Source organism: Canis lupus, chromosome 25 (genome assembly GCF_003254725.2).
Source record: "Canis lupus dingo isolate Sandy chromosome 25, ASM325472v2, whole genome shotgun sequence".
NCBI lineage: Eukaryota > Metazoa > Chordata > Mammalia > Carnivora > Canidae > Canis > Canis lupus.
The window spans coordinates 24,967,350-25,039,438 of NC_064267.1; the positions used below are offsets into that span (position 1 = coordinate 24,967,350).

A 72,089-nucleotide genomic window follows, 5' to 3' on the forward strand; every position below is an offset into this window, starting at 1 on the left:
AAGTCTCTGATGGTTTGCTCCTCTCTCTCTCTCTCTCTCTCCCCCCCCCCCATATGTTCATATATTTTGTTTCTTAAATTCCACATGAGTGAAATAAAACAATTTAACCGTCCTCGCAAATTTCTACTGGGGGAAAGGACTGCTTTAGACTGTGGTAGAGCACTAAATTAAAATACAGCAAGTTTGTCTCTTTAGGCAGTGGGATAGGGGAGAACAGAAAAGTGTCTCATTACTTATTTTCTTCATTTAGGTTAAAACATAGTTAAAGTAAGATTTGCCACAAGTCATAATAGGACAGAGTTGATGGGCTGTATATAAGTGAAACTAGAGGGAGTTTTAAGAAAGACTCACTATTTATTTACTTTCTGTTTCCATACTAAGGGAGAGAACACCAAACAGATGGATTCAGGGAAGCTTGTGAGTGAGAATTAGTATGCGGATTCTTAGCCTCTTCTCTCTACTATTAAACGCTTAAGAAACCAAGAAGAAGTAAATGAAAAAAAAAAAAAAGACACTAGCATTTACCTTAGAAACCTTTAAAAAAGTAGACTTCTAAAAGAGAAAGTTTTATTGGAGATTGCCATTTCTATCCTTTCTGGCTTTCTATTTATCAGGCTGTGTTGTGTGTGTGTGTGCATGTAAAGAGATCTCCAAAAAGTATTCTTCTTCTTATTTATTTATTTATTTATTTATTTATTTATTTATTTATTTATGTATTTATGTATTTATTTTTATGTTTTGAATGTTTTCTAGCAATGACAGAAAACAGGATTGTTTGGAGTTCAGCATTCCTCATTACTCACTCACCATAACTTGTAATAAGTTGAAAAAAGATAATGGGAAGCAGAGATTAATTTCTGCTCTGTTGAATTGTGTGAAGTGATACTGAAAGGCAGAAACCCAGCAACCCTGGGGACTAACTTTTGATGTTTTAAGACACGAGAAAAAGGAAGGAGTTGTCCGGGATAAAGTCCTGTGTTAGATGGGATGATTTGGGATCATGACTGATACCCCTGCCCCCAAACAAGTCACGTCAACTAGCAAGTAACAAGCACTTAACTTGAGCCAGTGGGGTTTGGGAAACCATGTAAAGGCCTGCTTTACCTTCTTAGCTGCTTTGATTATAATATGAAAATCTCATTCATTGTTCAATTGAATCTGGATCAGCAGGGATTACAAACATCTGTATGCAGACAAATTCAGAAATCTATTCCTTATGCTTTTATACCAGGCTAAATCAGAAAAACATATTTCTCGAAAGTTTATCCAAATCTCTTTCTAGTATCGTTAGCCTAAAATTCCCATCATCAATGCCTTCAATTTTAATTTCTCTTCCATTTGCATTCTCTTCCTATCCTAACCATCCCCCTTGCACATACTCCTATTCCCTTCTGTCTGGGGCAGACTTCAGAGATGAGGATAAAAGAGAAACAGAATAAGTGAAAACCAGAGGTGGGATTTGGGGAAACCTGTAATTTGATAAGGATTAGCTCAGATAAGGCAGAATTGGTGAATTGTGGTCTGATTGTGAAAAGTCTGGAATGTCTGGCTGGAGCTCTGGATGTCGTGCCTCTGGAAGTAGGCGGCAGGAAATTTTGAGCTGGGGAGTGACCTGATTAGATTACACAAATACAATATTTAGGGTTAATTGACCAGGACAGACACAGGAGGCTTGAGAGTAATTATGAGAAAAATAAAAGTATATTAGCACATGTACAGCCACCCAGCTGTCTATTTCCAGACTCTGGCAAGGATCTTTTTATATGCTTTGGCTATCTAACAGACATTTCATTCATCAATTCAACAGTCTTTACTTGTTGCACATAATGTGCCATGTACTGGGGTTTTTTGTTTTGTTTTGTTTTTAAAGATTTTGTTTACTCATTCAGAAAGAGAAAGAGCACCAACGGGAGGGGCAAAGGGAGAGGTTGAGGGGAATCTCAAGCAGACTCCATGCTAAGCACAGAGTCTGATGAGGGGCTCCATCTCACAACCCTGAGATCATGACTTGAGCCCAAGAGTCAGGCCCGTAATCCACTAGCCACTCAGGCATACCCCGCCCCCCTCCATGCACTATTTTATATGCTAGGATTAGTTGGAGAACAGAAACAGAGAAAGTCATTGTTCCTATAGAGGTTGTATTAGATCAGAAAAACCATAATGAAGTGAAAAAATAAATGACCAAGATAAATTCTGAAAGAAACTGCTATGAAAGTAAAAATTAAAACAAGTGGGATGTCTCATCCTGGGGTAGGATAGCTGAACGATTAAATTAGAGTGCTGGTCATGGGGGACTGTACTGCAGAGGTTATATCACAGCCCAGCAAATCTTGGAAATATAGGGGAAGAGGGACCTCTAGGCTGCAGAGTGAGGGCAAGGTTCTTGTGGGGAAAATTTGATACATTCAAGGGTCAGAGAAGCAAGTGAATCTACAGAGAAGTCAGAAACAAGGGAGGTGAGAACAGGTAAGATCCGAGAAAGAGGATTTTATCTTAACTGCAGTGGGAGACATTTGGATTTGTAAAGAGAAGTGTGGGATGATTTAATTTACAATTTGATCACTAATGCACTTGTTTTCTATTGGGTCCACCATTATATGTACTGATTTTTCTTTCTTTGGACTCATCAGCTAATTATTATTAGAATTTATTCTCAATTAGCTTATTAGTTATATATTATCTTCTCTTACACTAGTGTACTTGATTTATTAAATATTAATTAGTGATTTTTTACCAAATCCCAGAAAATATAAATACCTTAGAACACTAACTCTATATACTCCCTCATGACATCTATGCTTTTATGTATTTTAAATTCTGGAAGTCATTATTTTCATTGCTTACTAAATTATTTATTTTTATTTATCATATTCTCTCCTCACCCGCCTTCGTCCCTCCCCACTTACCATGACACTTCCCAGCCCCTTGCATTTTTCTTCCTCCATCTAGGAATCCTTTCTGGTGCTTAAAAAAATCCTTGCTTGTATTTCTTTGATTGGGGATATGTTGTGAAAAATTCTCTCAGTTTTTTTCCTGGAAATATATTTATTACACCTTCAATTTTGAAAGATATTTTTACTGCATCTAGAACTCTAGGGGGACTTTTTTGCTTGTTTTTGGACAGTGAAATAGTATTTCATTGTTTTCTGACCTCCAGAGTTTCTGTTAAGAAGACAATCACCAATTTTAGTTTTGTCTCCTTTGAAGATAATGTGTCTTTTTTACACCTCTGGATGGTTTTAAGATTTCCTTTCATCATTGGTTTTCAGTGGTTTGTACGATCATTTGGCAAGGTGTGCTTTTTATTCTTGTCATTTGCATGGTTTCTTGATTCAGCAGTTTGAATTCCTTTAGGAAAATTCTTGAAAATGAGTTTCAAATGTTGCTTCTGCCTCAGTTTCTCTTTTATTCTTTCCTGGGACTCAAATCACACCTCTGTTGGATGACTTTGAGTCCACACTTCTTCTATCCCTTGCCTAGCAATTCTCTGCTGGCCTATTTTCTGATTCTCTGATCGGATTTACGAATCTCTTCAGCTATGTCTAGTCTCTTATTTCATCTATTTTCTTGATTTCAGTAACTGTCTTGTCATTTCTAAGTCTTTTGTTGTTTCCAGTTCTTTGGCAAAATTCCCAGTGTTAGTCATCTAATTTTTGGACATACAAATTGCAATTATTTTTTTAATTACAATTATTTTAAAGTCCACTTTTTATTAACTCCAATATGTAGCCCCTAGAGGCTGTCTTTTTTCAAACAAAATATTTTCTTACTGTTTGTATGTCTGTTACTTTTTGAATTTGTAGTCTATTACTCTAATTGAATGCTAGAAATCGTGTATGAAGAATTATAGAAGCTCTGGCTGATTATTTTTCTCCATAGGAGGTTTTCATTTGCTTATGGTAAACAAGTGGAATAGCAGTGTATCAGCTAAATCTAATAAGCTATTAAGATGACTTGAGGGTTTTAGTCCTTTTAGGGCCTGGTATCTATTTCTGGTTTGCCCTTACTTGTAGAGTCTGGCCTTAGGGGGGCCCCAAGTGATGCTATTTTCTGTTACCTCCCCACCATAATTGGGTCTGACTCTTACTGTTTTCCATCCCACAGATGATACTGATGAGAGCTATGGTTAGTTTTCCAGCCTCTTAGTGGCCACTTTATATTAGCTTGTCTGCCTTTCAAACCAAGTTGCTTATAGATTGTCAAATGGCTTGTGCTGAAACTGGCTCTCAGCTTTGGGCTTTATTTTTTTGTACTTCCTTTTTCTCTATAATCTTGCTCTCTCAAATCCTCACTACTTAGTTGTCCTAAACTCCAGTATTTTTCCTCCAGCCATGGACCATTTTTTAAAATATTCCTTTTTTTAAAGATGTATTATTTACTTATTTATTTAGAGGGTGTGTGGGAGGAGGAGCAGAGAGAGAGGGAGAGAGAATCTTGAGCAGACTCTCCACTGAGCATGGAGGCTGATGCAAGTCTCGATCTCAAGACTCTGAGATGAGGACCTGAGCTGAAATCACAAGTTGGATGAGTGCTTGCTTAACCAACTGAGCCAATGGCACCCTTTTAATTCTGTTCTATTTTGCTTCTCTGCAATGTAGTAGCTATTAGCCTTCATCTACCCTTTGTCAGCATCACTTAGCATTTAAAAAGTGGCCAGTGTAAAAAAACAAAAACAAAAACAAAAAACAACAACAACAAAAAAAACAAACAACAAAAAAGTGGCCAGTATTTCCAAGAAGAAGTAGTAAAAACACCACATTCATTTCAGTGAGTTTCTCTTCTCTCCAGCATCCTGGTCCCTCAAAATTCTGATTTATCTAGGTAGCTTTCCTTTGCCATCAATTAAATGTGGTTTTTAAATTATTATTATTCAATGAAGCATTTTTAGTTTTCTTTTTCTTCATTTCTCCCTTTCTTTTTCTTTCTCTTCTCCCTCCTTCCCCTTTTTCTCTTTCTTTGTCTTTCCCTCTCTTCCTCTCTTCCTTACTTCTTTTCCTTATTCCTTGAATCCCATCAAGGCCAGAGGCTATTTGGTAATTTTTATGTTATGGAGCGTACTGTATTTTAAATGCTGGGTTTTTAGATTTTCACATATTTTTCTATACCATCTTTGTTTTCAGAACCTTCTTATACCAGTTAGCATTTGCCGCATAACAAAGAACCATACATTAGTGTATTACAATAACAATTTATTTTTCTCACAATTCTATGGGTTGCCAATTTGGGTTGGGCTCAGCTGAGTGGTTCTTCTGCATAAATTAGGGTTGGCTAATCTCTAATGCGGCTGATTCGTGTATCTGCTGCTGCCTACTGGAGTGGCTGAGAACTGGCCCATTAGACTGTTTTGGTTCTCCTCCATTTGGTCTATCATCCATCAATAGGTTGACATCAGGCTTATTCATGAGGAGGCAGGATTCCGTGCACAAAAATAGAAGCAAGCAAAAAACTCTATCAGACATCACACAATATTGACTCTACTGCATTGTTTTGAAGAAGGAGGTCACAAGGCCAACCTGGATTGCGGTATAGAAACACACTCCAGCTATTGTTGAAAGAAACTGCAAAGAATTGTGGCCACTTTTTTATAGTCGACATGCTTGATAAAACATTAATTCTAATAATTTAAGTTTCTTAGACTTTTGTGCATTTATAGTCACATACACAGAAAATAATGATGGTTTTATTTTTTCATTTCCAATTTCTATATTGCCTTTTCATTGCCTAATTGTACTGAATAGATCACTTAAATTCAAATAAAGGTTGAGACAGTGAACATTCCTGATTTGTTCATAATTACAGAGGAAAGACTTCCAAACATTTCCATGCTGTTATTTTGTGCTTTTTTGGTGGATACTTTTCATGAAACTAAGAAATCACTTTTCTATTATTAGTTTTTTATACTTATTTACCATCATAATTAATAATATATGTTGGATTTCATCAACTATTTTTATGTATATAATAAGATAATCATATGATTTCCCTTTTTATTTTGTTAATATCATTTTCCATGAATATATTTGAAAGTTGGACCAGATTCAATTACTATAATAACCCAATTTATTTTCTGTTATTTTTTGATGTGAAAGAATTTTTTGTGTGTTAACTTTTAGAATTTTTATATTTATGTTCATTATGGGGAAAGTGTGATTTATTTATTTTTTTATATATAATATCTATGGTAGGTTTTGAAATCAAGGTTATAAGTTGGGAATTGGCCTCTTTTTTTGTACTCTGGGAGAATGGAAGTTGGAATTGCTTCTTCCTCAAATATTTGGGAGAATTAACCAGTGAAGCCATTCAGGCAGAATCTTTCTTCTTGGTTTATTATTGTCCATTTTGGGGTAGGGAGATTGATGGTACCAAACCTTCTGGGAAGTTGTATCATTTTTATACATTCTGTCTTGTCAATCCAAGTGTTAAAACCCAAAGTTTATTTTAAGTCTCAAACACTTAAAGGCTTTTTCAGTCAGGTTTATAATTTATTTAGCTGAGCAATTCTCTAAAAAATTAGTAGACTTTTAATCTATTTACTCTAGTCAATTTGGTTTGCCTGAAAAAATCTCAAATACCTTTCATTGTCAGAGAGGTCGTAATTCTCAGCCTGACATGTTTCCTTGCACCCCCATTCTTCTCTTCTTTCAACATAATGGCAGCTATGTTGAAATAAGCAGGCTTGGATGGAACTCTACACTTGCAATTTGTGACAGACTTCTACTTTATTTTTAAGTTTTATTTTAATTGCAGTTAGTTAACTTAGAATGTGTTGGTTTCAGGTGTACAATATAGTGATTCAGTAGTTACACACAGTACCCAGTGCTCATCACAAGTGCCCTCCTTAATCCCCATCACCTATTTCATCCATCCCCTCACCCACCTCCCCTCTGGTACCCATCAGTTTGTTCTCTCTAGTTAAGAGTCTGTTTCTTGGTTTGCCCCTCTCTCTCTTTTTTTCTCGTTGTTCATTTGTTTTGTTTCTTAAATTCGACATATGACTGAAATAATGTGGTATGTCTTTCTCTGACTGGATTATTTTGCTCAGCATTATACTTTCTAGTTCCATCAGTGTAGTTGCAAATGGCAATATTTCATTCTTTTTATGGTTGAGTAATATTCCATTGTGTATATATACCACATCTTCTTTATCCACTTATTAGTCTATGGACACTTGGGCTGTTTCCACAATTGGGCTATTATAAATAATGCTGCTATAAACATCAAGGACAGACCTATACTTTAATGCATTTTTAATAGAGAAAACATTTCTTAGTCTTACCTTTTGTTATCTGGAGTTTAAAGCCAGTTAAACTTTCCAACCCCAAAGGCTTCAAATTTCTGGATTCTCTCTTCTCCTTTTTTTTTATTTTTTTATTTTTTTTATTTTCCATTTTTATCCTAGTTCAGGCTAGGTGAACTCTAACCTGAGCTCGTCTCTGGGTTCTATACCTTGCAAACATAACTGGAAAATACCAAAACACACCAATGCATTATGTCTTACAATCTCTTCATTTAGAAATCAGCCTCAAAAAAAAAAAAAAAAAAAGAAATCAGCCTCAGTAGTCACAGAAGCAATATAATTATCAATTACCAAAAATAAATTTATTTTTGCTTAACACGGTCCTCCATTTTTCTAGCCTCACCACCTGCTATTCACGTACTAAGACAATGCTACATATGTTGGGTTTGGCTGTTTGGCAGCATTCCACTTCTGTATCAACTGTATTAGCTAAGATAATGTTCAGTGCTGTCAGAGAGAAATCCCAAAATTGCAGGAACTTAACAAAATAGAATTTATTTCTCTCAGACACAAGAATTCAATGTAAGTGTAGAGTGGGAAGCATTCCAAGAGGGTTATTTGAGGATCAGGCTCCTTCTATATTGCAGCTACACCATCATTCAGAGGCCCAGAGTCTACTCAGAGTGTGGACAAGGAAATTCCTCACTTCCAGGGCAGAGACCTCACAATACTTACTTGTAGAATTGTTATCACTGTTGTTGACCAGTGATCCTCCTCTTCTATTTTCCAAGCAAGAGATTTTATTTTTGGTTTTCTTCCTCTAGTCATCATTATACAGGGTGTGTGTGCACAGGTTAGATAAATTGTCTTTTGAGTTCACAGGTCACTAGATCATGAGAAGCCACATGTCCTTTTTTTTTTAAGATTTTATTTATTTATGATAGAGAGAGAGAGAGAGAGAGAGAGGCAGAGACACAGGCAGAGGGAGAAGCAGGCTCCATGCAGGGAGCCCGAAGTAGGATTCGATCCCAGGTCTCCAAGATCGCGCCCTGGGCCAAAGGCAGGCGCCAAACCGCTGTGCCACCCAGGGATCCCAAGAAGCCACATGTCTTAATGGAGAGGACGGTGTAGATATTGGGGATCTGGATTTGAGTTGCATGCAGTAACTGCATGAGATTTTAGGATGTTTCTCTTGAGTTGGAGTGTGTGTTTTCATTGTGAGGAATGAGGGGTATATAGAGAGATACCACATGTGGCAAAACCACAAAAGATGTGTTTGCTCATGAAAAATGCATGCTCCTTTTCTATTGTGGAGAGTTGTTTTTGGGAAGCTTGTCTATAGGTTCTATACTTCCTAGCATTGCTTACATTTGGATAGGGTCATGGAATTAGTTTCACCAATAGGCTATGAGTAAAAATAATTTATATTACTTGCAGGCTGAGATTGTTTAAGAAGCAGATATGTCTTCTCCACTTCTCCAGTCTACTGGCTGAAGGTGAATGACCCCAAAGCCCTAGACGGTGGAGCTACAAGGCAGAAGGATCCAGAACCACTTCTGTAAAGCTGCTCACTGAATACCAGCATTGGGTTCCTTTATGAGCAAAGAAAAAGTTTAATTATGTTAAGCCATGAATTTCGAGGTTTATCTGAATCCTCTGCTACTCTCTTACTCAATGATTACAAAGTATACATAGTTCTAAAAATTCCTTTGTGATCATAAGAGTGAAACATTTGAAAGCCACAGATCTAGTTCTTCCATCATATCTGTATTACCTATTTATCTACTTACCTATATCATCTATCTCTTTATGAATATGTACTTTATGTATATACACACATATATATGAATTTAAGAGTGGATAAATAAAAATCTGTTTAAATTTATACATTTAGATTTTAGATAATGGTGTCTGATTAGCATGCAATTGCTTTAGGGCAACCTAAATCTGAGAATTTATCACGTCATTCTTTTACAATTTGAAGTCATCAGGTTGAGCCCAAAAATCTGATAGGATTTAATATGATGATCAGCCTGTTTTAGTGTCATTGAATCCTTATTTAGCATATATACGATGATGGTGAGACAGTATTGCTTTCTTCATTTTTGAAGTAGTATTTCTTATATTTACATAACTAGTCACAGCATAAAACAAATAAGACAAATGATATTAAGGATGAGTGACAGGAATTATTAGTAAATCTGTACATCTCTATGCCCAAGTGCATAAGCTGCTACTTATCTGCAAGATGTCTGCAGGGTCATTAGCTGTTGTGCAAATAGATCCTCAGGCCACTGCACCATTTTATTTTTATGGAGTCAGAGTGTTATCTTTATTCATGACTCTTAAATATAACCTTTAGTGGGTGCTAAGTAGCAAGCTCAAATCTATGACTACAGCAGGGTAAATATCAAATGTATGTTGTGCCTGTCACTAGACTGTTTATTTTCAAATCCATTCCCTTCTATTATACTGCTCAGCTCTGTCACAAGGGGCAGATCCTGCAAACAATATTTTCCTGATTTGAAAACAGAATAGTGAAGGGCAGGCAGATGGGAGATTTCAAGGTCATTTCCTCCTTCTCCCTTCTCTTAAGGTGGCATGTCTGTCAGTGGCTGCCCACTCCTACCCTGGAGTAGTACCTTCCTTCTGGTTACTTTTTCATCCCATCCTTTCTCTAGGGTTCTTCAGTTCTTCCAGTAACCTTTGTAACTATTTCTCTGTATTAGATTCTAGCATTCCTAGAATGCTTTTTGCCAGACCAGACCTTAACCAATGCATGTCTGCACTAACATCTACATAGAATACAATGTATTGAAACATGCAAATATAAATTTACCAACAAAATAACTGTTTGTGAATTATTTGTTGAGTGAGAGAGTTTATGTGTGAGATGTTACCTAAAAACTAAGAGCAAAAAAGATATTTTAATGGTTTAAAGTTCAACTTAAAAAATTATCTTCAAGGGGCACCTGGGTGGCTCAGTTGGTGGAGTATCTGATTTCAACCCAGGTCATGATCTCAGGGTCCTGGGATCGAGCCCTGCATTGTGCTCACTGGAGAGTCTACTTCTCCCTCTTCCTCTCCCTTTGCCCCTCTCCCTGCTTGTGCTCTCTCTCTCTCTTCCTCTCAAAAAAAAAAAAAAAAAAAGTTCTGTTAAAATGTAGTGTAACCATACATTGTTGATGAAATTTTAGTAAGAGGAATTAGAAGGGTGCTAAAACATTTAAATGGAACCATAAGATTAAAATGGTAGCATAGTCAGAAATTCAAAAATAAACTCTAGAGGTAATAATTGCAGTCAATATTAAAACAAGTAGCTTTTGAAACTTTTTAATAAAGATTTTATTTATTTATTCATGAGAGACACAGAGATAGAGGCAGAGATATAGGCAAAGGGAGAAGCAGGCTCCCCATAGGGAGCCTGATGTGGGACTTGATCCCAGGACCCAGGATCACGACCTGAGCTAAAGGCAGATGCTCAACTACTGAGCCACCCAGGTGCCCCTGAACCTTTTTGAACCATACTGTGATTCACAATAATAAAGGTCATAGATTGAGAAAGAGTACAATTACATATGCAGGAGGTAACTGCTCTATTTTCTATTCACTTTCTCCTCTTTCATCATATCCTAGCCAATGTGGTACATGGAGTGTTAAAAACAAGGTTCTAGGTATGTTATAGGAATCATAAAAGTCTTTGAAAATTTATCCAAGAGATTAAGACAAAACGAATCCTTGTTCACTCCATCTTCCTCTATAATGACTATTGTTTTCTTAGCTTGTCATGTTCGCCCACTTTCTGGGAACGGCAGCATAATTTTCGTCTTGAAAGTATTCCTCTCCCTGTCTTAATCCAGAGGGTTCAGGTCAATCTCCCGCCCACCTCTCCTGCCCTCCACTGCTCTTTCTTCTCTGTCTCTGGGGGAGACATGTCATCTGGTTCTGGTCAAGCCACATGATCACCTCTCTGACCCGAAGGACTATCTCAGGACTCAGTACGTAACTGAAGCAAGGCCAAGGAGCTCTGCAGTCAGAAACAAGTTCTTCTTTGTCAGACTGAAAGCTGGTGAAAATCAGGCTGTCAACCCTGAAGTCACCATATGGACAGAGCTGCCCTATAGGAGGGAAGCGAACAAGGGGAAAGAGCTGGAAGACTGGTGCCAGCATTTGCCACCCTGCACTGAAGCCAGTCACCTTCTTGTGTGCATGAGGATTTTTGCCTTTCGAAATTCAAATGTAAGAAAGAAGCTACCCTTTGAATGATACTTAGTATGTGAAATGACTTGAACTTTATTTAAAAATTTACATTTTCAGACTTCTTCAGCATCCTAAATTTATGAACAGAGAGAAAAAAAAACTAGACAGAAATCATCACATAATCATTTATATTTTAAGTGGCACAACACAACAAGCAACTAAAATTATTTTGATATGAAAATTGTTTGTTGGACATTCAATACCATTATCAAGTCTTACTCTTTTTTCAGTGTCCACATACTTTAAGCTTTGCTGTTCTGGGAACCCATTTATTAAGAAATGTGCATTTTAAAAAATGCATATTATTTACATTAGGATTTTCACTGAAAAAATACAATTAAAGAAACTAAGGCTTTCCATTCCCCCAAATTTAATGTTATTTTTCCCCAACCAGTATACAGAGATATCATATAACATTATACAGGTTTATTTAAAGCTATTTATAGCAGATACATTTTAATATAAAATGAACTTTTCCAACATACCTCATTTTTTTCAGTTCTACTCAGTATCTGATTTTAAATGTCTGCAGATTTCACTGATTTGAAAAACATTCAACTCAATACACAAAGTATATTGATGACTGCCAGTACAAAAAAATTATCCATAAATGAAAAGTTTTAGCTCTAGTGGAACATTACAGTAGGAAAATAAGGAAGTAATACTCCCCATGCCTGTATTATTATTCACTGACTAGTTACTGCCACAATGTGTGAACAAGTTTGTGCATTATTCCCACTTTTCTCTATCAGACAGTCCTGGATTTTCATTTCTGGTTGTTTTTTCAAGTGCATTATGTGAAACTCTGGACAAGAGTTATTCATATTAAAATTACTCTTTAAAAGTGAAGGCAATATTCTCTACGGCAGAATTAAAACAGAGCAAGACATGACAACATTCCAGTGTCTCTAGAAAACCCCCATCCATCTCTCACATGGACGGAATTTGCTCCAAGCTGGGAGCTCTGAACTTAGCAGGCAGAGTGAATCGCATATATAGTATTCCCTAAGAAAATGGTTGATTTGGAAATCTTGTGCTTTCACTATTACTGGCATTAATTATTGCTTGCAAATAATGATACCCAAAGCAGTTGCATTTACTGATCATATGTTAAAATACTTGACAGGGAAAACAGCAAAAACATCACAGCTACCTTTATCTCTTGTTATTGTGACTTTGAGCACAAAAAAATATTAACGATCAAGGCTCTGACAAAATTGGTTTCTTCTCCTCGAAAGCTATACATATAACACTAAATAAGTTCTGGAGATTAAAATGAAAGAAGAGTTTTATTAAAAAGTAGGCACTGTGGAAACGGGTATAAATGAAATAACCTGAAAAATATTACATTTCTATTTTTTTCTAAATGAGGCAATCTTAAATATAATATTGTAGAAGCACTAACTATTACTTTTGCTATAAGTGTTAAAAATGTCATTCCTGAGCTTGCTGGAGAAAATTAAATTTCTTAAAGTAAGCAAATAGGAAAGAAATGGTTTCCCTAGATGGGAGGCTGAACTTGGATCAATATCTCAGCCAATTACTTTGTCATTTTCCCATATATCAGATTTTTCATTTGGGATATAGTCATACTGTACTTTATTTCCTAACTACTGGCCCCTAAGTATGTCACATCTTTAAAGAGCTGAAATGTTCAGCTGAAAAGTGGTATATAAGTAAAAGTTATTGTTACTAAAAATTTGCCATTGCAGGTAGCTTCTCTTTTTTACTAGTGAGAACATAAAAACAAAATGAGATTTTTACATCAGGTTTGACTTAAATAACATTTCAAGTATCTCCTTTAAAATGATATTCTGAAAAACATTAATATTCATGTACCACAAATTTAAATACATTTTCTGAAAGGCAGAATATTCCTCGAATATCCTTTGTTTTAATCATTACTTATATAGACTTTTATAAGTCATTACTTATAGACTTATATAAAAATCAAAAGTTAACTTTGGTTCACATCCTATCTTTGAGAGTTCCTGATCTTTTTCATCCAAATACCTAACTAATCATTTAGAGATAAAGTTAATCTCAAACGCATGAAAGAAAGCTTCAGACAATAACATTTCATTTAAAAAGTTATATTCGATGAAGAAATGGTCTAATGGAAGTCATTTGTTCTTGTTTTCAGTTACGGCCCATATAGAAGATGTTCACTGAGTTTTTGCATGAAATGGAGTTGTTTCATAGTCTTGAAAATGAATTCCCTTAGAAGTTGTGATCTTCATAATAGCGCCATTCAAAGCATCATCTTCAATGAGTGTTATTAACCCACTGGCAATCATTGATGGGCTAAAAATAAAGGGAACATTGTTTTTAAACTAAATATGAGGCATAATTATCACTACACTCTGAATTGCTTTTGAAAAATCTACTACCTTTAACATGTAATAGGGAAATATCTGTCATGAAGCTATTGCTACCTCCATATTTTAGTCAGTTAGATATCAACTAAATTATATGATAAATTGAGTAGTAGATTTCCATGCCCAATCTCTGTCATTCTGACAGGAAGAATTTATGAATTTATATTTATTGTTTACTTTGAGAAAATGATTATCTTCTCATCTTTATCCTAAAGTAGATATTAGACTTATCAGATAAAAATGGTATTAAAGTAGATATGTGAAGAATTACTGATAAGAATGTCTCGTATTTATCTGTTGCTGGTTTAAGAACCTTTCATGAATCAATGCATTCTCGGACTTTCTATTTTACACAAGAGAAAACTGAAGTACCCAGAAGTTGACAGATAAATGGTAAAGGCGGGATTTGATCCCAGGTGGTCTGATTCCTTCGACATGACAATTATGACTCTGTGCTATGAAACCAACTGCTTGAATTCAGACACTGTCCATCAAACATGTGTGTCTGTCAACTGTTTCTTATAAAATGGTTGAAACTAGGGGACCATATGAAATTTCACAAAAGGTAAATGTGAATATTGCTTGGAATTCAGTCAAATAAGATATCATTACTTCCAAAGGCAACTAAACATGAACATTAAAAAAAAATCTGATTATGACTGAAGGCATTATGATCTGTATCTCGAAATTCATAATGTGTAAACACATTCTGTTTGGAAATCCAGAAAAAAAATTTCTTTTAGAGAGTTTGCCAAATTAGTTTCTCAAATTTAAAGGGTTATTTTTTCCCTTTTTATTGTTTATGTCTAGACAATACTTTGTTCCATCATATAAAGGAAGATAGGTATAGTTTTACTTACTCCAAAATTCCATAGAACTTCATCATATCCTTGATATGATCCTTATATTCTATGTATTGTCCCATGTTTTCTTCTTTCTCAATGGATTCAAGGATGGGTGTATTAACAAAGCCTGGGCAAATGGCATTCAGTCTAACACCACTGTTCATGAGATTCGCTGCCATCTGCGGATGAGAAGTAGAAGGTTACAGGCTTCAGTTGCTTTGTAAATATATACCATGGGACACACTGATAATTAAAGCCATTCCAAAGACCGTGATGTGAAAAATACTAGCTATCTAACAATGACAGTGTTAAGGTTGACTGGTAGCAGAAAGTAAAAGATCACATACTTAAAGTGTTAAATTAATACCTGAAAGCCTCAGCTAATTCATTCTTTCAAAATCAGTATTACTGGGAAGCTCCTGAAAATACTTGATTATCTAAGCTACTCTTATCTATTGAACTCTGCAGGAACCTAACTGCAAAAAACCGAGGCTCGGAATTAATATCTCAAGTTTGGTTTCAAAGATTAGGATTGCATAACAAAAAAAATATATTTCTTTAAAAAATACTGTTGGTGGAAAGTTAGACTCTGATTGATGCTATAGATACTCTTGATAATATGTACTACGTGGAAGGCAATTTAAGTATTTCAGATTAACATTCTTTGGCTTAACTTTCAAACTATTGATTTTATTTGAATTATTTTTAAGACAAAATGTAGTTAATTATTTTTGGACCCCACTTACTTGTGAAAGTTTATTTGTAACCACCAAAATCAACAGTCATGGAGCTTTTGGGGTCAATTTTGGACACAGAGCAAATGTTCCAGCTAAAATAAAAAAGATGCTTTTGTTTCAGCTCTTATGCTATAAACAAATATCCTCTTTGTGATACATTTAGTCTATGTTTTTCCTATTTTTGTGACATTTTTTGATGACTTTGCTATTTAAAATGCCTCCCAACCATGATGGTAAAGTGCTGTCCAATGTTCCTCCTAAGAGTGAGAAGGCTGTGATGTGCCTTACAGAGAAAATTCAGGTGTTAGATAAGTTTCAAGCTGTCATGAGGTATAAATGCTGTTGGTCATGTTAATACAATACATATTAGACACAGTACATATTATATAAGATGTCTTTACACAGAAAGATACATAAGACTAGGCTATGTATGGATTGATCGGTCAAAATGCTGTGACCAGAGGCTCAAAGGAACTAAACTCTGTTTCTCCCCGAGGAGCAACAGTTCAGTATTCTCTAATGCAGTATTTGCAAGTGAGTTTATAGAACTACCTACCACAAATAGTGAGAATTGACTGTACAGATTTTCACTCTTGTCATTGTAAATAGGAAATTTCTGGTACTTAAGATTTACCTTCTTTTGTAATAGCTTTATGCATTCATTAAAAGTTGAATTAATGATCAAGTCTCCGCAAAGTAAATAAAAATTTCCAAATCAATTTGAATTGTGAGCATGAGAGCTGCTTATCTTTCTTTTGACTGAATATCTACCATTCAGACATCTACTTTCTCTACCCCCATCTCTTCCCTGTCTGTCTCTGTCTGGTCCCTCTCTTTGCCTTACTTAGACTAATCATTGCAGAGATCCCCCCAACTATTGTATCCTCTTCTACATTCGTTCTAATACAGTCTCTAAACAGTAGCCAGAATGGTCTTCTGAAAATGGAAATCTGATCTTGTCATTCCTTGGCATAAATGACCCACTCATGATGGCTGCAGTTAGAATAAATCTCATCTCACGGGCCACCCGGATGGCTAAGTGGTTGAGTGTCTGCCTTCAGCTAAGGTCGTGTGTTTCTGGCGTCCTGGGATCAAGTCCTGCACCAGGCTCCCCACAGGGAGCCTGCTCCTCCCTCTGCCTATGTCTCTGTTTCTCTCTCTGTGTCTCTCATGAATAAATAAATAAAATTTTTTTTTAAAAAAAGTAATCTCAGCTCATCACTGTGATTAATAAGCTGGGGTTTTTGTCTGGGCCCTGCTTCTTACTTTCCCCTTGCTCTTCAGGTTCCATTCAAACTGCCTCTTTTCAGTTATTATGAAAAGACAAGCACTTTCATGTCATGCCATCAGTGCATGCAGTCAATTAGGCCCAAAATATTTTTCTTCACTCTGTACACTTCTCACCCTAGGCCCCATGGAGGCGTCATCCTTGACTACTCTCTCCAGTAAATTCCTGTCCCGTCCCTCTGTGCTCTCCTTTTTTTCCTATCTCCAGTGATAAGTAATATCTAGAGCACACTACATATTCTACTTAAGTAGGCCTAAAGTTAATAATTTTTAAATTTGGAGTCAATTATAAAATATAGGTAGTATCTTCCCATTTTCCCCCCTTAGGATATTTTTCTTTTCTAAGGATTTTATTTATTTATTCATGAAACACACACACACAGAGAGAGAGAGAGAGAGAGAGAGATTGAGAGAGAGAGACAGGCAGAGGGAGAAGCAAGCTCCATGCAGGGAGCCCGACATGGGACTCGATGCCGGGTCTCCAGGATCAGGCCCTGGGCTGAAGGCAGCACTAAACCACTAAGCCACCCAGGCTGCCCCTTAGGATATTTTTCAACACACATCTGTGTTTAGGAACCAACATCATTTTTAAAAGATCTCTTCTTCATTTGTTCCTTGATGTGATCTGAAAACCATCTTTTATTTTTTTTTAATTTTTAAAATTTATTTATGATAGTCACAGAGAGAGAAAGAGAGAGAGGCAGAGACATAGGCAGAGGGAGAAGCAGGATCCATGCACCAGGAGCCTGATGTGGGATTCAATCCCGGGTCTCCAGGATCGCGCCCTGGGCCAAAGGCAGGCGCCAAACCGCTGCGCCACCCAGGGATCCCTGAAAACCATCTTTTATAATAAAGATTAGAGGATAATTTATTTTTCTCTCTTAATCCAGAGGTGCTGATTTCTGAATTTATTCCCCTCTATGTTATAGAACTCATGTTTCATATATAGACAGAAAGAAAAAAAAAGGGATATTGTGGTTGTGATCTCCTCACCGCTGCTGAACGTGTGAATCCAATTATGCCATGCTTTGAAGCACAATACACAGGCTGTTGTGCCACAGGCATGAGCCCTGAAACAAACAAAAAATTTCAACAATTTCACTAAGAAAATAAGCAGACAAAATCCAATAATTGCTATGCAATTGAATAATTTGTTTCTGTTCTATTAGAAGCTTATTCTACAAAACACACTAAAATAATTACTGGACAATTTTCCTTCTGTGATCTCTACAATACTGGCCAGAATTGACCAGTATATAAGTTACAGCCTAGAAATGAAGTCAAGAGTGATATGTAAGTCCTTCTGTCCCCCTGACCTTCTGGCAAGAAAAGTAAATGTAATCTGGAACATAAAGAGAATCACCTTTAAATCCAATGTTACCATCAATTTTCAGTTTTTGTTTGGATTTTTAAAAGTGTATATTCTACATTTTGTAAGGCTTCCAAATGGCTGAAGTGTAAATTTCTTAAATGAGATTTGGAGATTATTTGACTTTGCTATAAATTATAAATTAGTGTGCATTTCCCCATCACCAATCATACTGAATGATCCCTTTAAAGCATCCAAGAAAACGTCTTTTGATTTTGATCTGTAGTAGATGCCTAGATCTTCTTGTCCATGACTTAAAGAAAACTAGAAATTCAAAAAAGTAAAGACCAGAAATAAAAATGTATGATCCTATTTTATTTCATTTCGTAATTATGTACTCTAACAGAATTCAAGCAATTTTAGAATTGGTTTAATTTTCCACATATATACAATAGAATCTATTCGAATGTACAATTGTATTCCATGCAACAATTTGCATGGCCTGCAAAAATAGTAGTATTGTAGCACATAGAGCATGTTTTCTCCCCTACCTCCTAGCCCAAACCCCCAAAAGAAACAACAGGAAAAACCTTTCGCTGAACTGTTACTCTCAAGTTTATTTCTCATAATTGTCAATTCTCTAATCAACAATGATACCTTAAACTAGAGCCATTTGTATATTTCAGTTTTTAACAAATTTCCTCCATTAACTCATTTTAACATATTTTAAATTTGTGATTTCTGAGTCAAGAAACAGTGATCTCTGATTGCTATAATGTTATTAATATCAAATGTCATGCTAATAATACTAAATTATTCTGCTGAGACATGTTCATCTCCACCCAGCTAACTAGTCCCAGAGCACCACCAATCAGTTGAGCGTGTTGTGCCAAAGTTCAACAATAAATGCAGACCTTAACCACTCCCTGGGTGCCTGCCAGGTCTCAATTTATAAAGTATGTTTGCTCAAGAGCAGTTTAAATCCCTGAGGATGGTAGATCACGCATAGTGTGTCCACCCAGTGATCTCAAAGTACTGTGGCTCTCTTCTTGTTATTGTTTTGTTGTTTTCTCTTAGGTTAAGTAAAATGTGTAAGTTAATTGAGTTCATCACTGTCAGTCAACAGGAATTTATGATGCCTACACAGGGTACACAGGTGTGTTAGGGGTTTGGGATAAAGCAAATAAGGAGGTGGAGCCAGGCATCGCTGCTGCTTGTTCTTCTAAGCTAGTTGTTGCTTTGTCTCTCCTTAAATGTTTATGAGACAAAGGCAGTTGGTTGTAGGATAGTGTTCACTGACTGCAGGAAATGCAGAATGAACCTCAATCAGAGATAAGCTGACACAGCCACAGAAACAAAAAGCACAAGGACACTGTTCATAAATGTTGTCAAAGATGAATTTGGAATGAATTTTTGTTACTTGTATGAAGGCTCTGAACTTCTGAACCCCAGCTGGTTCAAAGTGTCACAGAAGTGAAATAAATCAAATGGTGCTGGGTTGGTTCCATTTAAGAAGCAAGCACAAAACATATACTCTCCTCTACAGGAACAACTGTAAATGTGACCAGAATATGAAAAATTTGTTTGCATTTTTAAAGTGGCACTTGGTTTTATGAATCTTTTGACATTATAACGACATTTTCACTGCTATCCTGCAGAATGTTTACTTGTGCATTGCTTTCACTTTCTGACATTAGATCAAAGGCTGTATAAATCAGTATCAGACATTCAGAAATTGTGTCCTTTCTTATTTTTTTACAGCTTTATTGAGGTATAACGGACACACAATAAACTATATATATTTAAAGAGTACAGTTTGGTAAGTTCTGACATATGTATATACCCACGAAACCATGACCACAATCAAGATAATGAACACATCCATCATCTCAAAGTCTCCTCTTGCCCCTTTGTCATCCTTTCCTTCTGCCTCTCCCCTCCCTGTAGGCAACCACTGATCTGCTTTGTGTCACTGCAGTTTGCCTTTTCTAGAAGTTTATACAAATGTAATCATATATTGTAAACTCTTTTGGTCTGATTTCTTTCACTTGGGATAGTTATTATGAGATTTATCTATGTAGTAGTATGTATCAATAACTCATTCCCCCCCCTTTTTTTCTAAATAGTATTCCATTGTAAGAATATATCCATAAGTTGCATATACATTCACCTGTTGATAGATATCAGGACTGTTTCCACTTTTGTATTACAAATTAAGAGAATTCTTTTTGTCAATTACTTAGCAAGTCATAGTTAACTTAGAGATTTTTTTATCTTTCCATACATACAGATTTTAACTGTTGCTTCTTATGAGTCAAACAGATAGGGGTTAGTGATCTGCAGTGCTTTCCTCCCAGTTTCTCTACAGACTGAGTCTGGGTAGAAATTTACTATCTGTACCTCAGTTTGCTATTGTGAAAAGGAGGCTAAATGGGGAGAGAAAGTCTTTTTCTTAAGGCTTTTGTTTTTCTTTTTAACAATGATTTTATATTCTGAAATATCTCAGAAACCCAGCATTTTCCACTGGATCTCAAGACCCACTTTTCTTTTTATACATAATGTTACTGCTGTCGTGGATTAGCTTCAGTTTTGGTTAACCGTAGTTCTATTACTTACCTTAGCCCCACAACATTAATATATATTGTTCCTAAATATTTGAAATAAAAATGTATCCTGAGGCTGGGAATCAGGGTTAGTACACAGAATTGTGCAGAGTGTGTATGTTATGAATCTGGAAACACCATTAACATGGCAGTATAAATTGGGCCCCTCCCTCAAATTCCTGCAGTTTACAACCTGCACAACTATACATGGCAGCCATCTCTGGTAGAAGATGATGACCAAACAAAAGAGACTAAGAAGAAAGAACCAGTGGAGGTATGAAAAAAACAAGTTAAGCACCATGTCCTGGAAATTAAAGATAGTATTCTAAGAAGTCTACAGTGGTCACCTTGAGATATGAACATGTCTCAATATCACTTGTCTTAAGGTAGCACCTTTGGTCTCACATTTTCCTTCAGCTACCCTTCCATATCTCTTGACAACAAAAAGTACTGAAGGGAATTACTCTACTCATTGTCTCTACTCTCCTTGCCTCCCACTTGCTGCACAACACACTCTACTTGGGCTTTCATTTCACCCCACCAATTGCACAGATCTTGTGATCAACACTTTCTTAAACTATTTAAACATTCAAAAACATCCTTTTAATCAAACTTGTCAAGGGAGACTATAGCACGGACTCTGGGGGCCAGGCTGGCCGAGTTCAAATTTTGAATCCACTGCAGTGAGCTATGTGACCTTTGAAGGAGTAGGCACTGCCTATCGAGGTATTTTTCTTCTGTGAACTAGAGCAGTCACAGTAGTTGCTGAGCCTTGAATGAGCTAATTCACATAAAATACTTAAAGTAGTGCCTGAAATATAATAAACACTACTATCTGTTATTATTTTATAGAAACATTTTTCCTTAAGATGAAATATCCCCAAATCTAGTTTTATAGACTTATTTATCCACATTATATCTTTTTTATGAAAATGTACATTTTAACTAAAATGGCACAAATCTGGACCAGTGTCCTAACTCGGTTTGGTTTCTGAACCCTGGCAAGCTGTGGGCTGCTGTGAATCCTAGTTCGAGAGGATTTATAGAATACTTATATTTAAGTTCCATGTGTTTAGTACCTGTCAAGTATAAGGTATGATGAAATGAAGTAGTCTTTAAAATATAGTCTATTGTAATGTGTCAGACTAATGGGAGGTCCCCTGGTGCAGGGGGAGGCTAGAACATCACTGGTTGAACTGCTAGATCTGTGCCTGTCAACTGACTTGAAGGGAGTTTTGTCAATATTAGGACTATAGGACCAGTTGCTGGAATGAATTCGGGTTTTTAACATCTTGCAAATTAATACCTATATTTACAGGGTATTCATGTTAAAGGATTTAAGAACAACAACAAAACAACGGATTGTGGCAATGAGACATCGATCTCTAAAGAAATGACATTTTGTTTAGTATTGCGAGAAATTTATTTGTGCTTAAAAATGGATATGTTACATTAAAAGTTAAGAATAGAGTTTTTATCTCTAAAACTCTCTATCTCTAAACTCTCTAAAATTTTCCTCTCTAAAACTCTAGACCCAGCATGATACAAGTTCATTTATAGAATCCCAAAGTGGCTCTCTCCAAAATTTAACATCTAATGAATTATAGGTTTATGTTTATTGTAACAATAGATTTAGGAAAAAATCTAAGAGAAGGAGAAATTCTACCCACAAAATAGAGAAATATTTTCTACCACCATTCAGGATAATAACACCAAATAGCCACTGACTGATGAGATAATTACAAAGAAAAATTTAAATGCCTGAAAATTACATATGCAATTACAGTACAAGGAAGTCATTTAGAAAAATACAATTTCCATTTCCACATTAGTTCTTCGATCTTTAATATTCATTCTGCCCATATTTGCAACAGATAGCTTGAATCTCTACAACTCATGGAAGGTAAAAAACTCAAAAAGATTTTGTGCAAAAAAATGAAATCTGCTCGGACAGGGCAATCATACTGGATCCCCAAACATGTTTTCTTTTAAATGGAACGAAGGCATGTGAAACAGATTACACAGAAGTGCTAAAGAAATTCAACTTAGGAAAATAAGTGGAGAATCTAAGAATACCAATCTTTGCATGATAAACTGTAGCTGAACAGCTGTGCCAAAAAGTGGTTATCTGAACCCCTCACCTTTTGTTTATAATCAAAAAGGAAATCATCTACTCGTCTTTCTGTTTTTAACCATCAACTTCTCTAAGATAAAGGGCAAAGGGAGAACTGGTGACAATCTGTTTATCTATGTTCATGCAGAAAGCTGAGTAAAGTAATGGGGACACTTCCTCATTATGTGATTTTCCACATAACGAACACCTTATCTGATGCAGCTTTTTCCCTTCGGTATCATGCTTGCCATTAATAAGTCACGTTTCATTAATTAATTAATTAATTTTAAAGACTGATTGATTCATTGATTTTAGAGAGAGAGAATGAGCGAGCCAGTAGGGGGAGGACAGAAGGGAAACGGAGAGACTCTCAAGCAGACTCCCTGCTGAGCACAGAGCCCTGTGTGGGGCTCCATCTCGGGACTCTGAGATCATGACCTGAGCTGAAATCAAGAATTGGATGCTTAACTGGCTGAGACACCCACGTACCCCCAAATCATGTTTTAAAGTACGACATGACGTAAGAAGTCATATAAGGATTCCTAAAGCCCCATCTTCTATTAACAAAAACTCCTTCCAGGAAGGTAATTTTGTTTGTCAAAAATTAACTTTATTAATTCTTAGAAAGCTGCTTCTAATGTTGCACCAACAATCTTAAAAGTTCAGTCATTTCTGGTGTTGTGATCAGAGGAAATGGAGATGAATTTCAGGACCAACTCAATGAATCCCCCCATGAAAACTAGAGGCTAGCTGCTCAAAGTGTGGTCCAGGGACCAGCACCGGAACTTCAGTATCCATCTCAGATCTACTGAGTCAGAATTTACATCTGAACAAAACCTCTAGGTAATCTCTATGCATGTTAGATAACTTGTTAGGCAACTCATATAGCTAATAGTTTATCACAATGCCTTGGCAGTTGCTAAGTATGTTAGGTCCCCTTCTCTATAACATGAACACTTGCAGAGAGTGGTACCAAGTGATCCTTTATACTTTTGGCCTGGAGCTGAAAGGTGATCAGTCTTTTAACTCACCTGAAATCTCTGGTCTGCTGTGACATATCAGTCCAACTACTGCTCTTCAGGACACAGGAGTCCTAGTGTCTTGCAATTCAGTATTGCATTTGTGTTTAAAAGTCTATGCATGCTAACTATTTGGTTCTGACATGTTGATAAGAGACACGGATACACAGCTCTCTGGGTAGAAATTCTGTCTGTTTACTTTCATATCCCCATTTTCTTTTCTGCACATGCTCAAAATATGTTAGATTAAGTTGAATTTTTACTTAAAGTTGTAACTGAAGCACTTCCACCTTAACACAAATGGCAAGATAATTATATTAGTTTAGGTGAAACTTACAGTTAAGTAAGTATGATACTGGATTGGTATCTAAGATATGCTAAAAAAAAATCCATGATTCTTCAAGTGTTTTCTTGAGACTCTAAATGTTTTCAGAAAGTGAGTTCTTTTATTTGCTGTTTTCAATCTCAGTAAAGAAGACCCTCGTGGGATTTCTCACAGAATGCCCCTGCGTGACTCTGCTAAAGGCACAGAGAATGCCCCCAGTGAACACGAAGATCTCAGCAGCTGAGTATATAGGCAGGTTGGAAGCAAGACTGGCAGGCAGATTGCTTTTCCTGTGACAACAACTTTGTCCTTCCCACTGTTTGAGGCAACTAACTATATGAGAAGCACACTTGACTCTTCTGGGATGTCTTATGCTCAGAGCACAGCTATTTAATTAATTGTATTAAACCAGATTTCCCTCGCATCTTTTGTTCCTCTCAACTTCTTTTTTTTTAATAGTTAAGGATGAATGTATCAAAATGAATGCAGCTTTATATATTATGTTTATAGACAAAAACTCATAGAAAAGAGTCTGGGTGGTCAACAGTGATGAGGAAAACTTTGGAGCATCCCCCTGGAGCACAAAAACTTCCCTCAATACATGGAGGAATCACTCTCCACTTGACTCCTGTTTGTTAAACTTATTAATTGCATTTGATACTTGGTCTGCGTCAGTGGTCATTACTCATTAACTTCTCTGCCCAAACCAGTGTTTCAACTTCAGGCCTCACTGACAGTGAAGGATTCCACTGAATCCATGTAAGAGATTGTGAACAAAGACTGGTGGAGTTCACCAGTAGCCACAGCCATTCCTTTAACAGACTGAGCAGTAGGAGGGAACACAGGAAAAAAAAAAACCTCATGGAAAGAATGTTTGGAAAACACTTGGAAAACACAGAGGAAGCAAGCATTAGAGATATCTTTCCTAAATTTTGCCATTTATACCTCAATGAAGCTGGGGAAAAAATATTCTGACCCTGATAACTCCTCAAAGACTTTTTGGGTCATGTGTCCACTCCCAACATGCTATGACTTTCAAGGATATAAGCTTGCTGGTAATATTTCTGAGGAAAGTGTGAAGCCAGAGAGGTTCTCACTGACCTTCTTCTACTATTACAAAACCGGAGTGCTTATCAAACTAATCTTATTATGGGAAGAAGAAGAGCTCTAGGTGAGAGGCTAGAATACAAGTTACCACATTTTAATACTCTTTGTGAAATGGAAGCACCTTAGTGACAAAGCCCTGGATGGGAAGGGTTGGGTAGGGCCTGCCCAGATTGGCCAGGGACAAAAGGGAAACAGTATAAAGGTACCAGGTATGGAGGTCGGGCATTATAGAGAGAATGTACCTCTCTACATAAGGATGAAGGCACCAAATTAAACAGAATGGATATAGCTAAACTAGGCAACCATTATAAATAGAGTTACCCTGCTGGCTGGGAGGAATATGAGGTGGAGAAGCAATATGGAATGCTAAGATAATCATTAAATTGCACAAGTGCCAGAAAGGTAATTTAAAACCAAAATGATCTTATCGCTGAATTTATATTTATTCACTCTTTTATTTGCATGATTTGAGAAAGATCCACTCAGGGTTCCAGATGTTGACTCTAAAACAGGTTAAGAAGAGGAAAAATACCCAGGGGAGGGGAGGGTGATAAAGCAAGCTCTTAGCTAAGAAAGCAAAGTGGACGTCTAATTGTAATCCTTAAATTGCGCTTCTCAGTGACGTGTTTTGACTTGTGACTTTGGTAAGCTCCTCAGATGTTTTCAGGGCTTTACTATGTGTGTCAAATGGGGCAAAAGCCTAAGATACCCCTAAGGTTTAGTCATGTGGTCTTGAGATTAAAGCAGTGCCCAGAAGGCCTGAAGATAACTAGCAAGTTTCACTGGCTTATTCGAGTTCTAGGAATTCAGTTCCTTTTACTCACAGGTAGGCTAAAGTAGCCATGGATGGAGAGACAAACTGACACTCTCAAGGACAGAAGAGTTAGACAACCTAGTGGATAAGACAGAAGAGATCTTGGATCCAGCTGCTTGCATGTGAATTCCAGCTTCACTGGTTCCTTGACGTGCAAGCTTGTGCAAGATACTTCAATTCTCCTACCTTTATTTCCTTCTCTGTGAAATGGAGATTATAGAATCTACATCATGGGGTTGTTGTATGAAATGAGGTAATGTGTATGTGGAGTTTAAAATAGTATCATGTAAACAGTAAGTGCTCAATGAATGTTAAGTATTATTACACATTTAAGTATTTTTATTGGATGAAACATAGTACACTACATTGCATTTCTTTATTCATTCTCTGAGGCAAGTAAGCCTCCTATTTTTTTTTTTTTTTTTTTTAAGCCTTATGGTACAGAATGTCTCCCACAGAGCCCTAAATTGATCCAAACCCTGAGGCCTGCCAGACTTCCTGTGTGGAAAGAAAGAAGTGCCTCCAGTGACAGAAGGGCAAGGGGCTCCCTGGACAGGGTTCAAGCATCTCCAAAAGCCTTGTTAGCCCCCTTTTGCCTCAAGACACAGTCCATGGGATTATCTTGTGATCACCACCCCAGGTTTCTCTACATTTCCATTTTTATTAAAATATCAAATACTTCCTGTTAATTCTCCAATCAATTACATATTTTTCCTTTATAATTTCATTTCAAAATAGCACAGATAGAGCCTTGACAATTTGACTTTAGGGCTTCAGATTCCCAGAATCTAAAATGTGGTTCTCTCTTAGGACAAATATCTAAGTATTACTCATGCTCTCACCTTTTACCATGTCCTCAGAATGAAAATGTAATTTATAAGTAGACGTGACATTAGGCAGAATAACCAAGTTACCTCCCAAATGTATAGAATTAGTCTGTAATAACTTTATAGAGTTGTCATTTTGTCTTTAAGCAACACAGAAGCTGAGATGATAATCTGTTTTTTGAGAACTTCTAAAGAAGGAGATTTCTAAGTCTCCCTTGATGGCAGGTTTACAGAGGCTTAAGGGCCAGCTGACAATGATTCTCAGAGGAAGGGGAAAGAACAATGCTGAGAATCAGACCTCTGTTGTGGTCCCAGGCACCTCCAAACCTGACCTCTGAAGTACAACTGGAGCTAGTAAATGGGGCACAGGGAGAGGGATGGAGACCACCTATTCTGAAATTACCACACGAACTGAAATCAGATAATGTAAGGAGGTCTCCCTACTTTTGGAACCGCATAGTTTAGACGTGCTGTCAATACTGGTCGGACTTTTAAAACCTCATAATTTATTTGAATTACTGAAGAACCATTGGTGAATCTTTCTTCCCCCTAGAATTTTAGAAGTCATTTGGTTAAGTTGTTCCAAAAGTTCCTGCCAAAAATTTATAGCTACTATTGAGTAACATGGTATCCGGTGGTATTAAATCCTACTCTCCTGAATAGAACATAGGTTGGGGTGCAAGTTGTGGCAAAGGTGGTTAGCCATCTACATGAATCTATTCTTTCCTTAGGTACATAGCTACACTACATTCTCAGAGTCTTTTGTGATTATGTGAGCCATGAGATCAAATTCTATACCAGAACATGAACAGAAGTGAGGTTTGTCATTACTGAGCTGGGGTGGGGGGTGTTTAGAAAAGCAGCTTCACCCCCTCAGTGTTCTCTTTATTTCAATGTCACAGAGAAAAGAGTCCCCTACCCCACCCCACCCCAGTACCTCCAGCAAAACTATGGATGCTCCATGTCAAAGAGCTTTTGTCAACCTGGTTTTCCAAATGATTGCATATTGAAGAGGCTTCCAACCACAAATATCTTGCCCAGGGCTGATGATATATGACAAATAAGCTTATACTATATTTAAGCCACTACGTGTTTCTGTTTATTACAGCCATTTAGCACTGAAGAGTAGCAGGATAGGTGACCCCAAAATGTGTCACTTTGGCATAAGGATTATTTTAAGCTAAAGGCACTTGAAAAACAGCAGGTATAAGAAGGGCACTCTGACCTTTCCTTTTCCTCCTGAAAGCAGGTGATAAAACTTCCATGTAAAAAATATGCCCTTCCTATACCAGGAGGAAAGAAACATTCTTATCACCAGAGATGGGGGTTTGAGGCCAACGGAAATCTGTACAGACCTTGTTAAAATAACTCTTATCTTCCTTTAGGCTCCCTATATATTTTAGTTGCTTCCCCACAATTACCTCTCTTTGTTCAACCTTGTTTATAAACGCTTAGGCCTAGCCATTCTTGAGTTTTGGTTTTCCCGTGGGGGCTTTCATGTACACATAAAAATCTATAAGCTTTTTTCTTATTAACCTGTCTTATGTCAATTTAATTCTCGGGCCCAGCCAGAGACCTTAAGAAACTCCAGGTAAAGTCTGGCCTCCCCTACAACAGAACCCAACTATTATATATGCCATATTTCAAATTATATATTCTTTCTAAAATCACATGGAAGTAGAGACACCTTAACTATGTTTTAGTACTCTTTACTTGGTCAAAGATGCTTTCACTTGCATTATCACTTAGTGCCACAGTAAGAGAGCTTAAAAGTCACCATTTAAAATAATAGGAATCGGGATGCGGAGAAAAGGGAACCCTCTTACACTGTTGGTGGGAATGTGAACTGGTGCAGCCACTCTGGAAAACTGTGTGGAGGTTCCTCAAAGAGTTAAAAATAGACCTGCCCTATGACCCAGCAATTGCACTATTGGGGATTTACCCCAAAGATACAGATGCAGTGAAACGCCGGGACACCTGCACCCCAATGTTTATAGCAGCAATGGCCACGATAGCCAAACTGTGGAAGGAGCCTCGGTGTCCAACGAAAGATGAATGGATAAAGAAGATGTGGTCTATGTATACAATGGAATATTACTCAGCTATTAGAAATGACAAATACCCACCATTTGCTTCAACGTGGATGGAACTGGAGGGTATTATGCTGAGTGAAGTAAGTCAGTCGGAGAAGGACAAACATTATATGTTCTCATTCATTTGGGGAATATAAATAATAGTGAAAGGGAATATAAGGGAAGGGAGAAGAAATGTGTGGGAAATATCAGAAAGGGAGACAGAACATAGAGACTCCTAACTCTGGGAAACGAACTAGGGGTGGTAGAAGGGGAGGAGGGCGGGGGGTGGGAGTGAATGGGTGACGGGCACTGGGGGTTATTCTGTATGTTAGTAAATTGAACACCAATAAAAAATTTAAAAAAAAATAATAAAATAAAATAATAGGAATCAACATATACTTCAAACTTCTGATCTTATGCAACAGAAAATTCCATAGAGCCAGGAGAAATGGAGCAAACAAATTTTCAATTCCCAACATGATTTGATAATAAATATACTTGGAAGATTTACTTTTATGGCTCAAATTATCAATAGGAAATCATTATCAATGTAGATTTACTTTTGTGGTCCAAATTACCAATAGGAAGTCATTATGAGGTAATCATGGTCCTTACCTGCTAAAGATGACATGTTTATAATGATGCCACCTTCTCCTCCGTTTTGCTTACTCATGTAATCCAAGCCAAGGTAGGTCCCACTGATAACAGATACCTAATCCAGAGGCATAAATGGGAAAAGCAACACAGCCGTTATTTATATATCATAGTCCCAAGTTTTAAGGCTATTGGAGACACCCAGGGAGATTTCTGCAAATACTATCACCAAAAATTTTTCAAGTGGCTGCTTGCTTTTTTTTAAAGCTGGTCTTGACTGGACTCTCTTTTGTTTGCCTCCAGCTGAGGAGCTTCTCACATCTCTGCAACTTCACTTCATTGTCCATTCTGAGATTTTATGAAAAAAGTCATATTACCATAGTGTTTGTCACTTGACCTCAAATCTAAGCATCTTTGAGAACTGTATATACAGTGTTCTTCTTTTCTGAATATTAGATATAAAATTCATTTACCCTTCTTAGCATATGGTTCTCAGATCCAGGTATTTTTCATTCATCTGCTCTGTTTAATTCTCTTGGACCTTGGAATATATAATAAGGGAAGCCCTTTATTTTCTACACAGCTTTCATGTCCTTTTTTATTTCTAATAAAAAGTCTGTTTTGCACTTGTTTCTGTAGGGGAAGGTGATCTTCTTAGGTTTAGTATGGACACTGATTAATTTTTTAAAGATTTTATTTATTTATTTATTTATTTATTTATTTATTTATTTATTTATTCATAAGAGACACACAGATAGAGAGAGAGGCAGAGACACAGGCAGAGGGAGAAGCAGGCCCCATGCAGGGAGCTGGACTTGGGAATTGATCCCAGGTCTCCAGGATCACACCCTGGGCTGAAGGCGGCGTTAAACCGCTGGGCCACTGGGGCTGCCCGACACTGATTAATTTAATCTAGTCACAGAAATCCCATTCTCTTTGCTAGTAACTTGTTTGGAGGCCTACATGTGACCCATTTCTAGCCACTGAGACCTGAGGAGCAGTCAGCTGGAGTGGGTCCAGGTAAGGGGGCGGGTGGTGGTGGAACAGGATGTTACTGAAAAAAAAATTGTTGCTTTTAAGAAAATCAGAAAGAAATTATTACATCAGAATGAGGTCTTTTTCCATCATTTAGTAGGGGTGTGATGGCTGGAAGATACAGTTACATTGTTAGTATCCTTAAGACGAAATCTCCAAGAAGGGAGGCCGACTGGAGAGATGAAAAGAAACTGAGTTCCGGTAGCACTGTGTTGCAGTATCAAGCAATCCTGACCTCTGTGTTGTGTGAGACCACGTAAGTCTTTTGCTTGGTTTCAGCATCCGAACTTTGGATCAGCTAGGCACATCTTCCTACTGTCTGCCACTTAATCTTCTGCATCACTCTTGCAACTGCCTCTGTGAGCGTTTACTCTGATTTGTTTCTCACCTCTATGCATAAGCATGGTTCTATTCTAACATTTGAGAATTCACCACTACCAAAAACAACCTGTGATACAAAACTCCTACTTGATGACTTATTTTCCCTTTATTTTTATTTTTTTGAGATTTTATTTATTTATTCATGAGAGACACAGACTGAGAGAGGCAGATACATAGGCAGAGGGAGAAGCAGGCTCCATGCAGGCAGCCTGACATGGGACTCTATCCCGGGACCCCAGGATCACGCCCTGGGCCGAAGGCAGGCGCTAAACTGCTGAGCCACCCAGGGATCCCCTTATTTTCCCTTTTAGATTTAAGAATTCCTCTCCCTTCCAACTCAGACTTTTAGCAGGTGAACATTTTCTTTTGACATCTTAATTCCTGCTTTTTTGGGGGGAGGTGGTCTTTACAATACTGGAAAGAAAATGATACAACAGTAATGAGTCTGAAACTGAGGGCATATATTGGCATTTACCTTCTTTTTATTTTAAAAAGTCCATTTGGAGTTTTCTTGACATTCAACATCGCCTCCCTACCTAATAGCAGTTATGAAAAAAAAAGTAAATTAAAGATTCTATTCACTTAAGCCATGTGTCAGTTTGATATTAAGTAGGCTTAGGGAGAATGAGTAAAATCTCCACATGATTCCTTTTAAAAAGAAAAAATACAAAACATTGAAGGGTTTATATAAGAAGGAAAAAATGAACATGGCTGAAATTATTGAAGTCAGTTAGATTCTGGTAGTTTCTGCCTAAATCTCTAGCATGTCTGGACAGAATTTCTGTTTACACATATTGGTGCTATGCTTTTATTCTCAGGTATTTATAGCTTTGCTGACACTCTGTTTTTGTGTTTTCAACCTCCAGAAGATGCAGCCAGATAGAAAGTTTGGAAATATTTAAGCTTTTCTTTTCTTTTTTTTTTTTTAAAGGAAAATTTCCAGGTCTTTAGTGGAGGAGGCCAAAGGATTATTTTCCCATCCATTATCAAGAACGAAGTAATTTTTCAAATCTACAAAATAGGGTCTAATGCTTTGGCTGGGACATATGTGATATTTTCATCTTCTTTCCTAGAACAATCTCTTCCTTATCCCAAATTAATATATTCAAGGAAATGTTAGGAAACCACAGAATAAAATGTTTTTTTATTAATGTTCCTAATATATTTTTGTCCCTTGGCAATATTTATATATCACATACATTGGGTCATTAAAATATCAAGCATCTAGGGGGAAAAAAGAAAATTAAAATTATAGACAAGTTCTAGCTACAAACACAAAACAGCTGAGATCTATAGTATTATTTTAGTCTATCATACAGGTACTCTCAAATTTTGTATTTGACCTTCAAAAAATTTTTTTTTAAGATTTTACTTATTTATTTATGACAGACACAGAAAGAGAGAGAGAGAGAGAAAGAGAGAGAGAGAAAGGCAGAGACACAGGCAGAGGGAGAAGCAGACTCCATGCAGGAGCCTGACGTAGGACTCAATCCCAGGTCTCTAGGATCACACCCCGGGCTGAAGGGGGTGCTAAACTGCTGGGCCACCGGGGCTGCCCGACATTCGAAAAATTTTGCACTTGACTCTCAAAAAAAAGAAAAAGAAAATCCTATGTCTAATTTCACATGGTGCAAATAAAAATTCAATTATTGGCAAAATGGTCTAGTTAACACATGCTTACTCAACAGTTTTGGTTATGAACAATTTTTATATGTAATACCAAAATTATAACTGCTGTATTCCAAATCCTAAATCATTTTTTTTCCACAGATTAAAGCATTCTATAAATTAAAATCACTCATAAATCCCCCGTATTGGGAATAATTCTTAAGTAACAAAGTTATATGGACAAATGGTAATAATGTATTTGTTTAAACCTTCTTATCAGGCATCATCTCTTCTTAATATATATCTATAAAATATATTATTATATATAATATATAACGTTATATATTACATATATATTTCCATAACCTATATGTAAAAAGCGCACACACGTATTCTCTACTGAAATTTTCTAATCTAACATTTTCCTTATCTTCCTCCCCTCTGAGGTTCCTTTTAGCTTATTTCTGGTCCTTATATACACTCTAATTTTAAAAACTCTGTTATCTAAATCATGAGACATTGTCTTCCAAGTTTCCTGTCTTTTCTCCAGCCTGATTCTGGGGGAATACTAATATAGATGATTTTTTTTTCTAAAATTCTTTTTATCTTTTATTTCCAGCCTTTTTCCATTTTTGCTTGTTTATGTGGTAAATATTATTGTAGTCCCCCTTGCAGAGCTAGTTATTTAATTTGTAATCAACATCCTTGGGAGCCAAGAAAAGGGAGCACATTTTGACATTTCTGCCCATCTCCTCAACTCTTCTTAGAGGTAGAGTAGGGCAGAGGAATCTACCTCATATAGAAATGAGATTATAAGAATGAAGAAAATGTAAGTTTTTACATTCTGGAGGATAAATGTAATTTATTGAGTGATACTATCTATGTAGTAAGAACTATGCTGGATATTTCATGTAAGTTTCACTTTAGTTAAGCTTAATCATCCTTCAGGAAATTATCTTTGTCCCCTTAAAATTAGGAAATTCAAGACCAGAGAAATGAAATAAAAGTTCATGAGTTCAAGCAGCCTGGGTGGCTCAGCTGTTTAGCGTCACCTTTGGCCAGGGCCTGATCCTGGAGACCCGGGATTGAGTCCCACGTCGGGCTCCCTGCATGGAGCCTGCATGGAGCCCTCTGCCTGTGTCTCTGCCTCTCTCTCTCTCTCTCTCTCTCTCTCGTGAATAAATAAATAAAATCTTAAAAAAAAAAAAGTTCATGGATCCTAAACTCATAACTGTAATCTAGTTTTGTCTGATTGTAAATGTATACCCTTCCCAGTACAAATCTTTAGTCAACCCTTGTATTTCTGAAAAAAAAAAAAATAAATAATCAATAGCAATAAGCCATCTGTTTTGTTTAGTTTTTATTTGAGTACACTAAGGGATTCAATATATGTTAGTTACATGTCCAAATCAGATTATAAATCCCACCTGAATGGGAATGAATTATTTAGGCTTACTAAAGGTCAAAAAGTAAAAGAAATATATCAAAGAATGGCCTTATCAATATTCAAAGTTAAGTCTACCTCCACCCGCCCAATTGCCAGAGTAACCTTTGATAGTTATTCAAAGGTTCAGTCTTTTCTGAACATTTCTAATGAGCTCTGGGTAACTATAAAGAAAGCTACTGGGGTTGGCTTCAGATTAAGGAGGAAGCACAGAATAGCCTAATGGAAACGAAGAATGGGAAGAGGTTTAATGTATCTCTTGTGTGGGAAGAATGGTGAGATCTGCTCAGTTGAGGATAAGGAAGCAGTAAGTTTGGTAAGGAGTAAAAGTGGAAGGACAGATGATACAGCATGGCAACACTGATGTATTAGAAAATAAACCAAATATATTAAAATACAAAAATGAATATTCATGAATGCAAAATATCATAGGATAAGAGTTTATTTATCCAATAAACATTAATTGGACATCTACTCTGTACACAAAATTTTCATTTATTAAGAGAGCTTACAGTATACTTGCATAAGCTGCACAGGCATAAAAATAATTCTAATAAAATTTTTAAATTTCTAAGCCCTATAAGAATGGTATAATTATGGTATACAAGGTTCCAGAAGAAGAGATATTTGGTGAGGTCCTTTAACTAAGTGGTTACTCTCTGACAGGGACAGGAACATAGAAAAACATGCAAAAGAACACACGGGGTACTGTAAAAGGAGGCAAATTACATTCAAAGTCTAAAAAAAATAATATGAACCAAATACAAATATTTGCATTGTACTAACAAAGATAATCAAGTTAGAAGGATAAGGATAGATCAGACCCTAATCTACTCTTGAAACGGGTGTTGCAGGTAGGAGGGGAAGTAACATGTTTTCAAGTTATATATAGGTAACAAAGGTTATATCTTGCTCTCTAGATGTAAAATTAAATAAATGTCCTTAGTTCCTGGAGTTAAGCTAAGGAGTGGCCTATGTCAGCAGAGTCCAAAGAAAAATAAAGGCCAGATAATTTCAATGAGGAAGGATCCAAGAGAGTGAGTTGTAACCAAAGGACTCAAATAAAATTCTCCTGGTGTTCTAGAATTCTCTATTTGTAGACAATGTACGAATTTTTAGCTTGCAACAAGTTTATTCATCCAGGCTATGTTAAAGCAAACATGCTCTCTCAGCCAGATGAAGACTGATGATTCTAATCTTATTATTTTTGTGATAATGTCTTCACTATTTTCATGTTCTTTATATCAACTCTAATCATTATAGTTTTCTGACTGCTAATTTCTTAGAAGACACAGTAAGTGTTCATTATTAATGCAACAAATATATGCAACTTTATGCCCTTTATCTATAAAATAACTGTAGCTATTACTGATGAAACTGTTAAAATATCAGTAGTGAGGGTATAGGGAGAAAACTGCTCTGTGATTTGTGCTTTTTCACTAGCAAAGCTTGATTCAAAGAAATTCTTATCAGGTTATGTGGTTGTGGAAAGCGCCATTAAGTTTATAAAAATATATTCTTAAATATTCTTGAAGTTCTCAACTGGTCATACATTTATTTGTTTCTTGATCTGGCAACCAAAGGATGTAATGAAGTATGGTTCCTAATGAGTCAGGGGCAGCATCCAGAGATTAATAAAATGTACAATTTTCAAGGTACCTGGGTGGTTCAGTTGGTTAAGTGTCTGCCTTTGGCTCAGGTCATGATTCCAGGGTCCTGGGAACAAGCTCCACATCACGGTCCCTGCTAAGTGGGGAGTCAGCTTCTCTCTCTCCCTCTGCCTCTTCCCCTAACTCATGAGCACTCTCTCTCTCTCTCAAGTAAATAAAATCTTAAAAATAAATAAGTAAAATGTACAATTCTCTTACCAGCAGAAAAAATTAAATGTATCCTGTGGAATTTAACAAAGGAATGGAAAAAAGATAAAAAAAACAAAAAGAAAACTTAGTAAACTCAAAATATGAACTAAAGGGGAACGGTCGCTCAGTTGGTTAAACATCTGATTCATGATTTCAGCTCAGGTCATCATCTTATGGGTCATGAGATCAAGCCCTACATCAGGCTCCACACTCAGCAAGGAGTCTGCTTCTCTCTCTCTCTCTCTCTCTTTCACTGTCCTCTACCCCTCTCCAACTCATTCTGTTTATAAAATAAATAAATGAATCTTTAAAAAAATATTAAAAAAATAAGATACAAACAAATCTGTAAGAATAAATCTCAGTAGAGGGTAATAATAAATATAAGTGGCTTAAATTCATAAATATAAAATGCAGATATCCTCAGGTGTGACCTAAACAATAAGTGCTCATGCTATACTGTCCGCAAGAGACAAATTCAATATGAAAGTTGACAGGTCAGGTCTCTAAACACACAAACATATCCTAGAAAGACTTTGGGGGAAACTTGACAGGTAGGTTTTAAAGTTATTTTGAAATCTAATGATATCTAGGAACACTTGAGACGAGTGTTAAAAAGAACTGGAAGGAAATTATTCTCTAAAATAGCACCTTTCATTCTCAGTTTAAGGACTTTAGGCATCTGTCAAGCTTGTGGAGAAACTTTGTACCCTTCAAAGTGGTTCAGTTCTTTTGTGAGGTAGTATAATTCTCATTACTCCCATCAAGTTATTAGGTAAGAAATTACTCATGGGAATGTAGATTCAAGTCATATATTTATTGACTAAGCACTATCTTCAAGATATTGTGTTGACTACTAAGAAAGAAAGATAAAACACAACACATCCTGTTTTTAAGGAGTTTATCATTGCCTAGGAGGGCATCAAGAAGTATGGGGCCACTCCCTGTATGTTTATACACACAGTGGCCCTTCTGTACTTTACACATACCTGTTTTGCAAGACTGGTAGGATGACCTTAACAGGTAAAGCATGGTGACCCCTTCACAGCCTACCTCTTACAGCATGCTTTGGCTAAGATTTAAGTTTCACTACACCCCACTATCTTACCTCAACGGTGTTTATAAAGTGGGATAGCCAACAAACTTGTGATACAGAGGGTAAAACAGAAATTGTATTTCTTATTTCTACATTCTTCGTAATTTAGGAGCTAAATAATCATCAAACATTGTAGAAGTTACACACACACACACACACACATTGACTTTCAGGATAAAAATCTTAATAATTATAAAGTCCAACAGTCACTTTTGCCTTGCATCCTGTTATGTTTCTGGAATTAAATTAAGATTTAGTTTATAAATAAGTAATTTAAGCCAGGATTGACAAGTATTTTTCTGTAAAGGGCCATATGGTAAATAGTTTAGTCAGTGCACATCATAAGGTAGTTACAACTATTCAACTCTGCTCTGTAGCAAAAAGGAACCATAGACAATATATACATGGATGATAGCTGTGCTTCAATAAAACTATAAACATTGAAATTTAAATTTTATTTTTTTTTAGATTTTATTTATTTATTCATGAGAGACAGAGAGAGAGAGAGAGAGGCAGAGACAAAGGCAGAGGGAGAAGCAGGCTCCATTCAGGGAGCATGATGTGGGACTTGATCCTGGGTCCCCAGGATCACACCCTGGGCCAAAGGTGGTGCTAAACCGCTGAGTCACCCAGGCTGCCCAAAATTTAAATTTCAGATATTCACATAGTTCGTATTCTTTTTACATTTTTTCAACCCTAAGAAATGTAAGACCCATTTTTAGCTCCCAAGTACAAAAGCAGGTGGCAGGCCAGTTTCATCTAGGACCATGGTTTGGTAACTCATAAGTTATGTGATAAACTATGTTTTTTTTTTCTTCATATTTCCTTTTAAGATTTTTAAGACAGATTTATTTGCATAATTAGACGTTTCAAATGTCTTCCCATTTGTAAAAGGAAATTCTTCTTTTCTAGCTTTCTGTAACTTGCCATTCTCTATGTTGTTGGTCACTGTATTGATTCCATAATGTAAGAACCTTTTCTCCAGTAAAAGCATCATTTTATTAAACAGGTTTAGGCAATAAACATGGCTTAGATAGCTTACCAAATTAATTTGCACAGTTTTTTCCCAGTTTTTCTCATTATTGACACCAGCGTTATTGACCAAAATGTCCAATCTTCCAAAGTGGTCCACAACTTTTCTAAAAGTATCTAAGAAAAAAAAAAAGACATTATAGATACATTCTTGTGTTCCAGATGTACATTTCAATCCTACCCTGTGCCTTGACATTAATTTTCATTTATTCACTTTTATAATGAAAATTTTACTCTTAGACTGTAACTTAATGCCTTGCTTCTAGGAGCATGGTTTGTGAGCCAGCAGCATCAACAGCTTTACCCTGAAACTTGTTAGAAATGCATAATCTGGGGCATCTGGGTGGGTCAGCTGGTTGAGCATCTGACTCTCGATTTCAGCTCAGTTCATGATCTCATGGGTCATGAGATGCCAGCACTGTTGGGGATTCTGTACTCAGTAGAGAATCTGCTTGAAGATTCTCTCTCTACCCTTCCCCCTACTCATGCACTCTAAAATAAATAATAAATCTTTTTTTTTTTTTAACGCATAGTCTGTTGCCACCACAGACCTACTGAATCAGACTCTTTAATTAGGTCTGTAAATGAGCTGTATGCACACTGAAGTTCTTAATGTAGTAAATTTTGGACAACTGAGCCTCCTAAGCTAAGAGCTCTTAGAAGTCCACTTGGACAGCCAATATCTCTTGGTTCTTAAGAAATTACTGAAGTTCTGTGGCTTAGACTATGACAAATATCCTTTTTTTAAATAAGCCATATTATCTTTATACAGTATTATATTAAACATGAGTCTTCTTGTATTCAGATTCATTATGATCATTTCAAGGAGTCTGATACCCCAGTAAGAAAAAGTGTATTTTCATTCAGTTGATCTGGCTACTGTGACTTCAATATTTACTATTCTTTTTTCGTTCTATTATTGCTACTTTGTATTACTATTTTGTATAACTATTTTGTATAAAAACTACTTTCAACCAGGGTAAAATCCACATAGATTCTGAGGCCTGAAGGTCACTCATTACATGGTCCAACCACATATCCCATCTAGTCCTTCCAACCCTCCTTCCTTAGCCAGTTCATACTTGACTTTACCACTTTTGTATTAAGAAACACATTATTTCTCAAAGCAGGTTTTGACAATAGTTGTGTAGATTTAAACTGTTTCCTTGGGCCTTCTACCATTGGTTCTAGCTGTATTACTTGAGACTATAGATAACAACCATGGTTGTTTTTCCAAATGATAGAAATGTATTCTCCGGTCTTAGGGCCAATATAGGAATTAGTTGAAAACAGAAAATCTAGACAAGCTTTATTTTGATTGATAAATCTAGAATCATTAACAGTCACCAGGCATATTGAAGAGGGCATGGCTTCATCAGTTCCCAAATGGATAAACTACAATGCAATTAATTGCCAAAAATATTGCAAAAGCCATTATTTACAGTACTTTACCATACTGTTATAGAAAACAACAAAATAAAAATTTTCTATTCTTTTATGGAATCTTTAAACTGCGTAGAATCTCCAATTGATTCCAGAAAAGTCCTCTAGCAGAAAATATCTAAGGAATATATGTGAATATATATATATATATATAACTTATATATATATAAATTTTTTAATATAATATATATATATATAATTTTTTTTGAATTCCACCTAAAGCATTTTCTACTCTTCAAAATTCCACCTCCATCTTATAGGAAATTTAGGTTGGTAAGTATATAAGTCCAATTGCTTCTTTAATTTTCTTTCCTCATTCTGGTCTCTACTGCATTCCTTATTCTCTGCCCTTATCAATATCTAAAACATCATCTTTTCTCTGACCTACTACTGAATTTCAGGTTGAAGTGGCTTACAGTTCAGCTCTTGCTGACATTTATAAGCTATACCTAAACTCTCCATGCAGTATTTTTTTTTCATTTGTAAAATGAATTACAGTTGGATCATCTCTAAGAAACTTTTCACCTCCGTATTTACTTGATTTCAAAGAAGTCTCCGTTAGTCACAGCTTAAACAGTTTCAAAAGCTGTAGATGGCATTAAATTCTGAAATCGTTAGAGTCAGGGCCATGTCTTCCTTAAATGCAAATAAATGCTGATGTCTAGACAACATGTGGACTTCTCATGACCAACATGCCTTCTCCTGGTCACTCACTATGTGTCTGAGTTTCCTCCTCCACAATCACTTATCCTTAAGGAATGTGTTTACAGCCAAGATACTAATTTTAAATACTGGGAAGGAAAAACAATTAAGGTTAAATGTCACATGTGAAACCACATAAATTCAGGCAGAAGTAGTTTTAGATGATCTATACTGTTTCCTATTTCATCAGCATGGATGTTGGAATTTGGCATGACTTTATCCTCAATCCAAAATATCATGCACAATCAACAAAACTTTATCTTCTAGCAAAATATTCCACTAGCACTGGGTTCACAGATCTCTTCTAGTCATGCTTGTAATTCATGTTATAGGTCCTTACCATTTTAGATTTAATTACATAATTTCCTTTAAAACAATCTCCTTTAACTGTAGGAGGAACACCCCCTTCTAAGATACCACTCCATCTTCACCCTCTTATAGAATATTCCAACATTTCAAAGAAACTTACATTTTCAGTGTTCCTTTAAAAACAGGAGTACAAGAGTGACTTTTACGGAAGATTTTTTTTTTTTTTTGCCCTTTGATTACAGATGTGCCTAACAATTTCATCTTCCAATAAAACTGTGAAATACATATATTTTATTTTTCTACTTCTCCTCCCCCCCCCCCCAGGAAATCATATTTTTTCATGCAAATCTATCAGGCCGCCATATGACCAAATCTGTTAATTGTACAGCCAATACTGTCCTCCCTATCTCACAAGTAGATTGTTCTATTTTAAGGGAGTAGATCGGAAACAGGAAAGCATTGAGGAAAGTCTGATAGAAACTTTTCTTCTGCAATTCTAACACTGTAGCGCAGCTATTATTATTTTTAAGTACCATTTCAGAGGGGAAAAGCCAGAGAGAACATTTGGATGAAAGCATCTAGCACGTCTGCGATGATGATCCTTGATCTTGCATTCTCTTATGTTTAAAAGGAAACATTGCCACATTTGGTTGTCATTGGACTCTGCATCTTCAGCGTTCTGGGAGAAGTTGTTTGCCACAGTCCCTTAGCCTACTTCAACTTTCCAAGTTCCATCTGCAATTTCGATCATTTAATAATTACTGCAGCAGCACGGTCTTTGAATACACAAAGGAATTGCGATTACATTCTGTGCTGCCAAATGACTAAAAGGTGTCTCAAGCAGCCTTGGTTCTCCCCCCACCCCCACCCCCACCCCCCTTAGTTTTTATGGCTATCCAGATGTCAGCTGGAAACCTAACAGTCCAAGTTCTCTATTGGAGCTTCTCAGGAGCTGCTTTCCAGGAGGGAGCCGATCTGCCCGCACCCAGGCTGCTTCCCTGGCTCGGGCTGCCTTCAGGTCGCTGCTTGCTCAAGGCGTGTTCCCTGTGGATGGATGGACTCCCCTCACTTACCTCTCAGTTGTCCCTGGTCAGCCACATCGCACTGGATGAACAGAGTCTTCTGAGGTTCAAACTGCTCATCCAGGGCAGCTTTACACTTTACACCTGCTTCGAGATTCCAATCGACCAGCGCTACCTGCAGACAAGAGAGGAATCGAGGTCCTGCACAGCTTGTGCAGCAGACAGGGGAGCAGTAAATAAACACCGGGACGCTCCCCTCCGGGAGCTCAGATTCTGCGATTCAAGTTTAAGATCTGCTCCAGACCGTGAGCCTCGGCAGCTTTCGGGACCGGCCGGGGGTGCGGGGTGGGGGGTGGGGTGGGGGGGCTAGGGCGCGGCCCCCAGCTCGCGGGGCGTCCCTGGGCCGGGGTGGGGGTGGGGGTGGGGGCGGGGGGGGGGCGAGGGTGCGTTCCCGCGGCCGGGGCGCCGCGCTTACCTTGGCGCCCTTGTGCAGCAGCGCCTCCGCGGAGGCTCTGCCGATGCCCTGCGCCGCGCCGGTCACCAGCGCCACTTTGCCGTTCACGTGCATGGCGCTGCCGCTGCTCCGGGCGGTGGGCGAGCTCCGTGTCCCGGCCTCGGCGCCGCGCAGCCTTTATAGCCCCCGCCGCGCGCTGTCCTGCGAGTGGGCGGGGAGGAGCCTGTCCGGCCCGCGCCGGAGCCCACGGCCGTGTCACCTGGCCCCGAGCGCTCCGAGGCGCCCAGCGTCGCGATCTTTGCCTCCCGGACGCGGAGCCCGGGTCAGAGCCCCTCCTCGGCCTCCCACGGAGGGGCCCCCCGGCCGGGCGCTGACACGGACAAACAGCAAGGTTATTTCCCCCAAAAGATGACCCTCGGGGCGCTGAAGACCACCCGGAGAAGAGCAGCACAGGGGAGGGGCTCGGGAGCTTGGTTTCCTCCTCCTCCTCCTCCTCCTCCTCCTCCTCCTCCCTTCAGGTCCTCCCCTCTTCGATCCCCCCCCCCCCCCAAAAAAAAAAGAATAAAAACCAAGCAAACAGCAAAATTTTAGGGATGGTACTCCTTGTCTCAATCTAAGTTTATGTCTGAATTCCCATGTCATGACCACTGTGGTGTCAACTGGGCTCCCCCGAACAGTAAGCATTTACTTGCACAGGACTTGCAGAGTCGCTGTGAGCCTGGTAAACAGTTGGTTCAATGGAATGCTTACTCATCGACTCATACTCGCCTTGGAGGCTCTGGGTATGGGAAAGAGGTTCTCTGTCCTCCAGGAACTTGAGTATAAGCTGTGTATCCAAGATGCATTCAGCCACGGCTATTCTTCTGACCTAATCACTTTTTTTTTTTCTTGTTATCACCTGCAGGCTTCAATTTTAACGCTTCTAAGCTTAATACCTGGTTGGCACCTATTAGGAACAAAGAAGCCTAAGCATTTCAGGAGATGAAAGTCAGGCAACAGGCTTAAATGAACTGCAGAATGAATCCTTTGTGTACTTCTTTGCTGCTTACAGGAGATAAGGGGGAAGGTGACTGGGTCAGCAGTGAAGGCGTGGGGGGAGCAGGGAGGGTGCTGTGTAAAATACAGGCTGTCACTAAGCCAGCTAAGAAACACTTCCAAGTTGATTTGAAATTGGGTCTTCAAAAAATGTTGAGAAATTAAGACAGAGTAAGTTGAGAGATGTACTGAAAAAGAACACCAGAGGACATCTTTAAAAAGGAAACAAAAACCCAATACCTCTAGTGGCATGGACAGTACATAGAAGAAAAAAAGGAAAGAGCTCTTCAGCAGGAAGGAACTAGCGGGGGAGGAACCACTAGAGCCACGTTGGACCATGTTGGGACAGCAAAGTGTCGCCACAAAGATGGGGAAAATAGCTTCAAGAAGAAAGGTGGAGTTAATTGACAAACTAAGGAGCACAAGGGAAGGACAGATGGAGAAATGCTTTGAATTTTTAAGAAAAGAATTAGTGTGAGTACGTTCACAAGGCATAGAAACCAAATTGAAATTTAAGGAGAAAACGGCTGGTGAGAAGATGGGGATCGCAGGAGCTCAAGACATCACATGGGAAGAAATAGATTGGACAGTAGTCAGAAACATTAGAGGAAAAACCAAGTTTTCCTTTAAGGAAGGACAGAAATACAGATTCAATGTAAAAGGCCAGTGTCCACTAGAGTGAGAGGCACTGGAAGCAGTCTGGAGGGGCGTGGGGTGAGATATCAGAGCATCAGCTTCAGATTCAGACAAAATAGGTCTGGATCCTGCCTCTGTTTCTGACCAGCACTGTGACCTGGGACAAGTTGCTTCAACTCTCTGTGCCTCAGACTTCTTAGTAGTAAAGAAGCAGTTCCTATGAGAATTTGGTGAAAATTAAATTAGGAAATACGTGTAAAGCACAGTGCCTGGCACAGAGCCATACAATAAATATCTGTTCTAAGTAATTACTTCGGGATTATTAATAAATAATACCTGAGAGATAGAAAAGAAAATGTGACAGTTTTTGTTTATTTGGGTTATTTACTTATTTCTAATACACAGGAAGGACTGGGATCTAGGGCAGTTGGGACCTTTCTTCTCAGCTTTCATTGTTAGTGTCTTTATTCAGACCCTTGACTTTCTCCTGTGATAACGATAGCAGTTAACATCCTGAATTACTTTGCCCACAAATTTCCTAAATCCATTTCAGCTTCCACATTCCTCTCAGTAAAAGTTCTAAACTGTAGATCTCATCATGTTTGGACATTTCAAAATCCGTAAACTATCTGAACTCTAGGGCACTGCATAGGAGGAGGGCACCACATTCCATGCCCCTGCCTATCCCCTGGCCCCTCTATTTAAAGTCTAGAAAGCAGAATCACTTAAAACCTAACCCCATTCCCCAAGCTCAGGCCTTTGCCATCTTCTATCTGCTCACCTGAGGATACGTCCCCTCCTACTTTCTTCACTTGTCTTCCAACTCAGCTATGAAAATTTTACAGTGACAACACCCATCACATTATTCTAATGATCTTACTATCTCTGTGTGTCCAGCTCTCCTTGAAGAGAGAGCTGGGTTTTTGTTTTTGTTTTTTTTTTCTAGAAATCTCCAGCATCCAGCACAGGGCCACCCAAAGTGTGTGCTCGTACATATTGAACAACGAACAGTACAAATAAACATGAGATACGTGTCTGAGAGAAGACAGAAAATTTGAAAGAGATGGTGAGATTTGCCATATATTGTGATCTTTTTACATAATTTAAAAGTTAAGCCTGGAAAAATTACATTGGAATGGTATTTTTTGAAGTGGAATGTCCTGATATTTTACCATATTTTGTATTAGGTGTACATTTTGACTTAAAATGCCTACAAGACATTCTATATGTATATTCTAAAAAACAGAAAAGTACTTTTTACTAAATAAACACATCCCCCTGTGGGTTCTGATATACATGTCTCAGCTTCTGTGTTGATAGCATCATTTAGTTTCATTGACACTAGCTATACAATTTTATCATCAATGTAATTTAAAAAATAATTCTTAAGTAAAACTAAGTTAAATATGAAACAATCCATCATTCACATAATTTTGCGAAGCATTCCCATTTACACGTTATACTTTATTTAGTAAATTTGAAAAACACTTTCTTTAAATGAAAAGAGATAAAATGCAAAATTAAGTAATCGATTTAAAGGGATGATTTTTCTCTCAATATAGTTGCAGGTATTGGGTATTGAACATTTACTCGTCTCCTAAATGCTAAAAGCATACCCTCTGCAATCAAACTGCCTGGCTGTGAATTCAGCTTCACTACCTACTAGCCATATGTCCTCAAATTTCTTAACCGCTCTGAATCTCAGCTTCTTCATCAGTTACATGAGGATGTACCTATTTCATAAAGTTGTTGTAAAGACTATACTGACTTAAATAAGTTCAAATGAAGTGCTTAGACCAGTGACTGGCACATAACAAATGCTATGAAAATGCTATTATCACTAAGCACTATACATTTATAATTACATTTATTATTTACTACCAAACGGTGATGTAGTTATTACTGTGGTCATTTTACAGATGAGAAAAATAGGCTTAAGGACATTAAGGAATTTGGAAAAGGTCACTTATCTAGAAAATTGAAGAAGGTGGGAAGTGGTTTTGTGTCAAGGTGTGGTACTGATTTTTTTTTAATTAAACTTTTTATTTTTATATAATTGTAACTAAGCAGTAGTTGTAGCCATAATTAAATAGTGATTTCTTTAAGAAATGGAAGTGAAAAATAGATTTAAATTCAAGTCAGAATTCCTTATCAAATATATATCTTCATACACACACTGTCTTTGTTGGCTCAGTTCTGACCTGCTAAAACAAGCCAGTCTTAACTTGATTTTCCTTCAACCATGCCTGGGGGATGCATAGACATCCCGAGAGGTAACTAGTCACAGACCAGGCTAAAGATAGAGGAAAATCAGTTATCTGATAGATACCAACTTACTTGATTCTTAAATGATCACAGATGAATCAATATAGAAAAAGACTTTTTCTTTACAAAACCAAAAAGCACTGCTAAAATAATGCAATTTCTGCAAATGTTGGGGTCAAGGATTCTTGTTCCAGCTTTGCCTGCACAAGAATAGACGAGCTGACTATGTGTGACAAGAACTCAGTTCTTGTTCTTTTGTGTGTTCTCACATTTAATCCTTTTACCAATCCTACAAAGATAAATAGATAAATAGTATTGTCCTCATTTTACAGATGGAGACACTGAGGCTCATGGGAAACAAGTGTGTCCCAAAGTCACACTCTGACATTTAGCAACAAACCTGGGTTCAAACTCAAGTCATGTAGCCCCAAAGCCCCTTTGCTTTCTGTGCCACTCGGCTATCTCAGATAGATGTATGTTCAAAATGCAGTCTCTTCCTCTTTGCTAATTGTATGATCTTGGGCTGATTACTTAACCTCTGTCGTTCTAAGTTCCCTGAGCTGTTAAGTGGAGAACAGGTTGATGTACCAGGCACCTACCTAGTACAGTGCCTGGCACATACACACATACCCATGAATTATTATCAGTAGGTCTTCTTCCTTAATTTTCATATTTCTTTCTGGGTTTAGATATGAAGACTTAGTTCAAAATGGAAAAAGAGTAATGATAAGGGTAGAGTTCCAGCTCCAGAATACAGGTAAGCAGTTTCAAACTTTGGTAGTGTGTTAGTCTGTGAGGGCTGCCATAACAAATATCACAGACTCTGTGACTTAAATGATAGAAATTAGTTTTCTCCCAGTTCTGGACTGGAAACCAAGATCAAAGTTTTGACAGGTTTGGTTTCCTCTGACAGCTCTCTCCTGGGCTTGCAGCTGGCTGCCTCCTCTCTGTGTCTTTGCCTGGTTGCCCCTTGTGTGTGAGCCCCTGGTGTCTCCCTGCTTATTCAAATTTCCTCTTCTTTTTTTTTTTTAATTTTTATTTATTTATGATAGTCACACAGAGAGAGAGAGAGAGAGATAGAGAGGCAGAGACACAGGCAGAAGGAGAAGCAGGCTCCATGCACCGGGAGCCCAACATGGGATTCGATCCTGGGTCTCCAGGATCACGCCCTGGGTCAAAGGCAGGCGCCAAACCGCTGTGCCACCCAGGGATCCCCAAATTTCCTCTTCTTATAAAGATCTTAAGGACACCCCTAAAGGCCTCCTTTAAAGTGATCACATATTTAAAAGCCCTATCTCCAAATACAGTCACATTCTGAGGTACTGGGGGATTTAACAAATGAAATTGAGAGGGTGGGATGCAACCCTACAGATGCATTAAGCATCAAGCCAGTTCTGTGGCATGTAAATGACAAGGTATCATATATTCCTGTGACTGGCAGGAACTGGGAGGCAAGAGAAATGGGAAAAGAGTGGTCAAGAGTATACCTGTGTTGGTCATCTGTGACAAGAAGGGAAAGAAGAATACATTCCCCTCTTGTGGATGATTTGAGGATCAAGCACACAGAATCTGAATAATTGTTGCTGGCATTAGTTTAAACAACTGCTCTGAAGTGATCTCTACTTAATATTCTATGCTCATACGGTTTGTATGATTTATTTGACAAATGTTTCTCAGGCCCCAAAGGTTATGTCCTGCACTAGGACATGAGGACGTGCAGTAAATAAAGCACATGGTCCTATCCCGCTATGGGGCTTGTAACCTAACCTGGCTGGGAAGGCAGACAATAATTTGGGCACAGGCTGGTGTGTCAAAGCACATGTCAGAGAGACTTAACATAGTAGTGGGTGTGGTGTGGGGAGCGACAAATCCTCTGGAGAAAGTGTTAGCTCTCTTGGAGAAAGGGTTGTGTAAACAGGGAACTCTACAGACTCTAGGACCCAGAAGGAAGGAGAGTGCTATGTATTCAAACAGAGGAAAGCCAAGTTTGAGATAGTGGTGGGGTGCAGAAGTTGAAGCCAGAGAAAAAGGAAAGAGCCAGATCATGGAGAAATTTTAAAGCCATGAAATGGGCTTCAGATTTCACTCACAGATGATAGCAAGACACTGGGTTGCTTTAAAAACCAGAGACACCTCTAAGATTTGGGTGTTTGAAAGATTGTGCTTGGAGAATGAGGTGTAGTCAGGGACAAAGGAAGCAGATAAACTGTATTGATCCTGCTTTTACTGTTGAAGAATTTAGGGGTTTAGGAAGAACAGAAGAATTAGAACACTGTAAGCCTCCATCATGATGCCAACCACTAGAATCCACCTGATAGGATGGAATCGACTGGAAGAATGTCAGTGAAAGTTCTGGGGGGAGTCACCCATTCATATTTGCATTGGATTGTTTCTTATTTTAAGTTGGTATAACTCTTTATAACAATGAAAATAATATTGAATATAATTCTGGATGTCCATTTGGGTTTTAAATTTGGAGAAGGAAATTTTTTTTTCTACTTGGCTGAGCTGTTCACCTGTGAGAGGTTATTTATTCTTGCTGAACTTTTGGGTAGTGTCCCAGAAGATCTTTTAGGACCGGCCCTTTGGCAATTTGACCATCTGGGTCGGAGCAGAGTAATCAGATTAGTCTTTTCACATTTCACAGTGTGGTGAGGCGAATGAAATGCACGTTTCCTGCATGTAAGGGATTCCTCATCATTTTTAGATCCTCCTAGGCATAGGGGAGAGAACAGCTTCGTTCCTTTTCATGGTTGTGTAATATGAGGTCTTATCAGACAGGAAGAGATCTAAAAAGTACCAGCACAGCTGACCTATGTTTCAATATGTACAACCAAACTCCTAGGCTGAGGGAAGATTTGGAGTCTAGAATGTGCATATGGTGCTGATGTGCCATTAATGATGAGAAGTTTTTCGGGTGATGCCCATACAGGTCCTGATCTTCAGCACCTGGTAGCAATAGAGGACACTTTCCAGAAGCTCACTGCCGAAACTTCGAAGAGACTCTTTAATGTGATTTTCTGGGTTTTATAAATTCTTAAGAGTTTTTAAGGTAGTAAACTTAATAGACTTCATAGATTAAGGTGAAGAAACCATCAGTGAATTGATTTTTGGTACTGAGAGATAGAATATACAATAGAAATTCAGAATTGGAAACTTTTAGGGTTGGTGACTTGGAAGTCAAAAGAATTTGCCCTGTGGCACCTGAGTGGCTCAGTGGTTGAGTATCTGCCTTAGGCTCAGGTCATGATCCGGGGGTCCTGGGATCGAGTCCTGCATCAGGCTCCATGCAGGGAGCCTGCTTCTCCCTCTGCTTATGTCTCTGCCTCTCACTCTGTGTCTCATGAATAAATAAATAAATAAATAAATAAATAAATAAATAAATAAATAATAAAATCTTTTATTTTTTATTATTTATTTATTTATTTATTTATGATAGTCACTCAGAGAGAGAGAGAGAGAGAGAGAGAGAGGCAGAGACACAGGCAGAGGGAGAAGCAGGCTCCATGCACCGGGAGCCCGACGTGGGATTCGATCCTAGGTCTCCAGGATCGCGCCCTGGGCCAAAGGCAGGCGCCAAACCGCTGCACCACCCAGGGATCCCAATAAATAAAATCTTAAAAAAAAAAAGAATTTGCCCTGGTATAGACTGATGTGAATAAGCTGTGTGAGCATTTAAAGATCAAATAAGTGCTCAATGTTCTCATCTGTAACATTATGCCTGGGTAAAATGGAGAGCTTCTCTATGGGAGCTGCTTGCCCTCTTTTCCATAATCCCCTGTCTCCATCATGCTTTTTTCTGTCTCTCTCCTTCTCCCCTATCCTCTTTCTAACCCAAGGTTATACATTTTTGCAAATAGGAAACGAAGGGGAGTAGAACAGGGAAGAAGTGATTGTTGCGCGTGATTTCTTCCTTGGTTAGGAGCCTCTGTGTGTGAAGACACAGGACGCAACTCTTAGATCTACTTGAACCCTGAATAAAGTGGGAAATGAGAGGAGGCAACATGGATAGCAGGACAGAGGAGGAGAGAGCTAAGACCACAGGCTGCAGTGGTTCACATCTGTCCATCCCACTTATCACATGCTCTCTGCTCTTGAAATATTGCTAAAGAGCAGTGTCGCTGTATAACAACACAATTAAAATCATCAGAAAGAAAGCAACATGGAGGCTAGATATAACATTTGCTAATACTGTGAAACTTACAGTGTAGATCTCTGCTATATTGGATCTAATAACACAAACTGCAACAAATAATGTATGTTAGGATGTAGAATTTGAAATGGCCATCTTTATGTGAGAAGCCTATGAAGAGACACATTTATTTCAAATAGGGACAACTAGATTACCTTCTAGTTTGAAAAACATTATACTAAAAAACAAAAACAAAAACAAAAACAAAACAAAACAAAAACAAAAAACAACAAAAAAAGAAAAACGTTATACTCAACTTCTTGTCATTGACCTGGTACTATCTTATATTTATGAAGTGACTTCTTCAAGATAATCTAAAAATACTAAATAGTGATAATTAAGTGCTTTACAATTTATTGAATACGTAGATCAGGGAACATGCTAGAACTTCTAGAACTACATCTGATCAAAGCAGCCCTCTATCCTTTCATTGGCACCATGACTCACAAAATACCACAAATAATGAAGGAAGTAAGGACAAGTGTATTTTTCCAGCTAGCCATTTTTTAAAAATGTTATAGTTTGTTCCATTTTGATTTAAAATATATTTGGACATGTCTAGAGAACTCAAACTATCAGGCTTTTTAATTGAATCCTGACATTGAAGTTGCCTTTTCAAATTTTGTACTTTTGTATAAATATGCTAGCTTGCTTGCACTCTGCTTTAGAATTTAGTTTTCCTAATTGCTGTCAACCTTTCGAACCTACAAGGTGAGACCTTACATTATACTATGTAAATGACAGGGCAAGCTAACTATAGAGAAATTCCTACTGATGGGCCCTATGGGTATTAACTGTAATTATGCAAGTAACCTAAGTATTGTGTGAAATTAGAGGAATAGTCTGGCTTAGAAAGAGTGTAAGAGAGAGGCCAGAGACAGAAACAGAGACAAAGATTGGGGAAGGAAGAAGGAAGGAAGGGAGGGAGGGAGGGAGGGAGGGAGGGAGGGAAACAGCACCAACATTAGCTTTGCCTGAACAGGTAGGTGTCTCTGCCCCCTGCTTGGGAATCAAGGTATCTCTGCTGGAGTGAAGCACAGGGACTGTCCCAGAAGGGCAGTTCCCAATAATGGGAGTGATACAAATGACTATCTTAATAGATAAGACCAGATGTCTTCCTAGTGACTCACTGTGAAGAAAAATTCAGTTTTTGCACAGTTTCACTGTATGGAGAGAATAGCACCATTAGTAAATTTTTGTTTTTAGAAGATTGGGTGCTTTTGGAAATTTGCCAGATGTGGGTTTTAGAGGTAGTCCACACTTGAATAAAAGAAGGAAAAGGATCTTTCCTTTCCCTGTATTTCTCATCTTCCTTAGGTACACGGGAACGGAAGTTCACACATTGTTTCTTCTCCCAAATTTCTCCTCAACATTATGGGAAAATTTAGGCAAAATATGCAAATTTTTCATTTTACATACAGGTGGGTTTTATTTTTCTCCTAAAACAGAAATATTTCTGCTATGTACTACTTAAGTAATTTATAGGGTTTTTGTAAGAGTTAAAGAGGTAACTCTTTAGATCATGGCAGGTGACTCTACTTATTCCAAGGAATGCACTACTATGTTTAGTTGGCATTGAATTGATTTGGGGATGGTAAATACTTTATTAATCTCTACTAGAGAGAAATCCCTTCATGTCTTATTATTTTCGGAGTGAAAATGATGTAATAATTTTCTCCAAGGGCTAGAAATCAATTTAGTGAACTGGAACTAGAGAATAATTTATTCTTTACTACCACAGATGTTAATGATTTATCACAAAATGGAGTGGGCCAAGAGATAATTTCAGAACTTTTGTTTGAATGGAGTCTTTGTTATTTATTATGTGTTCCAATTCCTTTATGTTAGATATGAGTATATAAAAGCAGTAAGGCAAGTGTCTTTTCTTTGGTCACACAGTTCTTATTGGTTGGGTCCTATCGGAAAACTAGATCAACTCTTCCAGTGAGTACATCTTGTGCTACATAGCTATCTTCCTGAAGGGACTGAAAATTACTCAGAAATTCACATTAGAATAAGAGGAGTTTGATACCATGTTTAGGGTTGCAGTGGCTTGTTTCAATTAAATAGATGTGCATTATTTACCTGATGCATGTTTCCAAAATAGTGATGATGATGATTATGATGATGATGATGATGATGATGATGATGATGATGGCAGTTGTTCATTAAGTTAACAAATTAACTTTTCTCAGAAATGGCATTATATTTAGAGGTTTACACACATTATTTCATTTATTCCCTAGAATGGTGCTATGGGTTGGAACCTATTATTTCTTCTGCTTTACAGAAGAGGAAAGTGAGATTTAGATTTAGTAAGTTGTATGACTTCACACCATTAAGAATGGCATAGTTGACCATTGTGACACCACCCTATGCCTTATCACAAAATTGTTTTGATATACATTTGAAAGTCTGCCAAATTTCATGAGGCTTATTATATACTACTATTCCCCTCCCCCCCCGATTTGTGTTGAAATAAATGGCATTTCTAGAAGACACTGTTGACAAATTTAGGCAAATTTTAGGATTGTATGGTAGAAATAAGATACGGGGCATTAAGTAACCATATGGGTAGGAGGTGCTTAGTACCAAGATCCTTCTGGATCTGGAGTTTTATAAAGAACAGTGGTAAGGGGAGTCTTCCGAAGTGGAAAGAGCAGTAAACATGAATCCCCCCTTACTACTTACCAGCTGTAACCAGAGGCAAGTTACTCAATCTTTTTCAGGTTGGTTATATAAATCTGAGATGAGGATAATAGTTTTTATAATGATATCAACAGGAAAGTTGAGTGATAAGATTTATGTGAAGTTATTCAGCACAGTACTAGGTAGACCGTTAAATGTTAATTGATCCCAGGGAGTTCTTGGCAAAGCTGGAACACATTTCAAGGGACTGGATTTTAGCGAAACATTTAGAGGAAGGGGGGAAATACTTAGATAAAATTAAAACCCAGACACTTTGGAATGGTTTCCTGGTAATTCTTAAATGAAAACAACAGGAGGAAGAATTGGGAAATGTAAGTGATTGTGAATAATGAACAAAATGAAATTTATATTTAACCATAAATAGATGAACATGATCTTAATTGTTACTATGAACTAGTGGGAAGGCAGAAATAGATCTGAGAGCAGAGACAGGGAAGTAAAAAGCATATGTACCATTGAAACTCCAAGAATCTAAAAGAGAAATTATTTGAGCCAAGAAAGAAGGAAAAAGAGAAGCATTATGAATTTTATGTAGTGCATACTGAAATCCAGCTTGTATAAATAAAAAAGCATATTCAACCCAATTTAACTTAAAGTTAGCGCTCCTACTTCTAGTCAAAGTCTGGTGCTGGATTTTGAAGGAATTTTTAAAAATGAAGACATGAGTCTTGACTTTAAACAATTTGTCACCTGGTGGATGTGAGTAGAGCAGGTGGGCAACAATTGGCACAGAGTGAAGGCTCGATAGTGATGAAGCTGATATATTTTGTCTATTTTCAACTGAAAGAGCAAAGCATATGAAAAATACTCGACCTACTTTATTTTGAATTTCTGAAGATAGATGAGATGAAAAGAGGAAAGTACATCTATGCTGAATTCTAATCCAAAAGGAGGAAACAATTTGTATACTGAGATTTTTACAATAAATAATACAATGTGGTATTCATATTGGCCAAAGGAAGAAATTCTGGAATTACTTTTTCAAAAGCCAGATTATGGAAAATTGAGAAAATATGAGAGAGATCCCATAAAGAAATATTATTGGAAATGTTTGTGAGGCTTGCAGTAACCAAGTTCTGCTTTACAACCAAGAGTTATCACTGTGATAGGTATCGATTTGGAAGGTGTTTTAAAGAAGGTGACAGGGAAAGTAGTAATAAGTTCCTGGACAGGAGGCGGATAACATAAGCTTAAATTCACTTATTCATTTAACCAAGGGAAATATTCAATCTGTACACTCTGGCAGGGCAACTCCAGTTGTTGACATCTGGCACCTGCTCTGACTGTTACGTCTGTACTGTGCCAGTGGGTGTTTTGAGTATTAACACTGTATTCAAGAGCTTATTTAGCATTTACTCTGTGCTTAGGTCAGTAATAAGCCCTAGGGTGACAGTAATATTCCTGCCTTCACAGAGCTCACCTTGTAGTTGAAAGAGACAGAAAAAATTATTACAGGGAGTGATGAGTGATACTAAAACAATAAAATAGGATTGGGGTAGAGCGACATGGGTGGAGGAGGAGGAATCTGGGGAGATCCAGTGATGAACAGAGGCCTCTAAAGAAGAGACATTGGAGCTGAGAAGGGAAAAAGAAAGTCAGCTATGTGAAGATTGGTAGAAGAATGAAAAGAAAGCACAAGATTTGAAGAAGAGAATTAAGATCAGAGCTTTCTAAGGAACTGAGATTTCTAAATCATGGGGCAGTAATAAAAAGGCTTCTTAAAATATGTGAAACAAGAGACACCTGGGTGGCTCAATCCATTAAGCATCTGCCTTCAACTCAGGTAATGATCCAGGGTCCTGGGATAGAGCCCCACATTGGGCTCCCTGATCGGCGGTGAGTCTGCTTGTCCACCCCCTTCTGCCCCTCTCCCTGGCTTTTGCTCTCTTTCTCTCTGTCAAATAAATAAGTAAAATCTTGAAAAAAATTACGTGAAACAAAACAACAACATATATATATATATATATATATATTTATATTTATATATAGGGAGATGAGTATAAATTCATCTTTATGTATTGATTTAATATACTATGTGAATACTATCTACTGTGTATATACTATATATAGGGATGGATTTATATTCATGTCTCATGTATATAACATATGCAAATGAAAATATATATAATTATATATGTAAAGGTAAGAGCTAGAGTAGCTGATGTAACAGATGATAGTGAATTCCTGTGTATTCATAGCTTCTATGATACTATTTTGTTGTATCCTTATCTTTCCAGGAAAACACTATTTGAATTAGAAAGAACAAAGCAGAGACACCTGGGTGGCTCAGTGGTTGAATATCTGCCTTTGGGTCAGGGCGTGATCCCCAGGCCCTGGGATTGAGTTCTGCATAAGGCTTCCGGCAGGGAGCTTGCTTCTTCCTCTGCCTGTGTCTTTGCCTCTCTCCATGTCTCTCATGAATAAATAAAATAAAAATCTTAAAAAAAAAAAAAAAGAAGAAGAAAGAAAAAAGAAAAAAGAAAGAAAGAAAGAAAAATAAACAAACAAACAAGCATGGTCTGAGATCACAGAAGTCTTGGAAGATTGAAAGGCATTCCCTGAATCCTGTAAAATGAGTTAATTATTAATCCAAATACTGACATTCTTCACTATCTAAGCATTTCCTTTTATGATTGAAGACACTTTGTGAACAAGCGTGGAGGAGCATATGACAGGTGCCAAAAGACCAGAAAAGCACAAATAGGCTATGTTTTCGCTAGAGAAGTCACCATGAGGGTTGGGGATTGAGGTTGTGGAAGAGGTTAGCACAGATAAATTCCAGAAGTTGTGATGGGATGACTCTGACATCCAACTTCAGTATAATTTTATGCTTGAATATTGAACCAATTATTTTGGGGCTCTTAGTGAGGCAAGATGGTTACTACTAGAAGCCAGTCCATGTTCAATAAGAATTTCTCATACCAAACTCACTTAATGTATTTTCCAGAGTAAAAAGACAAGTAGTAAAATAATTCTGTATTTGAGAAAGGCATGTGAGGAAAGGTCTGATTTAATGACTTGCTTATTCAAGTTAACATTTTACAAATTCCATTCAGTTTAAAAAACGCACAACTACCTCACAAATGGCAAATGTACTTCTTGGTGGTAAAATGCCATTCTTCATTATTAATAACTCTCTCTCAATCCCCCTTGTTTTAGAAATTTACATTCTAAGTAAAATGCATGAAATGATGAACATAAAGTGTTTTCATAAACAAAATACCCATTTTCGTTTTTTTAATAGACCAAAAAATTCCAAATTTGCCTTTGGAGACTATATGATAGGGTAAATCTATTAATGAATATATGGTTATATTTACATCTGGTAAAAGAATATGTGACCCCATGAAACCCTGAGTTTATTCATTCTTTGAAAGTGCAAACTTAATGACAAGAGGTGGAGTTAAATAATATACTTCAATCTATTATAAATAAAACTATATACAGAGGAGTGATCTGCCAATTGTACTAGTGAGTTATAATGTTACACAAGAGATTTATGAGTAAGTTTACTGGGTAAAGATTTAAAATTACTTTTTATTTTGAAATAATTTCAAACTTAGAGAAATGTTCAAAAATAGTACCAGTAAAAGAAACTTTTTTTTCACAGAACTGTTTGAGAATTGTCAACAGGATGCCCCATCATCCCATATTTCATGCCAACAGCAAAGACATTCTTCTACATAAGTACAATATAACCCTTTAAAATTTAACAGGGGTAAGGGATAATGGATCAGTTGCAGAATAATGCCTGTTGCTCCATGTTACAAATACTGTATTAGTTTTATTATTATTCTTATCAATATAGTTTATAGTTTATTTATTGATACAAATGCATTTGTAATATTTTTTATCATATTTTTGTAAACATATTTCAAATGTCTTTTTGTTCTATTAAATTCATGTGGTCTAAGATGAGGATATAATAACTGAATATTGAGTGTTTGAATTATATTGCCATTAACAAAATGGCACATGTGCATGACTTTGCTAACAATATGAAACAAATCATTCACATTTAAACATGTAGGGACGCCTGGGTGGCTCAGTGGTTGAACGTCTGCCTTTGGGGCATGATCCAGGAGTCCTGGGATCAAGTCCCACATCGGGCTTCCTATATGGAGCCTGCTTCTCCCACTGCCTATGTCTCTCCCTCTCTCTCTCTCTCTGTGTCTCTCATGAATAAATAAATAAAATATTTTTTTTAAAAAAAGGAAAAAACCTCTTACATATAAACATGTAAATAAATCAGTCTTAATTGTATTCATATATGAATATTTTATTATCACATCATTATATAAATACATATTTTGTCTATAGCAAGTAAAGTTATTTATAAGATTTGTAAAATTTGGCATATGAACTGGAATGCATTTGCTGTAATACTAACAACAAACATTCTTTTAAATGACAAAATAGTATTCTATGGAAGAAATATGGCAAAATTTATTTTTATTTTCTAATATCTTGTTTGGCATTTAGATTATTTGCATTTTTACTTTGGTTTTACTTTTTAAGTTATTTCCTTAGGTTAAATTCCTAAGAGTAAAATTTCTAGATTAAAAGGATATGCCAGATTGATGTCACAAAAATGTGATACCAATGCATACTCCCAGCAATCAGTATAAGAGTGACCATATCCCGGCTGTCTAATACTTTTGCACTTTTAAATCTTTGCCAAAGGTTGGCAAATAAAATTAAAGAGTTGTTTTTATTTGACTTTGTAAATCTTTATTGCTAGTGAGATTAGACATTTTTCTGGGTTTTTTTTGGATCATTTTTAGTTAGGGTTTTTTTGTTTGTTTGTTTGCTTGTTTTGGTCTGTGAATTGTTTACCCATTCACCTTATCCAACTTTTGTCATATTTTGCTTTGCTTTTTAAGATTTATTTATTTGAGAGAGAGAGAGGGTGTGCATAAGCGGGGGTGGGGGCAGAAGGAGGGGGAGACAACCTCAAACTCCACACAGTGAGGAGCTCAATGTAGGGCTCAGTCTCACGTCCCTGAGATCATGACCTGAGCCAAAATCAAGAGTCAGCCATTTAACCGACTGTGCCACCCAGGTGCCCCAATTTTTGTCATATTTTAAATATTTTACTTAGTTATTAATGTTATGAAATTGCATTTTTGAAATGCATTCTGAAGAGGTTATGCATATTAATATGATATCTGGGATTACAGGTTAAATAATCCAGTAATGTGGAGACAGATGAAATGAAACGAGAGTAGTCATGCTGACAGATAATGTTGGAAAACTGGGGAATCATTCAGGGAGTTTCATAGGGGATTCCTCTCCATTCTCATATAGATACAAAAATATCCATTCCAAAAAGTAGGATGTGACCTTAAATCAATAATTTTATATGTCACAAGGGATAGATTTAAAAGGGCAAGAGGAGGGATACCCAGGTGGCTCAGTAGTTGAGTGTCTGCCTTCAGGTCAGGTCATGATCCTGGGGTCCAGGATCGAGTCCCACATCAAGTCCCACATTGGGCTCCCTACGGGGAACCTGCTTCTCCCTCTGCCTATGTCTCTGCCTCTTTCTCCATTTCTCATGAATAAATAAATGAAACCTTCTAAGAAAAAAAGGGCAAGAAGAAACTTTTGATTTCAAGGGTTTAAGCATGTATCAAGACATCAAATTGTACACTTTAAATACACAGCTTTATTTGTAATAGCACCAAAGTGGTAAAAGTCCAAATTTCCACTAACAGATAGATGGATAAACAGATATTATATCCAACCATACAATGGGAAACTATTCAGCAATAAAAATAATTAACTATGACATTTAGGAATCTGAAAATAATTATGTAGCATGAAGGAAACCAGAATAAAACAAAAAGCAAACACTTTATGATTCCATTCATATGAAATTCTAGAAAATACAAACTAATGTAATGTCAAGGAAAGTAAATCAACCATTGTCTGGAGGGCTCATAAGGGCAGGAAGAGATTATAAAAACAGTACAAGGTAACTATAGGGGTGATGGGTATGTTCATGAACATAGTTACGATGGTTTCATGGGTTCATATGTGTACCAAAAGTAATCCAGTTGCACACTTTACAATATGTGAGTTTATGGCATGCCAGGTATGCGTCAATAAAACTTTAAAAAAGTATATCCATAAAAGTTTAGATCTCTACTTTTTTCAGAACCAGAAGATTTGGCAACTCTATATTTACTTGGCCATCTCCTTCTTCATGCCTTGGGAAGGGTAGCCCTCTTTTAGTGGCAGGTAATATTGGCAAGCAAACAAGATCATCTTTGTGGATCAACAAAAACTCTAGCTGAGTGATAAAAGTCACATTTCTGCACCATGGGATTCCCCTTTTCTGTATTTACACTTTCCTTACTGGGCTGCAATGACCTTGAGGTGAACAGTCCAGAGACTACAGGAAAAAAACTCTTGCTCTGACAATGACCAAGAAACACACCAGTATGAAGTCTACAAAGACTTCATGTCCTATGACTGCAGTCACCAGAACATGTGGGGAAGAAGCATATTCTCTCTAGTAGGGTGCAGTCTTCTCCACTCTCTTAGCTACACACATTGTTTCGGTCTGGCTCCTGTAGTCTTACTGCAAGTGACCCAGCAAATTGAATTCTGGACATCATGGGATATGGTTCTTTTGCAGTCTATGGGGAACAGCTGCCCCTCAGTAGTGCTGAGTGTTATGTGACATGCCTTGGGGACAAGGGACCTAATTTTTCTCTTTCCCCAAAGCACTGGAGGTTGTCATGGCAACTTCTCCTTCCTCAAGGTGACCTCTGGACCTGCAATACAAATTCTGAGCTCCAAGCCACAAAATAGGACCACAAACTGTTGCAGTCTTTCTGAGGTGGCCTTTGTCAGCTATGCAAATTAAATCAAACTGAAAGAACTAAGATATCTTGCACATTGCCACTGTTATCCACTGGGTCTTCTTGGTCAAAATTGTGTCAGGGCTATGCCTTAACTTGTCAGAGAGAAGAGAATGTGCCCCCACCCCCCACCAGGGCTAAGACTATTCATGGTTTTCTCCAGGGCCTGGGAGAGGAAGAAGAAATATCTGCCTTCCCTATGACACTGGGTAATTGAAGTACACATTGGGGACCTGCTAGGGTGGAGAGATGAAATGGTATATGCCACAGAAACTGGCTATGACATTAATATGGCAAGTGCCCTGGTCTGGACAGGTTAAAAAGTACAGTGCAGCTCATTAAAGCTTCCCATATTCCTAGAATCTATGGGGAATTTTCCATTGTGTATATTCAGATAGGAGGAGTCCAATTCAGGTAGACAGCTCTCTCACAGAGGCTCTCCTCCTGTGTGTGTGTGTGTGTGTGTGTGTGTGTTTGAGAGCCAGAGACATAGGCAGAAGGAGAAGCAGACTTCCTGTGGGGAGCCCGATGTGGCTCTCGATCCCAGGACCCCAGGATCACCATCTGAGCCAAAGGCAGATGCTCAACCACTGAGCCACTCAGGTTCCCCTCTCCTACGTTCTTACACTGAACAAGGAAGCTTTCCTCCAGTGTGAACTCTGTTGAATGAAGTCAGCTCTGTGGTTAAAGGATTTCCCATATTCATTGCATGATTCAAGCCTTCCTCAAATTTGAACTCTGCAGTGTCAAATGAGGCCATGGGTTTATCTAAAGGATTTGGCACTTTGGGCACATTCATGAGGCCTTGTTCCATGGAATTCCCTGGCAGTTACTCAGGATGGAGCTGAAGCTAAAAGATTTCCCACATTCACTGTAGGAATAAACCCTGGCTCCAGCATGATGCACGATGTTGGAGCTTTAGCTAAAGAACTTTCCACACTCATGAGGACTTTTCTCTGTCGTGTATCCATGGGTGCCAAACAAGTTTGTATTTGTAGCAAAAGACTCTCCCCACTTTGCTGCACTTGTCATGACTTCTTCATTGAGAAAGGTCTCCCCGGGCAGCCCCGGTGTCTCAGTGGTTTAGCGCCGCCTTCGGCCTGGGGTGTGATCCTGGAGTTCCGGGATCGAGTCCCATGTTGGGTTCCCTGCATGGAGCCTGCTTCTCCCTCTGCCTGTGTCTCTGCCTCTGTGTGTGTGTGTGTGTGTGTGTGTGTGTGTGTGTGTGTGTCATGAATAAATAAATTAAAAAAAAAAAAAAGAAAGGCCTCCCCACACTTGGTGCTGCCATGTGGCTTCCTTCCCCTGGGAGTAGCTGGCACTAAAGAAAGCTGGTGTTGCTCTGGAAGCCCTTCCTGCAGGTGATGGGCAGCCCTTCATGGAGGAGGGCCTTCCCACGCCCCATCTTCACGGTGCTCCTTTTGATGCTGGTCAAGTCTTGTGCTCAACCTGTCTTCCATATGCTTCGCAAGTGCTCAGCTGGGGCACACAATGTGTGTTATCACCTGGACACACATCTCACAGAGATAAGTCTTCTGGAAGAATGGACCTGGCTGTGTCATTCTGCCCTGTGACATTTTTCTTCTGAAACACTTTATATAGAAGGGGGCACCTTCTGTCTTCCAGTCCACACCAACCATCTAGGGAGGTTATAGCCACAAAATTCTCTGGCATCACAAAGCACAGCCATCTTAGGTCCTCATCAAGGAAGCCCGATTCCTCTTAGGAGATGTCACAGAGTGTCAGCTACAGTCTTAAGATAGTCACACTGTGGCAGTTTCTGCTATGGGATTCTGTGCATGCAGCAGGCTAGTGGTAGCTGTGCTAACCAGGGAGGGGACTCTGGAATCAGAACCACTGTCTCCAGCTGGCCAGGAAGTATAGTCACTGCAGATGGGAAAGGCAAAAGATCTAGAACAGCCCACAGCATTTTAAAGAACAAAGAGGACTGACATTCTCCAACTTCAAAATTTATCATAAAGTTCCAATAATCAAGACAGTGTAGTGTCAGTGAAAGAAAAGTGAATAAAATCAATAGAACACAAAAGAGAGACCTGAAGCAGACCCACATAAATATAGTTAGCTGATATTTGACAAAGGAAAAAAGATAATAAGGCAAAGAAAACAATTTTAACAAATGGTCCTAAAAGAGCTAGACAGCCACAAGCCAAAAAAAAAAAAAAAAAAAAAAAAAAAAATTCTATGACAGTCTTTCCCTGTACCTTTCCCAAAATAATTTAACTCTAACTCAAAAGGGGTCACAGACCTAAATATAAGATGTAAAATTATAAAATTCCTGGAAGATAACATAGGAGCAAATCTAGATGAACTTGGGTTTGGCAAGGGCTTGCAGATCCATGGCATGAATAGAAAGAACTGATATGCTGGATTTAGTTAAAATTAAAAATTACTTCTCTATCAAAGATAATTTTAAGAAAATGAGAATATAAGCCACAAATGGGGAGAAAATTTTTGCAAAAGACACATCTGAGAAAGTGTTGTTACTAGTTTAAAGATCTAAAGCTCAACAATAAGAAAACAAACAGCCTGAATTAAAAATGGGCCAAAGGCCTTACTGGACACCTCACCAAAAGAGATACATGGGTGGAAAATAAACATATATTGTTCTACATTATATATCATTAGAGATATGCAAATTAAAATAACAACAAGATAACTCCTGCATACCTATTAGATTGGCCGAAATACAGACTGCTGACCACTAAATGCTGGTAAAGATGTAGAACAACATTCATTCATTGCTGGAATGCGAAATGGTACAGCCACTTTGGGAGACAATTGGATGCTTTCACACAAAACTAAACCTACTCTTACCATAAGATCCAGCAATTGTGCTTCTTGTTATTAACCGAAAGGAATTGAAAACCCGTTTCCACAAAAACCTGCACACAGATGTTTATAGTAGCTTTATTCATAATTGCCGAAACTTGAAAGCAACCAAAATGCCCTTCAGCAGGTGAATGAATAGATAATCTGTGGTAATCTAGGCAATGATACATTACCAGTACTGAAAAGAAAGGAGTTATCATGCCAGGAAAAGACTTGGAGGGACCTTGAATACATGTTACTAAATTACGGTAGTCAACCTGCAAAGGCTTCATAATTCCAACCACATAATGTTCCAGAGAAAGCAAAACTTTGGAAACAGTAAAAACATCAGTGGTGGCTAAGGCTTAGTGGGTAACAGGGTCAGATTATGGCAGTATGAGGCATTTTTCAGGGCAGTGAGACTTTTATACGGTAGTATAATGGTAGATACCTCGTATTATGTATTCAAAGACACAGAGCGAACAACACTAGGAGTGAACCCTGATGTGAACTGTGGCTTTGGTTTATAGTGATGTGTCCCTGGAGTTTCATCACTTGTAACAAATGTACCAGGATGGTGGGAACTGTGATCAGCAGTGAGGCAGGCTATGCATGTGTAGAGGGAGTAGAGGGTATGTGGGAAATCACCACACTACTTGCCTTTAGTTTGCTTGTTTTAGTATGAACTTATAATTCCTCTAAAAAAATTAAGTCTATTTTTTTAAAGGATCCTTTCCTCATCTTCCTTTATCTCCCTACAAATTACTAGGGGCTGCGAAACCAATGCCTCCCTAGCACATGTCTGTACTCCATTTGACTTTGTACCTGAAGTTCTGCTTTTTCTTCTCTGTCCTGACAAATGAGCAACTACCATATCCAGTTTTCTCTCTGGCTTCCAGTTATCTTTCTGGCTATTCGTATAAAACTTCACTTAAGAGGTATGTGGGTGGCTCAGTTGGTTAAGTGTCTGACTCTTGGTTTCAGCTCAGGTCATGATCTCAGAGTCATGGAATCGAGCCCCTCGTCAGGCCCTGCACTCTGTGTGGCGTCTGCTTCAGATTCTTTCCCTCCCCTCCACTCCCCTTCCCTGCTCATGCTCTCTCTCCCTAAAATGAATAAATAAAAAAATCTTAAAAACAAAACAGTTCACTTAAATCAGCATATCAAAAATCTTCCAAATCTTTTCTATCTTCAGCAAGACCAAATAAGTCCATCATTTGCTCTCTGCATACCTGAATTTCTTAGCAAACTAATTGAAAATACTTAATTAAGGTGTCATAGAAGATAGTTAAGTCAATGTTCAAAATATTCTGCTGTAAAACTATTTTTTTCGAGTATGTATTCAGATGTTTGTATTTTTGATATTTTCCCATTATTTAGGCATTCATTATTCAAAATGTATTATTATAATCTTTAGAAGCTTTCAAACACTGGACCGCCAGATCATTGGCCATTCTACTTTTTTGCCTATTAAGCTTCTCATGTCTTTTCTCTATTTGTTGTCTTTTCTGGATTCTACAACCCATTATTTGTATTACTGTCTTGACAATTACTTTAGTGCCGTTGTCCACCTATAGGATCTGCACTGACAAATCTATCCCACTTCTTGATTTTCAAATTCAGGCTGCTAGGGAACCATGAGGGGAAATCCTAAACTGTAACAATAAGAGTGGCCCTCTGCTGCTCTTCCTCTGGTGCTCTAGCAAGGCTAACACAAGCACTAGAACTACCTTCTAACCCCTTCATCTCTATACTTTCCCTTCATAAAGCGGGATTTCCTCTCCTTGCTACCAACACATCTGGGACTCTATGTCCTCCATCCTTGCTCCCAGATCATGCTAGCAATGTCGCTTTGGCATAATTCTGGTCTCTCCATTTGCACTTTGAAATCCAGTCCTCTCTCTCTTCCCAAAAGTACTATTTCATCATTTATCTGTTTTCTTTCCCCTGACTTTCAGTTCCTCTTTTTCTATGAGCATCAGTCCCATGGCATGTAAACATTTTCAATTTGCTTTTCTGTTGAATTTAAAAGAAAAAAAAAAAAAAAGAAATCCCTTGCTGTCATGTCTGGCTAATTTATTTTGATATTATTTCACATTTTATAGTTCTTCCGACATTTATTTGGATATTTTGTATATTCATATTCATTATCTCAAATTCATCCCTCATAGTCATTTTTCAATCCACTGAAATTTGGCTTCCCTTCACTTATTCCTGATTGTCTGTTTTCCCTACTTCTGGAATGGATGCCCCACAAGGGCAGAGGTCTTGGTCTGTTTTTGTTTTTTTTTTTTTTTTTTTTTTTTTAAATGTATCCCAAGCACCTAAAAGAGTTCTCTTTGTCTTTCTAAAGAACTCCATTTCCTGGGATAGTATAGGGCCCTTCAATAAATTTTTTTTTTTTTGAATGAGTCAATGGGTGTTAGATACTGAGGAAGGCTCTGAGAGTAGGAGAATAAAGCAGAACCATCTTAACTTTCCTCTTATGATGACAAATATCAATGCTGCCACATCTAAGTACATATGGAGGTATTTTGGTCTTTATCATCTTTGAGTTTTTTTCCCCACCCTGACCCTCTTTATCTCTCACTTCTTGGAAGATTGTCTTGCCTTGAGTTTCATGACCTTGCCCTCTATGTCTTTCGACTTCTAATTTTTCAGTCTTTTCAGGATCCTTTGTAAGGTCCTCTTCTGTTAATCTTTAGGTGTCAGCTCCTAAGTGTTAATGCCTTCTCTTATCTTCAATCCTTTTAGAGACTCCTGAATATGCACATTCATTCCTATGGCATCAACATTATCTAAATGCAGAGCATTCTTGAATCTAAAGCTCAGTTCTGAACCTTAAGGTTTTTTTTTTTTTTAAGATTTTATTTATTTATTCGTGAGAGACAAACAGAGAGAGGCAGAGACATCTATAGGCAGAGGGAGAAGCAGGCTCCATGCACCGGGAGCCCGATGTGGGATTCGATCCCGGGTCTCCAGGATCGCACCCTGGGCCAAAGGCAGGCACTAAACCGCTGCGCCACCCAGGGATCCCCTGAATAAAATATTTTTTAAAAATTATAATCTTTAATGATTTGTGTCAGTATCTCTAAGTTTCATAAAATTGAGTAAATAATAGTTGCAGGTATATATTGAGGCAATATTTTAAAGCTTTATTTTGATAGAGGAAATAGACTAGGCTTACAGATTTGAGCTTAAAGTATACTACTTGAGGGGTGCCTAGATGGCTCATTTGGCTAGACATGGGACTCTTGATTTCTGCTCAGGTCATGGTCTCAGGGTTGTGAGATGGAGTGCTGCAACAGTCTGTGCTGGGCATGGAGCCCACTTGAAAAAGAATCTTTCCCTGCCCTCCACCAAAATAAAATTAAATTAAAATTAATAAAGTATACTATTTGAATACATTAATTAGTATAAGAAATTTATGTGACAAAATTCCACATATAATTCTCAAATAACTACTGCTATTATTACTAAACATGGAAACCTTCCTTTCGTATGCACATATACTCTAAACATTAGCAGAGAGAGGGTATATGGCTGCTGACAACTAGAATAGCATGTTTAGATCTACAGAAGATTCCCTAAGGAGATATTTGCCTTGCCAAGTGATGATTATTGGCACTGTTTCAGAAATGTAAAGAATCTGAGAAATTCAAACTACAACTTGGCCAAATTAATCTTAATATGCTGACATTAGAGTTTTTAAATACTCCAATGACAGCTGAGAAAAAAATTAACCTTGAGACAAAATTATGACCCCTAAACATTTTATTTCTCATCACATTGTTAAGTGAATGGACCTTAATTTTAGGATTGTTTTAGGCTCATAGAAAAATTGAGCAGAAAGTTCAGAGTTACCATGTACCCTTCTCTCTCCCCACATTTGCACACATCCTTCCCCCAGGTAGCCTGCACATTTCCCTTATTATTGTCTTACATAAGTGTGGTATGTTTGTTACAATTGATGATCCAATATCGATACATTATTATTACATTATTACATTATTATTATACATTATTAAAGGCCATAGTTTCCACTGGGCTCATTCTTTGTGGAACAATTCTGTATTTTGACAAATGCATGTCATATACCCACCATTATAAAATCATAAAGAATAGTATTGGTACCCTAAAAATCTCCCATGCTACACTTATTAATTTCTCCCCTGACTCTGTCTGTCCAAATGCCTGGCAACCATTGATCTTTTTATTGTCTCTAAAGTTTTGCCTTTTCCAGAATGTCATGTATTTGAGATCATACAGTACGTAGACACTTATAAAACTGGCTTCTTTCACTTAATAATATGTGTTAACACACATTGAATGCTTTCAATGTACAAAGCATTAAGCTAGAAGCTGGAGAAATAAGAATTCATCCATATAGTGAACTCATGATCTAGGGCAAGGATATATATATAAATAAATAAAATACAATAGATGAGGATAAAGTACAGGGGTCTTATTAAAAATACATAAAGGTAGAGGCACTTTGGTGGTTAGGTCCGTTAAGTGTCTGACTTTTATTTTTAGCTTGGGTCTCTATCTCAGGGCTGTGAGTTCAAGCTCTCATGAAACACACGCACAACACACACACACACACACACAACAGAGAAACAAAGGTAGCATAATAGAAAATAAAAAACAAATTATCTATAGATAGGGGCAAAAGGAAGGCAATTTAGTTAGGTTTCCCAGAGGAAATGATTTCTTAAGCTGTGTTCTGTGAGATGGGTAAGATTTTGCCAGAACAAAGGAGTCATCTTTCCTGAGTTTCTTTGTTTTTCTAATTGTTGAAGCCATTTACACTAAACATGTTTCATATATAAACACTTGAAATTCACCCCCTCTCATATATATTTTTTATATGATATAGGATTATATTGGTAATATAATCTGGGCACACGACGAATAGAAATATGAATACATTTTAAAAGAGATGCTATTCATATGGGAAAAATGATGTTACTGCCCCAATCTGCTTGTACTTTGACTTGTTTTTCTGTCAGTGATACTAAATTTGTGACCAATATGGCTGGAATTAAGGGTGTTGTCAGGGACTGTAAAAGAAAGTAATCTGTCACACGCTGAAACTAAACATATGACCTTCAGTTCTATGCCAGAATAAACTATCAAGATGGTTTAATGGTGGTTCAAACACAAATACAGGCACATACATATACAATATTTGTCTCAAAATCTTATTGATTTTTCCTTCAGGCAAATTTCTATTCCGATAAAATGTGTACATTAAAATGATTTATCAATTATTTGAGGTTTTTTTTTTAATTTCCATGCCTTTTTAGAATTTTGAGGTATTTGTAATTATAAATGTGAATTGGATATGAAATACTAAATAAATATTTTTAGATGAAAGCATAAATACGAGGTTTATAATCCAGAGAATGAAAAATGTGAAACTAAGTATCATATTGAGATATTTAAAACTTGTTTTAATGTTTTCTCTAATTCCTTATTCATACCCTATAAATTAGACCATATAGTCTGGATCGCTGCAAGTAACTTTGAAAGCATGAGGGAGTCTTATCATCAACCTATTACTTTAGGTAATTAGGTAATAATTCTTTGGGTTATTGGGCACAGTAATCTCAGAGAGAAATTTGCAGATGATGGGCATAGCTTTAATTGGCTATTTGCCTCAGAACTTCTGAAAGACTCAACCTTTAGTCATGCCTTAAATAAAAAGAAATACAGAGTGGCTCAAGTCATTTCCTGTACTTAAAACATTTGGCAAAAATGAGTTCCAGGGTTGTTAAAACTGATGTGTTCAATTTTGGCAGCTTCTTTTGTCCTCAGGGTACATTGTAACATCTGCTATTCCATAGTACATATGCTAATCAGGAGAGGCTTTGTTTTATTATTGTTTTTTTTTTTTTTTTCAATCCTTAAATACATGTGAAAAAGTAAATTCATACAAGCCTCTTAGGGTAAATTATACTGTAAAATTATTTTTGTGGCCAAGTTTTTTGGGAAAAACCCTCATACCTCTTTTCATTCAAATCCAAAACATATGAATTGAACACCTACAGGTTAAAATGTCTTTTTAAAAATCCATTTAAAGACCTTAATAAAATAAAGAAATTAATTTCCTAAATTGCAATATTGAAGAATCCTTGAAAGGTAGCAGATTACGCCATCCCAAAATATGCCCCATTGGCACAAGGATTATTTTGAACTGAAGGCAATAGAGAACAAGCAGACAAAAGAAAAGCCCTGTGCCCTTTATTTGGCTAAAAGCAGGACATAAGTTTATAAAGGTGTTCCCTCTTCCCTCCCTACTAGAAGGTATAGAAGTTAACTACGGAAGACAACCCTTGTCAGTCCAGAGATAGAATCAGAGGCATACACATAATAAACTTTGCTAAAACTAGACCTTTTAACTGGTTACTTTCCCATATATTTGCTTTGCCACAATTTGCTACTCCTAGAAGTTCAAAGTCTTTTTCTTTTGTCTTGCCACTTCTCTACGAAATTCTTTTGTTAAGATGCTGTATAAACCCCAGGTGCTCCCAAATATATGTACAAGGCACATGTTCATGAACTTCTTGTTCTCTTGTTAATTAGAGTTTAAGAAGGAACTTATCCCATACCCCAAGGAACAAGTAGGCACTCTGCAACCCAATCATCCTACAGCCCTGGTGAGTGCACGCATGTGTGCATGTGTGTACACGTGCATGTGCATATGCATATGTGTGTGATATTAATTGAACTCCACATAAGTAAGATTTTGGGTGGATAGTTTGCTGTCATATATGTGTATATATCTTAAACAGTTGCATAATTTTTAAGTAAATTTCACTTTTTTAGTTTTAGATTTACAGGAAGATTATGATAGTACAGAGTCTCCCGACACCTTACACCAAGTTTCCCCTATTATTAACATCTTATAATAAACAGTATGGTACATTTGTTATAGCCAATGTACCAGTATTGTCCATAGTTATTTTAAAAAGTCTCTATATTATGCAAGATTGTCTTAGCTTTTAACCTAATGCCCTTTTTCTGTTCCAGAATCTCACCTAAGATATTACATTACATTTCATTGTCATGTATGTTTAGGTTTCTCTAGACTGTAACAGTGTCTTAGAATTTCCTTGGTTTTGAGGACTGTGAGAGTTTTGAGGAGTACTGGTCAAGTGTTTCGCATAATTTTTTTCATTGATCACGTTCTTTAAAAATTACTTAGGCTACAGCTAACAGGGAAATTTCGCTTCATCTAATTTAGTGATGCAAAATAGTGATTCTAATTTCCTTAAGGTGAACTAAATGTCTCCATTGCCAGATCTCATCATTGAAAAGCTTCCTTGGTATAAAAGACTAGATATTTTCCCAAGATTTCTACTGCATGAAACAATATTCTCACATCTAGTGGGGGAGCCCTCTTTTTAAAATACATTTTATGTAGATGTCTATGGAAACTATAAAGATACTTCTGTGTGATGATCTAAATGACTATTGAGACAATAATGAGCATTTCAGTTGCTAACACTGAGGTTTGATCAGGCATTATTCTGAAATGAAAGCCATGGGTCTTCTGGGGTTCTCTCATCTGATTGAAATACTGCATTGTAACTAGTACTATGAAATGTAGTGTGTGTGTGTGTGTGTGTGTGTGTATTTCCAGAGATTACTTATACTCATTCAATAATTAGTTACTGAGTCCTACTTCTGTGTCAGACATGGAGCTATTTGCACTGATAACTTCGTTCATGAGCCATTGGCATGGCTTATTCTGGTGATTAACCGGCCTCTCTGTTCTCTATTCCCTGACTGAATCTCCCCATGAACTCTTGAAGATCAAACCTTGAAGAAACCAAATTAAATTGACTTTATATTATAAACAAGTTAGATCAGAAGTAACTATTTTAAAACTGTAAGTGAAAGAAGCAAATCCTACAGAAAGCTAGCTTTGTACCCAGACTATGGCTGAACATGCTTATATGTAATACCTTGTGATCCCAAATGTGAATCATTAAATTGGGAGCAAACATTGCACATTAGGTGGGATTACTTCTTTTTCTTTCTATTTCTGAGTCATTTGTTTCTCAGATAGTTTATAAAGCAAGATTTTCCTAATTTTGTAAGTTAGCTATGATTTTTAGACCCATAGTTTTGACAGATTGCCCCCATACTGATAACCCATAAATCAGTAAATACTGTACACTAATAAAAAGGACAAAATCAAAGTATTCATTTCTGCATATGCTTTTCTTAACATTTTTATTCTTACTATAGCATTCAGTTTCAATTATTTTGCAAATTTAAAGAGTTAATTTATTTACTTTTTGTCATGCCTTTTGATAGATATAAAAACCACTTATTGAAGTATAGCATTAGAAATAGGCCTTAGAAAATATCATATTCAATATGAGATGATATGCATCTTGAGCATATGGAAAGCAAACAGGAAAATCTGCTGTTTTCTTGGGTTTCTTTGTTTCTTGTGTTTTAAAAAAATGTATCATGTGCTCCAAGGCCAATTATTTGCAGGAGTCTTAGAAAGAATATAATTTAAATATACAGTGTCAACATAAAATAAAGAAAATATTAGCTTTTGATTTTGAAAGTATTTTAAAATTAAAATTAAGTAATTTCTGCAGAGGTCCAACAGTTTATTTTTTCGGTTTTCTAAATTGGAACTGTTGTGGCATCCTGTGAAGCATGAATCTTAAATTAGATCCTGCTTATTTTGAAGTGTGTTTCTAAGATACAAAATCATCATTAACAGGTCAGAAACTTAAATAGAAGGTCATAAATTAAGTGTTCTGTAGAATTGGGGTGTATGGAAAGGAAAGCTATAGTCCTTTTCTGCTCACTATCCACAGATAATTTTCCTTCTTATGGGAAAAGGGATTTTTTTAAAAAATCATATATATATATATATATATATATATATATATGTAATTGATATGCAAGTTACATTAGTTTCAGGTATACAACATAGTGATTCACAACTCTTATTATGCTATGTTCACTACAAAAGCTGCTACCATTTGTCACTATGCAACACAGTTAAAAATACCATTGAGTAGATTCCCTATGCTGTAACCTTTACCCTGTGTGGAAGAAAGAATATTGATACATTTATGTGCTCAGCGTTTTAGTATGCTATTCCAAACTTTTCCTCATCTTTTATTATATCTGCATATATGTGTTAAGGAAGGACATATATATAGTTTTAGGTTCCTGTAAGTGAAGTTCTTCTATTCAGGGACTATACGGGCTCATTCTAATTTTCCCTGATATACTTAGGGAAAAATTTGTACCTTTTTTTAATGAGTCATCTAAGACTTTATCCCATACAAAAGCTGATTGCATTAAGCCCTAAGGAGACTGAGTAATTTATCTTTCATAAGAATACATTTGTCACTCTGCCTCCTAGGAAACTAGTAAAAGTTCAGGGCATTCATTTTTCTGGAGTAGAGTTTAGAAATTCTCCAGAGTCATTTCACTGCAGCATGTCCCCCCAGTGCTCTCAAAATGAGCCACTCTCCAACCTGAACAAGAAATGCCAGTTTAGGATATAAGATTCTTCAGACCCTTAAATTTTCCACTTCACATGGAAGGCTGAAAATATTGTGAATACAATATCAACAGTCAAAGAACACTGCCATTATAGAT

At 37.2% G+C, this 72,089-nt stretch overlaps 1 protein-coding gene and 1 long non-coding RNA gene across 2 annotated transcripts; one reads left to right on the top strand and one right to left on the bottom strand.

Moving 5' to 3' along the window:
* Positions 1-11,506: 11,506 nt before the first annotated feature.
* On the bottom strand, positions 11,507-42,116 carry HPGD (15-hydroxyprostaglandin dehydrogenase). The gene is made up of 7 exons (XM_025462874.3): positions 41,934-42,116; positions 41,510-41,633; positions 37,993-38,099; positions 29,552-29,648; positions 17,738-17,814; positions 14,736-14,899; positions 11,507-13,801 (listed from the first exon to the last, which is right to left on the bottom strand). The coding sequence occupies exons 1-7, from the start codon at positions 42,024-42,026 to the stop codon at positions 13,663-13,665; spliced, it is 801 nt and encodes a 266-aa protein (XP_025318659.1). The 5' UTR covers positions 42,027-42,116; the 3' UTR covers positions 11,507-13,662.
* Positions 42,062-57,088, top strand: LOC125753636 (uncharacterized). Its single transcript, XR_007405903.1, has 3 exons — positions 42,062-44,649; positions 46,538-46,605; positions 54,987-57,088. It is a non-coding gene; the product is annotated as an uncharacterized LOC125753636 (long non-coding RNA).
* The last annotated feature ends 15,001 nt before the right edge of the window (positions 57,089-72,089 follow it).

Bases quoted from the DNA above. Each gene is read 5' to 3' on its own strand.
- HPGD (XM_025462874.3), bottom strand. From the start codon at position 42,026: ATGCACGTGAACGGCAAAGTGGCGCTGGTGACCGGCGCGGCGCAGGGC. The intron at 17,815-29,551 runs GTAAGGACCATG...TGTTTGTTTCAG, and splicing joins AAACATGTCATCTTTAGCAG to GGCTCATGCCTGTGGCACAA. The intron at 14,900-17,737 runs GTGAGGAGATCA...TCTCATCCGCAG, and splicing joins GATTCACACGTTCAGCAGCG to ATGGCAGCGAATCTCATGAA.